The sequence below is a fragment of the Bufo gargarizans genome, chromosome 3, assembly GCF_014858855.1.
Source record: "Bufo gargarizans isolate SCDJY-AF-19 chromosome 3, ASM1485885v1, whole genome shotgun sequence".
Lineage (NCBI taxonomy): Eukaryota > Metazoa > Chordata > Amphibia > Anura > Bufonidae > Bufo > Bufo gargarizans.
This window is the reverse complement of record NC_058082.1, coordinates 397,361,448-397,433,536: the sequence shown is the minus strand read 5'-3', so window position 1 is coordinate 397,433,536 and position 72,089 is coordinate 397,361,448. Positions and strand designations below refer to the sequence as shown.

Sequence of the window (72,089 nt, the reverse complement as noted above, 5' to 3'; positions counted from 1 at the left end):
CGTTTTTTCGAATATTCGTAATTATAGCAATATAGCGAATATTCGAAAAAACGAATATAGAGCAATTTAGCTAATATTGTGCTATAATCTTTTTTTTATAGTTGTCATTTTTTTCCAATCTGAACTTCAGATGAGAAAAAAATTACAACTATTAGACAAAGAAGATTATAGCACTATATTAGCTAAATTGCTCTATATTCGTTTTTTCGAATTTTCGCTATATTGCTATAACTTCGTTTTTTCGAATATTTGTAATATTCTAAATCAAGAATATATAGCAATATAGCGAATATTCGAAAAAAACGAATATAGAGCAATTTAGCTAACATAGTGCTATAATCTTCTTTGTCTTAAAGTTGAAAAATTCGCAATAAAAATTCGAATACGAAAATTCGAATTACGAAAATTCGCATATTACACAATCATTACCTTGCCGATTTTTTGCAAGAAATTTTTTTTGCGAATTTTCGAATATTCGACGAATATTCTAAAAAATATTCGCGAAATATCGCGAATTCGAATATGACCCCTGCCGCTCATCACTAGTCACGAACTGTAAGGGATCCAGCCACAGGCACGCTACACCTACAACACCCAGGGTGCCTCCCTATCACCTGGCCTGGTCCCATATCCAGAGAGTGCCCCAGAGGATCTACGTGCCAGCATCTCCATCACTGCTGTACGCTTGCCCAGGGTATATTACAAACTGTGAGTACTAAGAGCAACCCTCGGTCTGTTAACTGACCCCCGTGACCTCACATTCGCTCACCCTAAGGGACTGCCGTACTGCACTAACACTCTCTTTGTTTCACAAGACATTTAGCTAGAGAATTGATAGCAACACACTGAGCATGCTTAAGTCTAAAACATAACTTATATTTATGGTAACTAGAATACCTCTTTAAATTCTGTGAGGCCTACAGTGGATGCCATCTTGAATGATCTATGCACAGTTTGGGCCCAGGTTTGTAAGAACCAGGAAAAAGCTCAAAGCATCCAGTATGAACAAGCCAATAATAAATATATTCCTCCTGTGATTTCTCTAAACCTCCTGATGTTGTTATGCAAGGTGAACTAGGAGTACAAAGTAGAGAAAATTCTTGACTCCCAGAAAGTTCAGAGCTCTCTGGGCTCTCTGCAGTACCATATCCATTGGAAGGGATATGGTGCTGAGGAGAGAACATGGGTTGTGGCTCGGGATGTTTATGCTCCTCGTCTAATTAGGAAGTTTCATCTTGAGCTCCCATAAAAGCCTTATCCCTATCTTGAGGGTCCGGTGACCCCTTTTTAAAGGGGGGGTATTGTAACAAACTTACTTGTCTTGGATCCAGCGGCGCAAGCCTTTGCCTTCGTCATGGCTGCATTGGGAGAGATGCACTGCTGAGCCATTCCACCTGGTGGCGCTACTGCATCCTTAGGAACAGGATAAAATGCTATGTTTCTCCTTTCAGTGGGCATGTGTTGGGAGAGATTAGTAGTGGATGATTGCTCAGCTGCTCTATTACCTTGTGCTAACATTTCTGACTAATGGAGCACTGAGTCATGGATCTATAAGGTTCCTATCCAGGGACTCGATGCTCTATTTAAATCACTTCCTGGCCATACACCAGTCTTGGACTCACTAGCTGTGTTCCTGGTTCTTGCTCCTGTTTGCATTTTGGATCTCTTGTGTTTCTGACCCCGGCTTGTCTTCTGACCACTCCCTGTCTTTCATTTGGACTGCAAAGTCCTTCTGGTTCTGATATTGTCTTCTAACCACTCTTTGTCTCTTGTTTGGTGCTGTGTAGCCTGATGGGTTTTGATACATTTGCATACTACATTCTATGGTGTTTGTCTGTCTGTTCTTGTTTGTTAGTTCCTCTCTGCACTTATCTGGGGCTTGTATATGCAGGTCAGTAGGGAAAGTGGGCTGGGTGCTACCCTTAGGGCTCACTGTCCTTGTCTGCCCCTCCCTACAGTCGTCACAGATAATGTGAAATACTAGACTGAAATCCTTGTGAGGGCATCTCCAGAAAGTTTTTTTTGCCAAATATAGCTATACTAGTGTGCAAAGTGAATCTTAATAATCTTAATAAAGTGTCTAAAATTTTCAATCTCTGAGTGATACCGTGAAACACTAGGCCCAAATATGTGTCATGGCATCTCCAGACAGTTTAAGTTTTTTAGTTTTGTTTTGCAAAATAAAGCAATACAGAATACAATACTGAGGTTGTGTTTGAAATCTGAGTGTTAATGTGAAATACTAGGCTGAAATCTTTATCAATGCATCTGCAGGTACTTCAAGTGTTGATGTAAGAAGGACGGGGGAAAGTAATCTCGTAGTAGGTTGACAACTTGTGTTTTACTATAAACCCATTAAATCGCACACATATAGTATAACTCAATCTTTATTAATTAAAACAGAATAAATAAGTACATAATACAGCAAAATACAATTTCATATAGTAGTGGCAGTGCAGAAGGATACTGCGACAAGTATAAAGACCACCATCCCCCTAATAATATCAACTCCTATGGTAAGTTGAGCACTGTCAAGAAAATTGCACACCTACAATACTGCAATATTATTGTATAATACATGTACAGGTGATAAGCAATTCTTGTGTTTTAAACTAGAGAAAGTTTTTTCTGAATCTTCATATTTAAATCAACATAAGACATTAGACCCAAATCTGTTAGTGCAGTCAATACTGCATCACTGACAGTCTATTTTCAGTATCTTTAGTGTGTTTGTGAAAAGAGGAGGACATTTTATTGCATTTCTCTGTCCTTAAGTTCCAGAAAACAGACTTGTAAACCATTCTATACTTTGTCTGACCAAGTGAATTAGACCAAAAAATTTCAGGAATACAGAAGGGTCCCAAACAAATGACCCAGGGCCAGGCCTTGTCCTACCAGAGCCAGAATGTGGGTAGTAGCAGCACCAGCATCTCCAGGAAGTTTAGTTTTAGTGTACCAGCCACTCCGGCTAGGGGAAGGCTGTGTTAGTAGAAGCTCTGAGAAAATAGGGATCCCAAGTCAGGACCCTGTCTCAGTTGAGACCAGAGAACCTTCCCAGCCTGAGACATCAGCCTCAGCTGGTTGACAAGCAAGCAGCCATCTCCAGCCTCCAGGAAGAAGCATCCCCTGTGAGCCAAGCTGTGAGTACATATCCAGAGATCGGGAGAAGCCAAATTCCTCCTGAGCTAGTCAGGCCCATACCAAGCAGAAGACAAACAGAGCAGAAGATAAATACCTGCCAGATTGTCCAGGCACATAGTATAGCTGCAGAAGAGATATTGATCCCTGCCATACATTACCTATACCTGCTGGGACCCAAGACTATTGCTGTAACTCGTGTGGATTAATGCTGCTATTGAGTAAAGACAAGTTGGATTATATCTCCAGTCTGGATCTCATTTACTACTACCAAAGTTCCTCAAGTACTCCTATTAACAACACTCATTTTATTGCAACTGAGCCAGGATCCAGGAGTCCAACTGTACCAAGGTAGGAGACACCGTTGACTCCATACCTACTACACAGAGACATTATACCCCTCTGGCATTCCTTACCTGGTACGTGAGTTATAACATCTTAAAGGGCCCTGCAACAGTACCCTGCGCACATTGCAATTGGCGTCACAAACAACTCATAGACTTATATACATCTATCCTGACCCACTGCATATTTGGCCACTGTACTAGCGTCCTTGCTCTGTTGCAGGAGAGCTAGTTGCCAGAAGATGAACTGGCAGTAGTCTGTTAGCAAATGCACCTTATAGTGACCAGTTCTCACTCCCTCACTCTCTTTTCCTGATAACACCTCTTAAAATACACCAAATATATCTCTTATTATCTCCCTATAATCTTCATATACTGGCCCTATAACAATTTATCAGTGGCTTACGTCTGCAATTGCTGTTTGGTTGACAGAGCATAACATCCTTCCAGGTCGCAAGAACACTGTAGAATGACATTCTGCTAGTTCTGCACAAGCAGTTCCTTACTTGCTACCCCCTGACTGGCTGATCCAGCTCCAGGTGGTCTGTCAGCCTCTGAACAAATCAGGGCAAGCTCTCCCTACAATTTCCTCCCAGTGTCATGTGACCATCCTTCTTTTTCTTTCAACGTAGTTTTGCCCGCCAACATGGACAGAAAAATATTCAGATTAATTTTAAAGATGATTTTTTTTGGGTGAAATTCCTTAGTCATTTCTATGGCAGTTATAAACTGGAGTTTATTTGAGTTATAATTTATGCCAGTTTATGGTATACGTTATAATAAATTTGTTGGGATACTGAGGCCAAACCCTCCCATCATGTCATGTCCATTAAGAAAAATGGCAAGCGTGGTGTAGACATAGTAGCTATAATAAATTCAGCCCTATGTTTTTAGGCATAAACCCTGTTCTATTCGAAAAATGTTTAACACTGGGAAGAGTAGCCTATAGGTTTTGTTTCTAACGCAACTTTAAACAGGACCTATCACCTCTCCTGACATGCCTGTTTTAATAGCTTCATGCATTTCCCATGTAATAATTCTGGAGCATCTATTCTTATGGCCCTATGCTGTAAAATTCCTTTATTATTTCTACTAGAAGTTGCTATCAGTCTGCAGTAAGGGTACAGAGGGGTGGTAACAAGTTGGGGCTGTGTCCCTGCACAGTCTGAAAATAGCAGCACTGATTGGATAGAGTGAGTCTGTGCAGGTACACACCTCCAACTGGTTAACACTAGAGTTGAGCGAACCCGAACTGTAAAGTTCGGGTTCGTACCGAACTTTAGGTTTTTTGGCACCCGAACCCGAACATTTACGTAAAAGGTCGGGTTCGGTGTTCGGCACTTTCTTGGCGCTTTTTGAAAGGCTACACAGCAGCCAATCAACAAGCATCATATACTACTTGCCCCAAAATGCCATCACAGCCATGCCTACTATTGGCATGGCTGTGATTGGCCTACTGCAGCATGTGACCAAGCCTCTATTTAAGCTGGAGTCACGTAGTGCCGCCCGTCAATCTGCTCGGATTAGTGTAGGGAGAGGCTGCAGCTGCTGTGAGGGAGAGATCAGGAAGCAATCTTGCAGTGCACAATTTTTTAAAGCCTGCCCTGAGCCAACTACTGCTGAAAACAAACTTTTTTTCTTCAGTTAGTCAATATCAATACATGATCGGCAGCCATTTTATGCAATGATAGTAAACCAGCACAGTCTATCTGCAAATCCAGAAATACAGCTTTGGCATACTGGGGTGAAAAAAGCCTCTGATATACTGCACATCTGGGATTAGACAAGCATAAGTAACTGTCACACTTAGGACAGAAATACAGCTTTTTGGTTAGGGTGAAAAAAACCTCTAATATACTGCACATTTGGGATTACACATGCATAAGTGACTGTCACAATTAGGCCATAAATACGGCTTTGGCATACTGGGGTGAAAGAAGCCTCTCATATACTGCCGAACTGGGATTACACATGCTTAAGTCACTGTCACATTTAGAACAGAAATACAGCTTTTTGGTTAGGGTGAAAAAACCCTCTAATATACTGCACATCTGGGATTAGAAGAGCATTAGTAACTGTAACATTTAGGACAGAAATACAGCTTTTTGGTTAGGGTGAAAAATCCCTCTAATATACTGCACATCTGGGATTAGAAAAGCATAAGTGACTGTCACATTTAGGACAGAAATACAACTTTTTGGTTAGGGTGAAAAAAAACCTCTAATATACTGCACATCTGGGATTAGACAAGCATAAGTGACTATCACATTTAGGAAATAAATGCAGGTTATTGGTTAGGGTGAAAAAACACTCTAATATACTGCACATCTGGGATTAGACAAGCATAATTGACTGTCACATTTAGGACGGAAATACAGCGTTTTGGTTAGGGTGAAAAAACCCTCTAATATACTGCATATCTGGGATTACACATGCATAAGTGACTGTCACAATTAGGCCATAAATACGGCTATGGCATACTGGGGTGAAAGAAGCCTCTCATATACTGCAGAACTGGGATTACACATGCTTAAGTCACTGTCACATTTAGAACAGAAATACAGCTTTTTGGTTAGGGTGAAAAAACCCTCTAATATACTGCACATCTGGGATTAGAAGAGCATTAGTAACTGTAACATTTAGGACAGAAATACAGCTTTTTGGTTAGGGTGAAAAATCCCTCTAATATACTGCACATCTGGGATTAGAAAAGCATAAGTGACTGTCACATTTAGGACAGAAATACAACTTTTTGGTTAGGGTGAAAAAACCCTCTAATATACTGCACATCTGGGATTAGACAAGCATAAGTGACTATCACATTTAGGAAATAAATGCAGGTTATTGGTTAGGGTGAAAAAACACTCTAATATACTGCACATCTGGGATTAGACAAGCATAATTGACTGTCACATTTAGGACGGAAATACAGCGTTTTGGTTAGGGTGAAAAAACCCTCTAATATACTGCATATCTGGGATTACACGTGCATAAGTGACTGTCACATTTAGGCCATAAATACGGCTTTGCATACTATGGTGAAAAAAGCCTCTCATATGCTGCACAATCGGGATTACACATGCATAAGTCACTGTCACATTTAGAACAGGAATACAACTTTTTGGTTAGGGTGAAAAAACCCTCTAAAATAATGCACTCCTGGGATTAGACAAGCATAAGTAACTATCACGTTTCGGACAGAAATACAGCTTTTTGGTTAGGGTGAAAAAACCGTCTAATATACTGCACATCTGGGATTAGACAAGCATAAGTGACTATCACATTTAGGAGATAAATGCAGGTTATTGGTTAGGGTGAAAAAACCCTCTAATATACTGCACATCTGGGATTAGACAAGCATAATTGACTGTCACATTTAGGACAGATATACAGCGTTTTGGTTAGGGTAAAAAAAAACACTAATATATTGCACATCTGGGAATAGACAAGCAAAAGTGACCGTCACATTTAGGACAGAAATGCAACTTTTTGGCTAGGGTGAAAAACCCCTCTAATATACTGCACATCTGGGAATAAATATGTTTAAGTGACTGTCACATTTAGGACAAAAATACATCTTTATGGTTAGGGTGAAAAAACCTTCTAATATACTGCACATCTGGGATTACATGTGCATAAGTGACTGTCACATTTAGGCGGTGGAGTACTACTTGAATACAAGAGGTATTCAGTACAGGGCCCATAGTCGATTTGTGCTCAGATTACTAGAATTCCTATTGACACACAATTTCTTCCTCTTCAATGGCAAGATCTACCACCAGCTCAGGGGCACGGCGATGGGATGTTCCTGTGCGCCGTCCTACGCCAATTTGCTCCTGGGCTGGTGGGAGGCAACTACAGTGTTTGGGGATGTGATGTCTTCATGTATCGGGCCCATACTTATGTGGGCACGGTACATAGACGACATCTTTGTCATCTGGAATGACACGAAAGAATCCTTTCTTGATTTTGTCCTTGGACTCAATACCAACACTGTAGGACTACGCTTTACCTCTGAGGCCAACTCTGACAGCTTGGCATTTCTGGACATCAAGATATCCAGAGGGGGCTCCAATGAACTCAATACCACTATCTATAGGAAGCCGACGTCGACGAACTCTGTACTGCACTGGAACAGTGGCCATCCCTTTTCCCAAAAAAGAGGGATCCCAAAAAGTCAGTATTTGTGCCTCAGACGCAACTGTTCCAGTAAGTCGGAGTTCGTCGACCAAGCTAAGGCCCTACAAAATCGATTTCTGGATAGGGGGTATCCCAATGAGGTTCTCAAATCAGCGTATCGAATCGCATTAACAGCAAGGCGGTCCGACCTCCTAGTACCTAAAACTAGAAAGGAGGAGACGGAAAAGAAGATCCGCCTTATTGCGACTTATGACGATGCGTCAGGACAGATTAGGGATGTCCTCCGCAAACATTGGCCTGTCCTACTGATGGACCCGGAGATCAACAAAGTCATCTTTGATTACCCACAAATTACCTTCAGAAGAGGGAGCAGCTTAAAGGATATGCTGGTACACAGCCACTACACCCCGGTAACTCAAGCAGCGACGTGGTTGGATTGTAAGATCAACGGCTGCTACAGGTGTAGTGGCTGTGTAGCCTGCAGAATCCTACAGAGCAGTAAGACCTTCCATAGCTCGAATTTAGATAAGTCCTTCATCATTAAGGATTTTATCAACTGCCGCACACGCAGTGTCATCTATAAGATCACATGCGTGTGCGGACTTGAATACGTCGGAAAAACTAAGAGGGAGCTGCGTAGGCGTCTGGGAGAACACCTGGCTGATATCGCGAATGAACGCGATACCCCAGTGGCCCGACATGTTAATGAACATCACGGTGGAGACTCAAACTGCATTCGAGCCATTGGAATTGACAAAATCCCACCACCAATACGTGGTGGTGATTGGGACCGTCTCCTACTACAACGAGAAGCACGTTGGACTTTCCAACTGGATACGGTATCCCCCAAAGGTCTGAATGAATCTCTTTACTTTGGCTGCTTCCTCTAGAATACCTCCCCTTTAGGATTTCTGCTTTTAATACAGATCTAATTAAATAAATGCCTAACACTGCCTCACCCTGCTTGACTAAATCGTGGCAGTATGGGTGACACAGTATGTAGTACCCATGAACTGCCTTGTGTCACTTTTTGTTGACCACTGTTGGAAAATGAGATTAACAAGACTGCAAAAAATACTACCAAATAATTCATGTTATGTACCCATATCAGGGTTACTTGAGTGCATCTGTCGGACATATGTTCCGATGCCCACAGATGCACCTTTATACGGTGCGTATATATCAATACGCCTGTATATACGGACGAAATATACATTTATGCTTTGTCCGTACTTTTGTATCTGTAGGCTTACAGTGTGCGCCTGTACAGTATGTATTATTCTGTCCGGCGCTCTCTGTATATTCTATCCTTTTTCTTTTCATGTATGTCGTTTATGGCAGCATCTGATTAATGATATACAAGTAAAACAACAGCACTTTCTAGGATGTAGCCCAATTATTGGAGCGAAGTTGCCAGTACGATGGTTTACTGGTATAACATAGATACGAATATTGCCCCATAGAGGCTGCATACTGGATCCTGGCAATTACTTTTGCGCAGCGTGGCTTGGATGTATTATCTCAAGCCATGATGCGATGGTACTGGACTACGTAATGCGCGTGTCACATTGCGCATGCTCAGCGTCTATATGGCGTGTGGGCATGACGCGCAAAGTAAGGGCAAACGTCATCATCGTCAGCCGCCATACCAGGCGACGGCTGACGTCATCATGGCGCGCGACGTGTCGACATCTCGGCGCGAGCCTTTAAAAGAGAGGACGCGTTTACTTCTAGACCAGGTAATATATATGCCTGCGGCACCAACCTGTGCACCACAAGAAGACGAGGGGCGCTTATATCTGTCCTCCTTCTCTATCTCTACCGCTATATTGGTTGTGCACCTATCTGTGCGCTTCACTCTATTGTTAAAAGAGAGGGAACTTTTCCATCTGTCCCCTCTCCCTTATTCCCGTTGTCTGTCGCGCACCTACCTGTGCGCTTCACTTTCCTTTTCTCTGTATTTGCCCTTGTCTATCTTTGGCAAATAAAGCTGTATCTTCTGGCCCATAGAAATCACATCCCCTGATGAGAGGAGGGGTCTTTTTCCCCTACCCCAGAAACGTGCATGTAGGGATCCTTTTTAGGGCCTTACAGGGATCATAATTCCAGGGTTAGGTTCCGGACGGGGGCCCAACTAGTGGGACACCTCGTGGCTAGATTTAGAGGTTTATTGTAGGGCTGCGAGGGCCAATTAGGGACAAGAAGGAACATCTCCATTTTTTTCCCTTTAAAGTATCCTCTAACTGCCGCAACGGACCACCCTGCCTGATAAAGATCAAAGCAAAGAAGTGTCCCGAGTACCTAAAATCTGTACGGTAGGACACCTGGTTTTTTCAAGCGGTGCCGCCGTGCACCTTTTTGCTGTGGATGCATCAGTGTACATTGTGTTACACGGATTTTCTTGCACCCATGTCATTTTTTGTGTTGTGTTTGTCGTTGTGCATATGTTTTTTGTTGTGAAACACTTGTTGTTATATCATATGTCCACCGCCCAACGTCCTGACAATCTTGCGGTTTGGATGCTAATGTACAACGTTCTGGTTGCCTAGGCCTTGGGGCACCACTGCACGAGTACACCTGTTGCATCATTCTTTGTCATCGTGGACACTTTACTGTTGCCCTCAGTAAAAGTCCCGTCAGATTATGGGACACTGCGAGCAATCTTTGATTACCTACTTTTTTCTATTTGAGGGACAAAATCACATTTATCTTATAGAGCTATAATAAAAGCTAAGTTTTAATGTATCCAGATCACTAAAATATGATTTCTGTCACATTTAGGCCATAAATACGGCTTTGGCATACTGGGGTGAAAAAGATTCTAATATACTCACATCTGGGATTACACATGCATAAGTGACTGTAACATTTAGGACAGAAATACAGCTTTATGGTTAGGGTGAAAAAAACTTCTAATATACTGCACATCTGGGATTACACCTGCATTAGTGATTGTCACATTTAGGCCAAAAATACGGCTTTGGCATACTGGGGTGAAAAAAGCCTCTCATATACTGCACATTTGGGATTACACATGCATAAGTGACTGTCACATTTAGGACAGAAATACAGCTTTTTAGATACGGTGAAAAAACCCTCTAATATAAAGCACATCTGGGATTAGACAAGCATAAGTGACTGTCACATTTAGGACAGAAATACAGCATTTTTGTTAGGATGAAAAACCCCTCTAATATACTGAACATCTCGGATTACACATGCAGAAGTGACTGTCACATTTAGGCCATGAATACGGCTTTGGCATACTATGGTAAAAAAAAGCCTCTCATATGCTGCACAACTGGCATTACACATGCATAAATCACAGTCACTTTTAGAACAGGAATACAGCTATTTGGTTACGGTGAAAAAACCCTCTAATATAATGCACTCCTGGGATTAGACAAGCATAAGTGACTGTCACATTTAGGACAGAAATACAGCTTCCCTTACGTCCTACCAGCAGCACAGATGGGGTTAACTGCCCCCCGTGGACTGGTAGGACCGGCGGAATTTTAATGAGCCCAAAGATTAAACCAATAAAAGAACTCCAGCTCCCTTAAAGGGAGGGGTTCATCCCCCAGCCCACCGTGTTTTTTTCTGTCCTCGCGGACAGGTGGACTGGCGAGTTCTCTCTTTTTTCCCCCTGGTTTATTAGACAGGGGTTTTGGGACCATGCTGACTTAGTTCTCGGTCCCTCTTTTACTTATCTGTGTGCGCTTATATTGCGCTCCTTGTAGCATGTGTTTTCCGTGCTCACAGGTCCTCCCACTCCCCTGCGATATCCGGCAGCGCTCCTGTTGCTGGGCGCCGCCATGACCGGAAGTGACGCGGCCCTTGCCTCGGCGTCACTTCCGGTTTCCTCGGCGTCGGCCGGCCGGGGTTATCCGGCCGTTCTTTTTCTTTTTTCTGGCGCAGCAGGGATGAGCGTTATGTGGGGACATTTCCTTATAGGCTTATGCCTTTTTTTCCCCCCTTTTCTTTCCAAAGGGAGTTTGTTTGTAGCTGTGCTTAGGGGGAGGTTTTTAGCCTTGACTTTACCACTCCCCTGGGCGGAGCTATCCTATTTAAGCTCCCTGATTCCCTCAGTCGGTCTCTGGTTGCGCTGCTTTAACAAGCTAGCTCCAGAGTCTCCTGATTTGTGAGACATTGCCTTCAGACTGCTCTTTCTCTTTTGCTCAGCTATTTTATTCTCTCCTCTGGTTCGTGCTCAGGACACTGGAGGGGTTTTTTCTTATTTTCCATTTAATGATGCTTTAAATTCCTCTCCTTTTTGTTCCCTTTTTAGCTATGGCCTCTCCCAGAGAGCCCGATCAGCTTCGGAAATCAGCCACCAAGAGGAAACACCTGGCTTGCTATGACTGCAATACGCCTCTTGAGGACAGCTGCCCATTTTCCAGATGTTCCAGGCGTTCCCGCAAACCCAGGGAGGCAAAGCCCTCCTGACTATGGGCCTCTCAGAGGCTCTTGGATAGACCCTGCTGTCCCTACCGTTACGCCTCTCGATTATCCCGTACCCCTCCCCCACCTCCCTGTGGGGGGGCGTCTTTTCTTTTTCAGTCACGTGTGGGCCCAGGAAATTCGAGACCCCTGGGTCCAAAATATAGTAACCACCGGCTATCTAATAGACCTTATTTCTCCCCCCCCCCCAGGAAGATTCATTGCTACACGCAGTTTTTTGCCAACCAGGCAGAGGGTCTTGGAAGCCTATATCCAAGACTACCTTTCCAAGGGAGCCCTGGAGGAGGTACCGGCAGGGGAGAAGGGTTCAGGGATTTATTCCCCGGTATTTCTGGTACCCAAAAAAACGGGAGATCTTCGGATGATTATAGATTTGAGATTTCTCAATCGTTTCATAAAAAGGACCAGGTTCCGCATGGAAACCATAAGGTCAGTCAGCCACCTCCTCAACCCTGGGGATGTGATGGCTACTCTGGACCTCAAAGACGCTTACCTCCACATCCCGATCCACCCTTCCTCCCGGAAGTTTCTCAGGATCGCGGTCCAGATATCAGGTGTGTGCAAACATTTCCAGTTTGCCGCCCTTCCCTTCGGAATCTCTTCTGCCCCCCTGATCTTCACCAAGGTGGTAGTATCGGTAGTGGCAGCATTGAGACTCCAAGGTCTGACCATTGTCCCTTACCTGGACGACTGGCTTCTTCTAGCCTCTTCAGTCCCTCTACTTTCCCACCAACTTCATGTCGCAATATCCTTTCTGCTCCGCCTAGGCTGGATGGTCAACTGGTCGAAGTCGAACGTGAGCCCTTCGACTTCTATCCACTATCTAGGATTCATAGTCGACTCTTTACAGATGTCCCTCCGGTTGACACCAGAAAGAAGAATGCGGATTCAGGACCTAGCAAGGTTCCTTTACGTACCACGACGAGTCTCCATACGGACCCTCATGAAGATGGTGGGGCTCATGTCAGCGGCTGCGGATGCAGTCCCTTGGGCTTTATGGCACCTCCGACCCCTTCAATCGGAGGTCTTAAGCAAGTGGAACGGCAGCCCCAGGGGGCTAGATTCCCTGTGCTCCCTATCCAATCAATCCCGGAATTCCCTCAGATGGTGGTTTCATCTACCAGAAGGGAGGTCTATGACCCAACCAGCTTGGCTCATATTGACCACGGACGCGTCCCTTGTAGGCTGGGGCGCTCATCTAGACGGGTCCCCAGTTCGGGGGTCCTGGTCTCCTCAGGAGCGGCATCTTTCCTCAAATCTCTGCGAGATGCGTGCTATCCGGCTAGCCCTCCTTCACTTCGCCCCTCAAATTCGGGGCAAAGCAGTGAAAGTCCAGTCAGACAACATGACTGCCGTGCTTTATATAAACAAGCAAGGGGGCACAAGATCCGTACCCCTTCTCTTAGAGATTGGGGTAATTCTTCGGTGGGCAGAGCTGAACCTATCCCATCTATCCGCCACTCACATCAAAGGCTCCCTCAATGTCATCGCGGACCGCCTAAGTCGTGGCCTACCGACCATGGAATGGTCATTACATCCGGAGATCTTCAAACAGTTAATCCTCAGGTGGGGGATGCCAGGGAGGACAACCCCCTGGCGATAGATGCTCTGACAATACCGTGGAGGTTCAGGCTGGCGTACATCTTCCCTCCTTTTTCCATGATCCCGAGGGTATTGATGAAAATCCGTCAGGATCAGGCCTCGGTAATAGCCATCATACCGTTCTGGCCCAGGAGATCCTGGTTTACCCAGCTCATTCAGATGAGTCGGGGACAATATTGGAGACTCCCCCCGGAGCAGACCCTGGTGTCGTGGGACACGCATCTCTGCCCAGATCTGCACAGATTCAACCTGACAGCCTGGAGGTTGACCAGTCCCTTCCCAGAGTGGAAGGGCTCTCTGAGTCGGTCCTGAGAACTTTATCGCATTCCAGAGCAGAGTCTACCAGAAAGGCCTACTCTCGGATTATGAGGATCTTCGCCTCTTGGTGTAGCTCCAACCAGGTGGCGTCCGCAGATCCGCCCCTCGCAGCAATCTTACAGTTCCTCCAGGATGGGATAGACAGAGGTCTCTCCCCTTTTACCCTGAAGGTCCAAGTTTTTGCCATCTCGGCCTGTCTTAACAGACCATATTCTCGGGACCCGCTCATCAAGCGCTTCCTTAAAGGAGCGGAAAGATTGAAGCCTACAATACTGAGACCCGTTCCTCAATGGGATTTGTCAGTTGTTCTTAAGGGGCTAGCATCTCCCCCCTTTGAACCCTTGGAGGAGGCAAGTTTTAAACTTTTAACTCTTAAGATGTTTTTTCTTCTGGCCATAACTTCGGCCAAAAGAGTCTCGGAGCTTCAAGCTTTCTCCGCATCTTACCCTTATACCATGTTTCTACAAGACAGGGTCCTTCTGAAATTTCTACCTTACTTTAGACCTAAGGTTTCTACCTTCCAAAATATTAATCAGGTAGTCTCTCTACCTGTATTGCTCTCTGCCTCCTCCTCTGATGCTCCAGTTCGACATCCACTGGACATAGCTAGATGCCTTCAGATCTATGTGGATAGATCTGAAGAATTCAGGTTGGATGAAAATCTCTTTATCCTGTTTGCCGGTAAGTCAAAAGGCCGGAAAGCGTCTAAGACGACTATTAGTCGCTGGGTTAAGGAGGCCATTAGGGAAGCCTTTATTTCCCAAGCCTTAGATCCTCCGGAGTTTGTGAGGGCCCATTCTACAAGGGCCCATTCTACAAGGGCCGTAGCTACCTCTGTTGCGGAAAGAAGTCTTCTCCCCCTAGAGTTGATCTGTAAGGCAGCCTCCTGGAGCTCTGAGTCTACCTTCATCTCCCATTATAGGATCGATGCTAGGATATCGGAGTTCTCGGCCTTTGGGCAGACAGTCCTTACTTCTGCCGAGCATGAGGACCCTCCCTAGGGGATTCTTCTTGCTATCTCCCCATCTGTGCTGCTGGTAGGACGTAAGGGAATCGTTAATTTCTAACGATAATTTGTTTTCCCTTAGTCCTAACAGCAGCACACAAATTTCCCGCCCTAAAGTACTTTTTTTCTTGTAACATACACGGTGGGCTGGGGGATGAACCCCTCCCTTTAAGGGAGCTGGAGTTCTTTTATTGGTTTAATCTTTGGGCTCATTAAAATTCCGCCGGTCCTACCAGTCCACGGGGGGCAGTTAACCCCATCTGTGCTGCTGTTAGGACTAAGGGAAAACAAATTATCGTTAGAAATTAACGATTTTTGGTTAGGGTGAAAAAACCCTCTAATATGTTGCACATCTGGGATTACATGTCCATAAGTGACTGTCACATTTAGGACAGAATTACAGCTTTTTTGTTAGGGTGATAAAACCATCTAATATACTGCACATCTGGGATTACACATGCATAAATGACTGTCAAATTTAGGCCATAAATATGACTTTGGCATACTGGGGTGAAAGAAGCCTCTCATATACTGCAGAACTGGGATTACACGTGCATAAATCACTGTCACATTTAGAACAGAAATACAGCTTTTTGCTTAGGGTGAAAAAACCCTCTAATATACTGCACATCTGGGATAAGAAGAGCATTAGTAACTGTCACATTTAGGAAAGAAATACAGCTTTTTGGTTAGGGTGAAAAATCCCTCTAATATACTGCACATCTGGGATTACACATGCATAAGTGACTGTCACAATAAGGCCATAAATACGGCTTTGGCATACTGGGGTGAAAAAACCCTCTAATATACTGCACATCTGGGATTAGACAAGCATAAGTGACTGTCACATTTAGGACAGAAATACAGCTTTTTGGTTAGGGTGAAAAAACCCTCTAATATGTTGCACATCTGGGATTACATGTCCATAAGTGACTGTCACATTTAGGACAGAAATACAGCTTTTTTGTTAGGGTGATAAAACCATCTAATATACTGCACATCTGGGATTACACATGCATAAATGACTGACACATTTAGGCCATAAATATGACTTTGGCATACTGAGGTGAAAGAAGCCTCTCATATACTGCAGAACTGGGATTACACGTGCATAAGTCACTGTCACATTTAGAACAGAAATACAGCTTTTTGCTTAGGGTGAAAAAACCCTCTAATATACTGCACATCTGGGATAAGAAGAGCATTAGTAACTGTCACATTTAGGAAAGAAATACAGCTTTTTGGTTAGGGTGAAAAATCCCTCTAATATACTGCACATCTGGGATTACACATGCATAAGTGACTGTCACAATAAGGCCATAAATACGGCTTTGGCATACTGGGGTGAAAAAACACTCTAATATACTGCACATCTGGGATTACACATGCATAAATTACTGTCACATTTAGGCCATAAATACGGCTTTGGCATACTGGGGTGCAAGAAGCCTCTCATATACTGCAGAACTGGGATTACACGTGCATAAATCACTGTCACATTTAGAACAGAAATACAGCTATTTGGTTAGGGTGAAAAAACCCTCTAATATACTGCACATCTGGGATTAGAAGAGCATTAGTAACTGTCAAATTTAGGACAGAAATACAGCTTTTTGGTTAGGGTGAAAAATCCCTCTAATATACTGCACATATGGGATTAGAAAAGCATAATTGACTGTCACATTTAGGACAGAAATACAGCTTTTTGGTTAGGGTGAAAAAACCCTCTAATATACTGCACATCTGGGATTACACGTGCATAAGTGACTGTCACATTTAGGACAGAAATACAGCTTTTTGGTTACAGTGAAAAAACCCTCTAATATACTGCACATCTGGGATTACAAATGCATAAGTGACTGTCACATTTAGGACAGAAATATAGCTTTTTGGTTAGGGTGAAAAAACCCTCTAATATACTGCACATCTGGGATTACACATGCATAAGTCACTGTCATATTTAGGCCATAAATACAGCTTTGGCATACTGGGGTGAAAAAAGCCACTCATATACTGCATATCTGGTATTACACATGCATAAGTGACTGTCACATTTAGGACAAAAATACAGCTGAAAGTTTAGGGTGAAAAAACCTTCTAATATACTGAACATCTGGGATTACGCATGCAGAAGTGACTGTCACATTTAGTACAGAAATATAGTTTTTTGGTTAGGGTGAAAAAACCCTCTAATATACTGCACATCTGGAATTACACATGCATAAGTCACTGACACATATAGGCCATAAACACGGCTTTGGCATACTATGGTAAAAAAAGCCTCTCATATGCTGCACAACTGGGATTACACATGCATAAATCACAGTCACTTTTAGAACAGGAGTACAGCTATTTGGTTAGGGTGAAAAAACCCTCTAATATAATGCACTCCTGGGATTAGACAAGCATAAGTGACTGTCACATTTAGGACAGAAATACAGCTTTTTTGTTAGGGTGAAAAAACCCTCTAATATGCTGCACATCTGGGATTACATGTCCATAAGTGACTGTCACATTTAAGACAGAAATGCAGCTTTTTATTTACGGTGAAATAAAAAACTCTAATATACCGCACATCTGGGATTACATATGCATAAGTGACTGTCACATTTAGGACAGAAATACAGCTTTTTGGTTAGGGTGATAAAACCATCTAATATACTGCACATCTGGGATTACACATGCATAAATGACTGTCACATTTAGGCCATAAATATGGCTTTGGCATATGGGGTGAAAGAAGCCTCTAATATACTGCAGAACTGGAATTACACGTGCATAAGTCACTGTCACATTTAGAACAGAAATACAGCTTTTTGCTTAGGGTGAAAAAACCCTCTAATATACTGCACATCTGGGATTAGAACAGCATTAGTAACTGTCACATTTAGGACAGAAATACAGCTTTTTGGTTAGGGTGAAAAAACCCTCTAATATACTGCACATCTGGGATTAGACAAGCATAAGTGACTATCACATTTGGGAGATAAATGCAGGTTATTGGTTAGGGTGAAAAAACCCTCTAAAATACTGCACATCTGGGATTAGACAAGCATAATTGACTGTCACATTTAGGACAGAAATACAGCATTTTGGTTAGGGTGAAAAACCCCTCTAATATACTGCACATCTGGGATTACACATGCATATGTCACTGTCACATTTAGGCTATGAATACGGCTTTGGCGTACTGGGGTGAAAAAAGCTTCTCATATACTGCACATCTGGGATTACACATGCATAAGTGACTGTCACATTTAGGCCATAAATACGTCCTTGTCATACTATGGTGAAAAAAGCCTCTCATGTGCTGCACAACTGGGATTACACATGCATAAGTCACTGTCACATTTAGAACAGGAATGCAGCTTTTTGGTTAGGGTGAAAAAACCCTCTAATATGCTGCACATCTGGGATTACATTTCCATAAGTGACTGTCACATTTAAGACAGAAATGCAGCTTTTTGTTTACGTTGAAAAAAAACTCTAATATACCGCACATCTGGGATTACACATGCATAAGTGAATGTCACAATTAGGTCATAAATACGGCTTTGGCATACTGGGGTGAAAAAACACTCTAATATACTGCACATCTGGGATTACACATGCATAAATGACTGTCTCATTTAGGCCATAAATACGGCTTTGGCATACTGGGGTGAGAGAAGCCTCTCATATACTGCAGGACTGGGATTACATGTGTATAAATCACTGTCACATTTAGAACAGAAATACAGCTTTTTTGTTAGGGTGAAAAAACCCTCTAATATGCTGCACATCTGGAATTACATGTCCGTAAGTGACTGTCACATTTAGGACAGAAATGCAGCTTTTTGTTTATGGTGAAAAAAAACTTTAATATACTGCACATATGGGATTACACATGCATAAATGACTGTCACATTTAGGCCATAAATACGGCTTTGGCATACTGGGGTGAAAGAAGCCTCTCATATACTGCAGAACTGGGATTACACGTGCATAAGTCACTGTCACATTTAGGAAAGAAATACAGCTTTTTGGTTAGGGTGAAAAAAAACCTCTAATATACTGCACACCTGGGATTAGACAAGAATAAGTGACTATCACATTTAGGAGATAAATGCAGGTTATTGATTAGGGTGAAAAAACCCTCCAATATACTGCACATCTGGGATTAGACAAACATAATTGACTGTCACATTGAGGACAGAAATACAGCATTTTGGTTAGGGTGAAAAAACCCTCTAATATACTGTACATCTGGGATTATACGTGCATAAGTGACTGTCACATTTAGGACAGAAATACAGCATTTTGGTTAGGGTGAAAAACCCCTCTAATATACTGCACATATGGGATTACACATGCATAAATCACTGTCACATTTAGGCCATAAATACGGCTTTGGCATCCTGGGGTGAAAAAAGCCACTCATATACTGCACATCTAGGATTACACATTCATAAGTGACTGTTACATTTAGGACATAAATACAGCTTTTTGGTTAGTGTGAAAAAACTCTCTAATATACTGCACATCTGGGATTACACATGCATAAATCATTGTCACATTTAGGCCATAAATACGGCTTTGGCATAGTGGGGGGCAAAAAGCATCTCATATGCTGCACAACTGGGATTACACGTGCATAAGTGACTGTCACATTTAGAACAGGAATACAGCTTTTTGGTTAGGGTGAAAAAACTTCTAATATAATGCACTCCTGGGATTAGACAAGCATAAGTAACTGTCACATTTAGGACAGAAATACAGATTTTTGGTTAGGGTGAAAAAACCCTCTAATATGCTGCACATCTGGGATTAGATGTCCATAAGTGACTGTCACATTTAAGACAGAAATGCAGCTTTTTGTTTACGGTGAAAAAAAACTCTAACATACCGCACATCTGGGATTACACATGCATAATTGACTGTCATATTTAGGAGAGAAATACAGCTTTTTGGTTAGGGTGATAAAACCCTCTAATATACTGCAAATCTGGGATTACACGTGCATAAGTGACTGTCACATTTAGGCCATAAATACAGCTTTGGCATACTGGGGTGAAAAAACCCTCTCGTATACTGCACATCTGGGATTACACATGCAGAAATGACTGTCACATTTAGGCCATAAATACGGCTTTGGCATACTGGGTTGAAAAAACCCTCTCGTATACTGCACATCTGGGATTACACATGCAGAAGTGACTGTCACATTTAGGACAAAAATACAGCTGTATGTTTAGGGTGAAAAAACCTTCTAATATACTGCACATCTGTGATTACACGTTGTGGTGATTATCTGTACAAATGGTAGACAGTCGGCAGGATTAGATGCAACATAAGGGTTTTATGGGAAAAAACACAACTCAAATTTGTTCCAACAGGATGGCTTGGCTTAACCCCATCAATGTTCAGTCACATAAAACACTTATCTTCAGCCCTTATGTGTCATATAACAGTTCAATTTTTAAACAGACAAAAATACAGGAGTCACCTTTGTGCAGAATCTTGTCTTTTCCCTTCTCAGGAACACTGTGGAGAGGAATGCTCCCAAGTCCTCTGCAGACCAACACCAAACAAACACTGAGGTGGTAACACAGGAGATGAAGTATGGGAGTGACCTTCCCACCCAAAATCTTCAGTCACTCCTAAATCCCGGACCCAAATTCCAGCTACCACAAACTCAGCAATCTAACATCACTGGTTGACATTTACCTCCTGGATTTACAACACTGAGAGCAGCAGCCTCAGTGACACATACTTACCATCAATAACTTCACCCTTTGGATGCTTACAACGTGCATAAGTGACGGTTACATTTAGGCCATAAATACGGCTTTGGCATACTAGGGTGAAAAAAGCCTCTCATATTCTGCACATCTGGAATTACACATGCATGAGTGACTGTCACATTAAGGACAGAAATACCGTTTTTTGGTTAAGGTGAAAATAGCCTCTGATATACTGCACATCTGGGATTACACGTGCATAAATGACTGTCACAATTAGCACAGAAATACAGCTTTTTGGTTAGGGTGAAAAAACCCTCTAATATACTGCACATCTGGGATTAGACAAGCATAAGTGACTGTCACATTTAGGACAGAAATACAGCTTTTTGGTTATGGTGAAAAAAAACTTTAATATAATGCACATCTGGGATTACATATGCATATATTGACTGTCACATTTAGGACAGAAATACAGATTTTTGGTTAGTTTGAAAAAACCCTCTAATATACTGCACATCTGGGAATAGACAAGAATAAGTGACATTTAGGCCATAAATACGGCTTTTTGGTTACTGGGGTAAAAAAAAGCCTCTCATATACAGCTCATCTGCGATTACACTTGCATAAGTGACTGTCGCATTTAGTCTATAAATACGACTTTGGCATACTGGGATCAAAAAAGCCTCTGATACAATGCATATCTGGGATTACACGTGAATAAGTGACTGTCACATTTTAGACAGAAATACAGCTTTTTGGTTAGGGTGAAAAAACCCTCTAATATATTGCACATCTGGGATAATACAAGCATAAGGATGTTTTCCCCCTAACCCAAAAAATGTAAAGTTTCTGTCCTAAATGTGACAGTCACTTATGCTTGTCTAATCCCAGATTTGCAATATTGCAATATTTTCTGTCACATTTAGGACAGAAATACAGCTTTTTGGTTACGGTGAAAAAATCCCTCTAATATAATGCATATCTGGGATTACACGTGCATAAGTGACTGTCACATTTAGGACAGAAATACAGCTTTTTGGTTATGGTGAAAAAAAACTTTAATATAATGCACATCTGGGATTACATATGCATATATTGACTGTCACATTTAGGACAGAAATACAGATTTTTGGTTAGTTTGAAAAAACCCTCTAATATACTGCACATCTGGGAATAGACAAGAATAAGTGACATTTAGGCCATAAATACGGCTTTTTGGTTACTGGGGTAAAAAAAAGCCTCTCATATACAGCTCATCTGCGATTACACTTGCATAAGTGACTGTCGCATTTAGTCTATAAATACGACTTTGGCATACTGGGATCAAAAAAGCCTCTGATACAATGCATATCTGGGATTACACGTGAATAAGTGACTGTCACATTTTAGACAGAAATACAGCTTTTTGGTTAGGGTGAAAAAACCCTCTAATATATTGCACATCTGGGATAATACAAGCATAAGGATGTTTTCCCCCTAACCCAAAAAATGTAAAGTTTCTGTCCTAAATGTGACAGTCACTTATGCTTGTCTAATCCCAGATTTGCAATATTGCAATATTTTCTGTCACATTTAGGACAGAAATACAGCTTTTTGGTTACGGTGAAAAAATCCCTCTAATATAATGCACATCTGGGATTACACGTGCATAAATGACTGTCACATTTAGGACAGAAATACAGCTTTTTGGTTATGGTGAAAAAAAACTTTAATATAATGCACATCTGGGATTACATATGCATATATTGACTGTCACATTTAGGACAGAAATACAGATTTTTGGTTAGTTTGAAAAAACCCTCTAATATACTGCACATCTGGGAATAGACAAGAATAAGTGACATTTAGGCCATAAATACGGCTTTTTGGTTACTGGGGTAAAAAAAAGCCTCTCATATACAGCTCATCTGCGATTACACTTGCATAAGTGACTGTCGCATTTAGTCTATAAATACGACTTTGGCATACTGGGATCAAAAAAGCCTCTGATACAATGCATATCTGGGATTACACGTGAATAAGTGACTGTCACATTTTAGACAGAAATACAGCTTTTTGGTTAGGGTGAAAAAACCCTCTAATATATTGCACATCTGGGATAATACAAGCATAAGGATGTTTTCCCCCTAACCCAAAAAATGTAAAGTTTCTGTCCTAAATGTGACAGTCACTTATGCTTGTCTAATCCCAGATTTGCAATATTGCAATATTTTCTGTCACATTTAGGACAGAAATACAGCTTTTTGGTTACGGTGAAAAAATCCCTCTAATATAATGCACATCTGGGATTACACGTGCATAAGTGACTGTCACATTTTAGACAGAAATACAGTTTTTTGGTTAGGGTGAAAAACCCTCTAATATACTGCACATCTGGGATTACACATGCATAAGTGACTGTTACATTTAGGCCATAAATACGGCTTTGCCATACTGGGTTGAAAAAAGCCTCTCATATACTGCACATCTGGGATTACACATGCATAAGTGACTGTCACATTTTAGACAGAAATACAGCTTTTTGGTTAGGGTAAAATAACCCTTTAATATATTGCACATCTGGGTTAAGACAAGCATAAGGATTTTTTCACCCTAACCAAAAAAAAATTAACCTTTCTGTCCTAAATGTGACAGTCACTTATGCTTGTCTAATCCCAGATTTTCTGTATATTAGACAAGCATAAGTGACTGTCACATTTAGAACAGAAATACAGCTTTTTGGTTAGGGTGAAAAAAACCTCTAATATACTGCCCTTCTGGGATTACATATGCATAAATGACTGTCACATTTTGGACAGAAAAACAGCTTTTTAATTAGGGTTAAAAAAGCTTCTAATATACTGCATATCTGGTATTATACAAGCATAAGTGGCTGTCACGTTTAGGCCATAAATACGACTTTTTGGTTACTGGGGTGAAAAAAGCTTCTAATATACTGCACATCTGGGATTACACATGCACAAGTGACATTCACATTTAGGCCATAAATACGGCTTTATCATACTGAGGTGAAAAAAGCCTCTCAAATACTGCACAACTGGGATTACACGTGCATAAATCACTGTCACATTTAGGACAGAAATACAGCTTTTTGGTTAGGGTGAAAAATTCCTCTAATATACTGCACATATGGGGTTAGACAAGCATAAGTGACTGTCAGATTTAGGACATAAAAAACTGCTTTTTGGTTAGGGTGAAAAAACCCTCTGCTATACTGCACATCTGGGATTACACGTGCATAAGTGACTTTCACATTTAGGACAGAAATACAGCTTTTTAGTTAGGGCGAAAAAAGCCTCAAATATACTGCATATCTTGGATTAGACAAGCATAAGTAACTGTTACATTTAGGCCATAAATACGGCTTTGGCATACTGGGGTGAAAAAAGCCTCTCATATAATGCACATCTGGGATTAAACATTCATAAGTGACTGTCACATTTAGGACAGAAATACAACTTTTTGGTTAGGGTGAAAAAACCCTCTAATATACTGCACATCTGGGATTAGACAAGCATAAGTGACTGTCACATTTAGTACAGAAATACAGCTTTTTGGTTAGGGTGAAAAAACCCTCTAATATACTGCCCATCTGGGATTACATATGCATAAGTGACTGTCACATTTAGGACAGAAATACAGCTTTTTGATTAGGGTGAAAAATTCCTCTAATATACTGCACATCTGGGATTAGACAAGCATAAGTGACTGTCATATTTAGGCCATAAATACAGCTTTTTGGTTAGGGTGAAAAAAAACCTCTAATATACTGCCCATCTGGGATTACACATGCAAAAGTGACTGTCACATTTTGGACAGAAAAACAGCTTTTTAATTAGGGTTAAAAAAGTCTCTAATATACTGCATATCTAGTATTATACAAGCATAAGTGACTGTCTCGTTTAGGCCATAAATATGACTTTTTGGTTACTGGGGTGAAAAAAGCCTCTCATATACTGCACATCTGGTAATACACATGCACAAGTGACATTCACATTTAGGCCATAAATACGGCTTTGTCATAGTGGGGTGAAAAAAGCCTCTCAAATACTGCACAACTGGGATTACACGTGCATATGTCACTGTCACATTTAGGACAGAAATACAGCTTTTTGGTTAGGGTGAAAAATTCCTCTAATATACTGCACATATGGGGTTAGACAAGCATAAGTGACTGTCAGATTTAGGACATAAATACAGCTTTTTTTTAGGGTGAAAAAACCCTCTACTATACTGCACATCTGGGATTACACGTGCATAAGTGACTGTCACATTTAGGACAGAAATACAGCTTTTTAGTTAGGGCGAAAAAAGCCTCTAATATACTGCATATCTTGGATTAGACGAGCATAAGTAACTGTCACATTTAGGCCATAAATACGGCTTTGGCATACTGTGGTGATAAAAGCCTCTCATATACTGCACATCTGGGATTACACATGCATAAGTGACTGTCACATTTAGGACAGAAATACAGGTTTTTGGTTACTGGGGTGAAAAAAGCCTCTCATATACTGCACATCTGGGATTACACATGCACAAGCGACTGTCACATTTAGGCCATAAATAGGGCTTTGGCATAATGGGGTGAAAAAAGCCTATGATATGCTGCACATCTGGGATTACACGTGCATAAGTGACTGTCACATTTAGAACAGAAATACAGCTTTTTGGTTAGGGTGAAAAAACCCTCTAATATACTGCACATCTGGGATTAGACAAGCATAAGTGACTGTCACATTTAGGACAAAAATACAGCTTTTTGTTTAGGGTGAAAACCCCTCTAATATACTGCCCATCTGGGATTACATATGCATAAGTGAATGTCACATTTAGGACAGAAATACAGCTTTTTGGTTAGGGTGAAAAATTCCTCTAATATACTGCACATCTGGCATTAGTCAAGCATAAGTGACTGTCACATTTTGGACAGAAAAACTGCTTTTTAGTTAGGTTTAAAAAAGCTTCTAATATACTGCATATCTGGTATTATACAAGCATAAGTGACTGTCACGTTTAGGCCATAAATACGACTTTTTGGTTACTGGGGTGAAAAAAGCCTTTCATATACTGCACATCTGGGATTACACATGCATAAGTGACATTCACATTTAGGCAATAAATACGACTTTGTCATGCTGGGGTGAAAAAAAACTCTCAAATACTGCACAACTGGTATTACACGTGCATATGTCACTGTCACATTTAGGACAGAAATACAGCTTTTTGGTTAGGGTGAAAAATTCCTCTAATATACTGCACATATGGGGTTAGACAAGCATAAGTGACTGTCAGATTTAGGACATAAATACAGCTTTTTTTTAGGGTGAAAAAACCCTCTACTATACTGCACATCTGGGATTACACGTGCATAAGTAACTGTCACATTTAGGCCATAAATACGGCTTTGGCATACTGGGGTGAAAAAAGCATCTCATATACTGCACATCAGGGATTACACATGCATAAGTGACTGTCACATTTAGGATAGAAATACAGCTTTTTGGTTAGGGTCAAAAAAGGCTCTCATATACTGCACATCTGGGATTAGACAAGCATAAGTGACTGTCACATTTAGGCCATAAATATGGGTTTTTGGTTACTGGGGTGAAAAAAGCCTCTCATATACTGCACATCTGGGATTACACATGCACAAGCGACTGTCACATTTAGGCCATAAATACGGCAGTGGCATAATGGAGTGAAAAAAGCCTATGATATGCTGCACATCTGGGATTACACGTGCATAAGTGACTGTCACATTTAAAACAGAAATACAGCTTTTTGGTTAGGGTGAAAAAACCCTCTAATATACTGCACATCTGGGATTAGACAAGCATAAGTGACTGTTACATTTAGAACAGAAATACAGCTTTTTGGTTAGGGTGAAAAAACCCTCTAATATACTGCACATCTGGGATTAGACAAGCATAAGTGACTGTCACATTTAGGACAGAAATATAGCTTTTTGGTTACTGGGGTGAAAAAGCCTCTGATATACTGCATATCTAGGATTAGACGTGCATAAGTGACTGTCATATTTAGGCTAGAAATACGGCTTTTTGGTTGCTTGGGTGAGAAAACCCTCTAATATACTGCACATCTGGGATTAGACAAGCATAAGTGAGTGTCACATTTAGGCCACAAATACAGCTGTCATATAGAGTAAAAAATATAGAGTGCAATATCCTACATCCGGGTTTATTTTGCCGGTTAATTATTTTTAACATACTTAACCACTTTTTACTTTGCTTTGTGAACGCTAACTATGAGGCAAACATCTAATAAGGGATGCGGTCATGGTCGTGGTGGTGGTGTTGGTGGAGCCTCTTGTGCAGGGAGAGGACATGGCCGTTCTGCCACAGCTACACGTCCTACTACCTTAGGTCCCAGTAGCCGCCAGAATCTACAGCGATATTTGGTCGGGCCTAATGCCGTTCTAAGGATGATAAGGCCTGAGCAAGTCCAGGCGCTAGTCAATTGGGTGGCCGACAGTGGATCCAGCACTTTCACATTATCTCCCACCCAGTCTTTTGCAGAAAGCGCACAGGTGGCGCCTGAAACCCATGCCCATCAGTCTGTCACATCACTCCCGTGCATATCGGGGAACCTGTCTGAGCCTCAAGTTATGCAGCAGTCTCTTATGCTGTTTGAAGACTCTTCTGGCAGGGTTTCCCAAGGGCATCCACCTAGACCTTCCCCAGGGGTGGAAGATATAGAATGCACTGACGCACAACCACTTATGTTTCCTGATGAGGACATGGGAATACCACTTCAGCACGTCTCTGATGATGACGAAACACAGGTGCCAACTGCTGCGTCTTTCTGCAGTGTGCAGACTGAACAGGAGGTCAGGGATGAAGACGATGCAGGGGACGATGAGGTCCTAGACCCCACCTGGAATGAAGGTCGTGCCACTGACTTTCACAGTTCAGAGGAAGAGGCAGTGGTGAGACCGAGCCAACAGCGTAGCAAAAGAGGGAGCAGTGGGCAAAAGCAGAACACCCGCCGCCAAGAGACTCCGCCTGCTACTGACCGCCGCCACCTGGGACCGAGCACCCCAAAGGCAGCTTCAAGGAGTTCCCTGGCATGGCACTTCTTCAAACAATGTGCTGATGACAAGACCCGAGTGGTTTGCACGCTGTGCCATCAGAGCCTGAAGCGAGGCATTAACGTTCTGAACCTTAGCACAACCTGCATGACCAGGCACTTGCATGCAAAGCATGAACTGCAGTGGAGTAAACACCTTATAAACAAGGAACTCACTCAGGCTCCCCCTGCTACCTCTTCTGCTGCTGCCACCTCGGCCTCTTCCTCGGGAGGAACGTTGGCACCTGCCGCCCAGCAAACAGAGGATGTACCACCAACACCACCACCTCCGTCACCAAGCATCTCAACCATGTCACACGGCAGCGTTCAGCTCTCCATCTCACAAACATTTGAGAGAAAGCGTAAATTCCCACCTAGCCACCCTCGATCCCTGGCCCTGAATGCCAGCATTTCTAAACTACTGGCCTATGAAATGCTGTCATTCAGGCTGGTGGACACAGACAGCTTCAAACAGCTCATGTCGCTTGCTGTCCCACATTATGTTGTTCCCAGCCACTACTACTTCTCCAAGAGAGCCGTGCCTTCCCTGCACAACCAAGTATCCAATAAAATCAAGTGTGCACTGCGCAACGCCATCTGTGGCAAGGTCCACCTAACCACAGATACGTGGACCAGTAAGCACGGCCAGGGACGCTATATCTCCCTAACTGCACACTGGGTAAATGCAGTGGCGGCTGGGCCCCAGGCGGAGAGCTATTTGGCGCACGTCCTTCTGCCGCCAAGGATCGCAGGGCAACATTCTTTGCCTCCTGTTGCCTCCTCCTCCTACTCGTCTTCCTCTTCTTCCACCTGCTCATCCAGTCAGCCACACACCTTCACCACCAACTTCAGCACAGCCCGGGGTAAACGTCAGCAGTCCATTCTGAAACTCATATGTTTGGGGGACAGGCCCCACACCGCACAGGAGTTGTGGCGGGGTATAGAACAACAGACCGACGAGTGGTTGCTGCCGGTGAGCCTCAAGCCTGGCCTGGTGGTGTGCGATAATGGGCGAAATCTCGTTGCAGCTCTGGGACTGGCCGGGTTGATGCACATCCCTTGCCTGGCGCATGTGCTGAATTTGGTGGTGCAGAAGTTCATTCACAACTACCCCGACATGTCAGAGCTGCTGCATAAAGTGCGGGCCGTCTGTTCGCGCTTCCGGCGTTCACATCCTGCCGCTGCTCGCCTGTCTGTGCTACAGCGTAACTTCGATCTTCACGCTCACCGCCTCATATGCGACGTGCCCACCAGGTGGAACTCCACCTCGCACATGCTGGACAGACTGTGCGAGCAGCAGCAGGCCATAGTGGAGTTTCAGCTGCAGCACACACGGGTCAGTCGCACTGCGGAACAGCACCACTTCACCACCAATGACTGGGCCTCCATGCAAGACCTGTGTGCCCTGTTGCGCTGTTTCGAGTACTCTACCAACATGGCCAGTGGCGATGACGCCGTTATCAGCGTTACAATACCACTTCTATGTCTCCTTGAGAAAACACTTAGGGCGATGATGGAAGAGGAGGTGGCCCAGGATGAGGAGGAGGAGGAAGAGGGGTCATTTTTTGCACTTTCAGGCCAGTCTCTTCGAAGTGACTAAGAGGGAGGTTTTTTGCAACAGCAGAGGCCAGGTACAAATGTGGCCAGCCAGGGCCCACTACTGGAGGACGAGGAGGACAAGGATGAGGAGGAGGTGGAGGAGGATGGGGCATGTTCACAGCGGGGTGGCACCCAACGCAGCTCGGGCCCATCACTGGTGCGTGGCTGGGGGGAAACGCAGGACGATGACGATACGCCTCCCACAGAGGACAGATTGTCCTTACCTCTGGGCAGCCTGGCACACATGAGCGACTACATGCTGCAGTGCCTGCGCAACGACAGCAGAGTTGCCCACATTTTAATGTGTGCGGACTACTGGGTTGCCACCCTGCTGGATCCCCGGGACAAAGAAAATGTGCCCACCTTACTTCCTGCACTGGAGCGTCATAGGAAGATGCGCAAGTACAAGTGCACATTGGTAGACGCGCTACTGAGAGCATTCCCAAATGTCACAGGGGAACAAGTGGAAGCCCAAGGCGAAGGCAGAGGAGGAGCAAGAGGTCGCCAACACAGCTGTGTCACGGCCAGCTCCTCTGAGGGCAGGGTTAGCATGGCAGAGATGTGGAAAAGTTTTGTCAACACGCCACAGCTAACTGCACCACCGCTATGACATGAAGCCTGATTCTCTGCTATGACATGAAGCCTGATTCTCTGCTATGACATGAAGCCTGATTCTCTGCTATGACATGAAGCATGATTCTCTGCTATGACATGAAGCCTGATTCTCTGCTATGGGACCTCTCTCCAATTGATATTGGTTTATTTTATTTATTTTATTTTTATTTTTATTCATTTCCCTATCCACATTTGTTTGCAGGGGATTGAACTACATTTTGCTGCCTTTTCCAGCCCTGTCCTGGGCTGTTTTACAGCCTTTTTAGTGCCGAAAAGTTTGGGTCCCTATTGACTTCAATGGGGTTCGGGACGAAGTTCGGGTCGGGTTCGGATCCCGAACCCGAACATTTCCAGGAAGTTCGGCCGGACTTCTCGAACCCGAACATCCAGGTGTTCGCTCAACTCTATTGGCTACCTATTCCTCCTTCACCGCCGCTTCAACCTACAGCGCCACATCCACCCATTCACTGCCTCCTCAACCTCCTACTCCTAGATCCAGATTGTTATTTTAAATTTTTCTGTATTTTGTTATTTTAAGTCATTTCCCTATCCACATTTGTTTGCAGAACAGTTGCCATGCTCTTAAGCACATTTTGATGCCTTCTGCAGCCCTCTAGCCCCTTCCAGGACTATTTTAGAGCCTATAGAACTATAATTAATAGCAATTCATTCATAACTTCTAGTAGAAATCATAAAGGAATGGCACAGCATAGAGCCATAAGAATAGATGCTCCAGATTTGTTATTACATGGGGAATGCATTAAGCTATTAAAACAGCCAGATCAGAATAGGTGACAGGTCCTCTTTAAAACAATAAAAATTACATATTATCCTTGAAACAAAAATAAATAAATATGCAATATATTTGATATGTATAACAAGTTTATTTTTTATCAAAAATCATTTGCAAATTGGCAAAAATCCACTTCTTGTTTTATGCCCAGTTACAACAAGAGCAGCTGGTGTCAAAAACCAAACCTGACTGGCAGGACTGCTGGTAAGTGTTTCCATTCAGGCAGTTATAGAACTGACTCTTGTTGGTTGGGCTGGGGTAAAGACCGTTTGCTTTTCCAACACAGAAACTGCTGCTACCTGGTTGGGCTGCTGCAGCTGTCGTTGGGGCCGCTGCTGTGTTTGGTGCTGCTGTTATTGTTGGTGTTTTACAATCTGCATGAGATACAAACGTAACATTAATTCTATCATACACTATATTAAAGGGCATCTATCAGCAGATTTGTACCTATGTAACTGGCTGACCTGTTGCATGTACGCTTGCCAGCTGAAGGCATTTGTGTTGGTCCCATGTTAATATGTTACAAATAAATGTTTTAATAGCTATGGGATGGTAGCAGGCCGTGCTCTATTCTGGTGAGCTTCCCACTATTCAGTTTTTTTGTTTGTTTGTTTTTGTCCATGTTAATATGTGCCTGCATTGCTGAGAAAAATGATGTTTCAATGTATGAAAATGAGCCTCTAGGAGCCATGGGGGCTTTGCCATTACTGCTAGAGGATCAGTATTCTCTAAAACTGCCGTGCTCTCTGCACTTTAATTGACTTTAGGAGAAGTCAGGGCCAGGTGTGATTGTGTTCACCATTCCCGACCCTGTCAAACAAAGGACAGAGGGTGTGGCAGTTGCACAGAGAGCTAGGCCTCTAGAGGATCATTTTCTTATATTAAAACTTCATTTTTCTCATCAATGTGGCCAAATATGAACATGGGGCCACTACAAATTCCTTCAGCTACCAAATGCACAGGGAATAGGCCAGCTAGTTTCATAGGTGTAAATCTGCTGACAGATACCCTTTAAAACAAGACATAAGTTTAAATACCCTGGTAACACATGCATTACATATATTTTAATTCAGATAATCCACCTACTAGACTATATGAGCACCACATAAACTAATAATGAATTAGTACATTAGAACAGAAAAATTCCTGCACAGTCTATGGTTTAGCAATCTTTTCACATAAGCACTAATCATTTCTGTTATAGAACAGCATTTGCTAAATAGGCTCCTAATGGAGCATTGGATGTACATGTGGCCACAACCTTAAGGTGGTCTTCCCTCCTTGACAATTTTCCTAAACTGTCCTTTTATGTCATTTTGATTTTGACCTCAGTTCTTACATAATAATTAACTCTTTGGTGATTGCAGCTTACTTATAAGCATTACTTCCCATATCCTATTGTCCTCTTTAATTGACAGCTCTTTGAGCAAGTTCTATTGATATGTTGACATTCTTTGAATTGACTATCTTTATGGTGGGAAGGCAGCATGTAAGGTCCTAAAATAAATCACCACTCAGTATTTTCTATGGTCTGGTTAGGGATACACAGTTTAACACTCACTTGGAAAAGAGATGCCCAGAGCTGATTTCAGTGTGTTCATTAGGGGATATTTGCCTTGACCACAGAATTTTCCACTAAAGTCATCCAAAGGAAGGGCCCACACCATAGCACCTCCAAAGTTATTCTCCAGTAGCCACTCAGCCTAACAAAAAGAAAGCAATTTATTATTTCTATTCAAATTTAAAATATGAATAGCTAGAATAGTGCATGTGGCAAAATAGGAATAGTTTAATAATGAATTGGCAGAAAAGAGTCAACCTTATCTTGTTCTCCATTCAGGTGGAATATGTTTTCATACCTTGAGCTTAAAACTCCTTTGGTTGTCATACCCAACCCATTCACTTCCTTTGTAAGCATAGGGGACTGCTTGTGGGCTGTTCCAAACCTCAGTTGCACCTTTCAAGAAAGTACAGATCTGCAAATAAATTAAGAAATTTAACTCAGTGCAGTTTTGCTAGGATCCTTCTCTTGTATGAATGCAACAGGCAGCCTGCCAGGGAGAGCTGTGAGGAGCAAAGAAGTATTAGTGGTGGCACAGATAGGAGTAGTAGTGGTTTCAGGTGGCTGTCCTTACTCTGGCGTTCCCTAGAGCTGTGCAACAGTGGAAGCAGGGTGCACCCTTTCTTCCTAATGGGCACGCCCGGGTTTGGTGGGGTGCCATTGATTTTGTGAGGTTTGGAAGCATAAGGCAGAGCTCCCGCATAATGGAGACTGTGCAAATGATGAGGCCAAGATGGGGGTAATAAATCTACTGTTCTTTACTAAAGTAGCTTAGGCAGTTCAGAAAGGCAGTAGTATTCAACTTAGTTTCTCCAGAGTACATACAGACGTGGACAAAATTGTTGGTACCCTTTGGTCAATGAAAGAAAAAGTCACAATGGTCACAGAAATAACTTTAATCTGACAAAAGTAATAATAAATTAAAATTCTATAAATGTTAACCAATGAAAGTCAGACATTGTTTTTCAACCATGCTTCAACAGAATTATGTAAAAAAATAAACTCATGAAACAGGCATGGACAAAAATGATGGTACCCCTAGAAAACACAGAACATAATGTGACCAAAGGGACATGTTAATTCAAGGTGTGTCCACTAATTAGCATCACAGGTGTCTACAACCTTGTAATCAGCCATTGGGCCTATATATATGGCTCCAGGTAATCACTGTGTTGTTTGGTGATATGGTGTGTACCACACTCGACATGGACCAGAGGAAGCAAAGGAAAGAGCTGTCTCAAGAGATCAGAAAGAAAATTATAGACAAGCATGTTAAAGGTAAAGGCTATAAGACCATCTCCAAGCAACTAGATGTTCCTGTGAGTACAGTTGCACATATTATTCATAAGTTTAAGATCCATGGGACTGTAGCCAACCTCCCTGGACGTGGCCGCAGGAGGAAAATTGATGACAAATCTAAGAGACGGATAATCCGAATGGTAACAAAAGAGCCTAGAAAGACTTCTAAAGAGATTCAAGGTGAACTTCATGCTCAAGGAACATCAGTGTCAGATCGCACCATCCGTCGTTGTTTGAGCCAAAGTGGACTACATGGGAGACGACCAAGGAGGACACCATTGTTGAAAACGAATCATAAAAAAGCAAGACTGGAATATGCCAAACTACATGTTGACAAGCCACAAAGCTTCTGGGAGAATGTCCTGTGGACAGATGAGACAAAAATCGAAGTTTTTGCCAAGGCACATCAGCTGTATGTTCACAGACGAAAAAATGAAGCATATCAAGAAAAGAACACTGTCCCTACTGTGAAACATGGAGGAGGCTCTGTTATGTTCTGGGGCTGCTTTGCTGCGTCTGGCACAGGGTGTCTTGAATCTGTGCAGGGTACAATGAAATCTCAAGACTATCAAGGAATTCTAGAGAGAAATGTACTAGCCAGTGTCAGAAAGCTTGGTCTCAGTCGCAGGTCATGGGTCTTGCAACAGGACAATGACCCAAAACACACCGCTAAAAACACCCAAGAATGGCTAAGAGGAAAAAATTGGACTATTCTAAAGTGGCCTTCTATGAGCCCTGACCTCAATCCTATTGAGCATCTTTGGAAGGAGCTGAAACATGCAGTCTGGAAAAGGCACCCTTCAAACCGGACACAACTGGAGCAGTTTGCTCATGAGGAGTGGGCCAAAATACCTGCTGAGAGGTGCAGATGTCTCATTGACAGTTACAGGAAGCGTTTGATTGCAGTGATTGCCTCAAAAGGTTGCGCAACAAAATATTAAGTTAGGGGTACCATCATTTTTGTCCATGCCTGTTTCATGAGTTTATTTTTTTACATAATTCTGTTGAAGCATGGTTGAAAAACAATGTCTGACTTTCATTGGTTAACATTTATAGAATTTTAATTTATTATTACTTTTGTCAGATTAAAGTTATTTCTGTGACCATTGTGACTTTTTCTTTCATTGACCAAAGGGTACCAACAATTTTGTCCACGTCTGTACATAATTCTTCCAAGGCTCAATATGAAGTAGCAAGCTGCAAGATGAGAGCAAGCTGCAAGGTGACTAACTCATATTAAATCCTAACTCATGTTAACAACTTTTCAAGTTGGCCAAAAAGATGCACAATCACAATATGTACTACATTTCCCACAGTGGGGTGTAGATCCTCCAAAGGGTAGCTAATGTGTTGCATGGTGAGAGCCAGAACAATATACCCTTTCCACTATCAGTAAGGCCTGTTGCCATAAATGAGCAATTGCACTTACTGTTTGTCTTTTGCACCAGTCCTTTAAATTAGCCTTCAACCGTCTATATATTCTATACTTCTCTCTCTATTAGAGCATGGTAGTAGTTTGTTATCATACAACAATGACTGTTCCTTGCAGCAAGCGGAAATCCTGCTGTGAGGAAGCAGTCCTGATAATCATGAAAGGGGTTGGTCACTTTCTGGTTACTGTTGACCTATATACTGTAAGATGAGTATATGACACTTAATAATATAGCCTTTGTTTATATTCTGCTTTATTTTCTATATTTCATAAGGTATGCCCCCTTGTTTACCAAGTCTTTTGTGCTGTCCATGCAGAGGTCTTGTCCATAAAATAGCTGCTGATGGATGGTCATGGGGCCAGGCAAATTACCTCCACATGATATCTCCTCCATTCCAATACACTGCACCTAACAACTGTACTTGTAGAGTTCGGGGATTAATGAAGGTTCACTGTGTTTGAATGTAGGAGACATCACATGGAGGTGATTTGCCTAGCCACATGACCCTCTATCAGCAGCCATCTTATCTCCTGCATGGACAGCACAGTCGATTTGCCTAACAAGGGGCTAATGTCTGAAACTGTTCTCCCTATTACTGTGCATACAGGGAACAGCTCATAAATATCAGGACTGCTTTCTCACAATGGGATTCTAACATTGCAACTCTTAAAAGGTAATTTTCTTAAAAAACACATTATGTACAGGCATAAGAGAGCATGCCTGTCAGGACCTTATGCTGTCCTCAGAGATGGCAGCATAATAGCGGTGACAGAAACCCTATAAACATCAAAAATTAGATGCATAATGTGGGTTTCATGCTCCAGTCTTATTAAAAAACTCAACTGAAGGAAGATCTGACCAATATATTAGAGATATAATTTACAGAGGCCACATACGCCATAGACACAATAGATGGGAGGAGACTCACTGACTTCTATAAGAGAGTTTTCTAGACATGTTCTGCAACCTGTTCATAGATTAATGTACAGGGAGGGAATACATATTCGGTGACTTCACCACTTGTGAATGGTGAATTCTGTGTTATCTATTAGCTAATCTATTATGCAGAGGTGACACTTTCATTGTAATCCTGCCTGTGATGATAATAAGATGCCTGTTGAGAAATGACCTCTACAGAACAAGAAGAATCAAATCAGTGGTCAGTGTGAACTGCAATATTTCAGAATAAAATAAAAAAACTACATATATATATATATATATATATATAATCATTCCTTTTAAAAGGAAAACAATAGTATACCAAATAGAGTATATGGTCATAATGGGGTTACCTCAAAATATGCCATAAATCCAGGCTGCTGTGTATAGGGAGCAGCAGGACCTCCACCAGAAGTAGGAGCACCCACTCCATTATTAGAGGGGTCCGAAAGTATAAAGGTTCGCCCATAGGCTGGAAATCCGACCATGAGCTTTTCTGGTGCAGCTCCATTATTTTTCCAGTAATTCATAGCATAATCCTAAAATATCAGAACAATAAAAACATTTCAGTTAAGAGCTTCTTACTGAATACACATGCCAAGTAGAGATACGCAAAGTTATAAAAACTTTGATTTTGGTGCTTTGTCGAATTTCACAAAGAAATTTGCTTCATGACTTCAAGCACATTTCTTTCTAAGTAGCAGGCGTTCATCGCTGATCGCGGCATCTGAGATGAAAAATAAGGACTTTCAGGGGTTAAAAAAATAATACTCCCCTCATCCATTTGAGCGCAAAGAGGCCACCACGGCCATCTTGATTAAAGAACCCTCGCAAATTCCTGCGTGGTGAGTGATGACATCATCACGCTGGCTGGCCTGGTGACATCATACGTCACCAAACACAAGATTTCACGCGTGATCTTCAATCAAGATGGCCGCAGCGGCCTTTTTGCGCTCAAACTGATTAGGTGGGTTTTTCAGGGCTAATTGATTTGTTACACGATGCATGAGAAAATTCAGCTTCGCAGCAAATCGAATTTGTCGAAGTCAATTTCGGACACTGTGATTCGCTCAACACTAATGCAAGGTAAGGAGAAACATAAAGGGAACATACCACATTGAAATAGATATAACCACCCTGATCATTTGGCCCCTGGTACAGAGGGCTATCCTCTCCTGTAAATCCTTCCCATGAGCCACGCAAATCATATGTCATTACATTAATAAGGTCCAAGTACCTATAGATTTAAAAGAAAATTGTAATGTTAATAAAACTGCACTCAACTTCTTACAGTAAGCTTAATTATGACTCTCTGATTAGGAGTATATTGTAGGTGAGAAAGCCAACTCAAACACACTGACGTGTTTTTGCTATTCAGACTGGTCCAACTATGAAGTGAATTTAAAAAGACTGTAGAATTCAATGAAAAGACAGTGATAGGCATGCGTATACAAATACATACAGTACTGTATATTGGAGCAGTCCTCCTAGTTACACATTAAAGGAGTTGTCCCCGGAAAAATATTCTGCGGTTTTCAAACCAGCACCTGGATCTGAATACTTTTATAATTGCATGTAATAAAAATAAAAATAAATAGCATAGCCACTGAATTATTCAATAAAATGTATCTGTTTGCTTTTGTTTCTTATTTCTTTGTCCTGCTCACTAAGATGGCCGCACAGTCTCACTTTCATTTTTTACATTAGTTATTGGATAACCCCTTTAAATGAATATTATTATACATCATTATTAAAATGATTGTCTAAAGACATAACAAGTTTTTCATTGGTTTTCAAATGTAAATTCATTCACATTACTAATATACTTTGAATGTTAATCTTTATGGATGTTGCAATCTCAGTTGTGTCCTGTGGTCACAGAAGTAGGCCTTCTGTTGTTATTACAAACCAGAGATTTTCCTCCTTTCTCTCTGTATCAGTGATGTGCTTTAAGGGGGCTGCAGTATGGCTCCATTTATTAGCTAAGCTAGTCCCCTTCTCCATCACAACTGATACAAGAACAGAGAAGGTGACTGGCTTAGCTAATGAATGGAGCCAGACCGTTAGTCACCTTCATACATGTCACCTACACAGCGGGGAGAGAGAAAGCTGTCTACTTGTGTCAGAATGACACCAGAAGGTCCACATCTCCAAGTGTAATTAAGTTACATTTGGAAACCAGTGAAAACTTTTTGGGGAACTGGACAACCCATTAGAAAATAGACTATGGAATTTGATGCAAATTTGTCAGTAAATGATTGTGTTCATTACTGGCTGATTCAAGAGAATGGAGCTGAGCTCATTCGATATGTTGTTAACCTAACGGGAACCTGTCACGTTGACTATGGAGTCTTAGCTGAAGTCAGTATGTTATAGAGCAGGAGGAGTTGAGCAAACTTATATATAGTTTTATGGGAAAAGATTCAGTAAAAGTTGTAATTTATTCATTTACATTTCTCCTCATTCTGGACTTTGAAGTCCAGGAGGTGGTCCTATCAGTTACAGTCTTCCCTCTATGACTGTGCATATAGAGATAGCTGTAAATCACTGATAGGACCACCTCTTTTACTACAAAGCCCAGAATCCGCAGTGCTTTAAATGAATAAAATACAGGTTAGACTCATTTCCCATAAAACGATATATCAATCTGCTCAACTCCTCCTGCTCTATAACATGCTGCTTGAGCTTGCATTGCATTTTCATGGTGACCGGTTCTTTTTAACTTTCAATAAAAATGTATCTGACAATGGACAAGAGCAGTGCTGTTTTTTGTGAACATATATGTTTCCTGCTTTTGGTGTAGAACCCGAAAAATGACGTATGTTATGAAATAAACATACTGAGATAGTTGTGGAATTTGGTATCCATTTTCAATGGTGGGCTTGCCAGCAGACACAGCAGCAGACATGAGCAGACGTGGTCTATTGGTTTGACTGCCTTCCTGCACAAATGCTTCATGCATTTCCTAAAATCAAATTTTACAAGACATTATTCATTAACTGACTTGTTTCATCACTTTTTTTCTTTACTTTATGCATTTACTGACTTTTCTATTGCAATCATTTTTGTCTGTGTTGTAAATACTGTAGCTATAGAATAACAATCCATTCACCTGTAGCAAAACAGAGTACAGTTGCTGGGTTTGAGGAGGACTGCCTCTGTCTGAGTCTCCAGGATATTCCCAGTCAATGTCCAATCCATCAAACCCATACTTTCTTAGGAATGCAATGACAGAGTTAATAAAAGTCTGACGGTTCTCAGAAGTGGATACCATGGTATTAAACCTGTAGGGATAAAAAAAAAAAAGACACAGTCACTTTAGATATGTACCAAGAGGACATATCAACAACTCTGAGGCGGTGATGCTGCTTGAACTTCCAACAGTTAGTCAGAGAAGAAACAAATGTCACTCTCAATGTAGCAGACTGCCAGGCATACATTATATCACATTAATTTAAATGGCCACAAGTTTCCCTTAAATTTTTTGTATTGTTAGTTTTTGTTCTATTGATGGAATAACCACTTTAAGTGGGATTAAAGGGGTTCTCCAAGTGTTTAATAATGTTAATCTACCTTAGTATAGATGGTTAATATCTGATTGGTAGGGGTCCAACTCCTGGAACCCCCGCCTACCAGCTGTTTGAAAGGAGAAAAGTGACATCACGTTTATTGGTCACATGGCCTAGGCACAGCTCAGTACTATTCAGGTAAATGGGGCTGAGCTGCAATAAAAAGCACAGCTGCTATCCAATGAGTGGCATTGTGCTTGTTAAGCTGCGAGGAGGCCGTGGCACTTACTGGAGTACCGCACCCTCTTCAAACATTGGAGGAGTTGTCGGCTGTCAGACTCACACCGATCACATATTTATGACCTATCCTAAGGGTAGGTCATCAATATTAAACACACAACCTATTTAAAGAACGTTTGAAAAATATTACTTTGTCATTGTATTTTATGGGTAAATGTATGTTAATTGTCTACATGTACTTATTGAGTACATTGTGTACATGAGTTTTATTTAGAGGTGGGACGACAAATCCGTTGAATCCATGAATCTCGAATTTTGCTGGATTTGCGGGATTCGTGGACTCGAATCCCAACATAATTTAAGAAATTCGAATCCGAAGAATCCCGCCCCAGCACCACCCCACTGCTAATTTATTCACTCCTCATTGCCAGCTGGCGCATGTGCAGTACGTCCTGTGAGGCCGATTCTAGACGCTGACATGTGTATCTATGGCGCAGGCGCGAGATTATGGCTCAGCAACACCGGACATAATGCGTTTGCTGAGCCAAAATCTCGTGCATGCGCCGTGGATGCACATGTCCGCGCCTGGAATTTGCCTCGCAGGATGCACTGCACATTCGCCAGCCGGCAATGAGGAGTGAATAAATTAGCAGTAGGGCAGTGCTGGGTTCCAGGAGAAGGGGCGCGTCTGGGCTCCAACGGCCGGAGGGACAGCCCCTTGGGCTCCTTACTCAGGTAATTACCATATTAATAAAAGCGATTTTCTAGATAAATGACAACACTTAGGGTAGTAATACTAGTATATATTTTTTATATATATATATACAAAACAAGCAGACTGATGTGATTATGTTAAAAGCTCTGTCACTAAAATCCAGGTGACAGAATCCCTTTAAGGTTACTTTCTTTCTGTGTTGACAAATACTTTGTTAAAAAAGTAAGGACTCTTTATTTTTTTTTATATTAAAAGAATATTGAGTTCGGATCACTTTGTTTCTTACACCGTTCACACAATTCTTATGTACAGGATTCGTAGGAATTGAGATTCAAAAGATTCAATACATTCGGATTCGAAAAAAAAAATTGATTCATCCCACCTCTAGTTTTATTCATTTTGTATTTCTGATCTAAACAAAACATTGATATGTTTGTGTGGTTAATGTGGTCATAAATAATATAAAATCTGTATATTATATTGGTTGTCAGAAGGCTTGTGTAATGATTGCAGTACACACTGGGATAAGATTGTTTCAGCTAAATGTAAGAGAAGAAATATAGAGAAAAAAAATATGTTGTGCAATTACCCAGAGGTTCCATAGTTCCATCCTCCAACAGAGAGAAGAGTTTTCAGTTCACTGTTGCTATAAACAAAATAATGCAATTTACATAAAGTCATAAATATTAGACTATGCAAGTCTGAAAGTATATTACCTTTTCCCAAAATTTGCAGTATATAATAAATGCTAGTGTAATTGGTTTATGCAGAATGAAAGTGATGCAAAACAGAAAAGCAAGTTTACATCTGAATTACTGAGACAACACAAGGGGTTTGCAGGGATTTTTGTATTGATGGTCTATATCCTATAGCTTTATTACATAGGTTGACCGAGCAGGCACTTATCAGGAATGAACCATACATTCCCAATAATTATCTTCTTGTCAGAGGAGGTAAGAGCATTTACATGCTGCAATCATCTCCTCTGTCTGGGGAAAAATGATCGCTACTGCAGTCTTTTGTCTCCATAGAAAATCATTATTTCTTGGCAGCAGAGGTTTGTTTACACAGAACAGTGATTCTGAACAAGCTTTCATAGGGTGATCAGCATTACCTTTACACAGGGCAATTATTGGGAATGAGTGTTCCTTAGAATGCCCCAATTATCAACCCTTTTAAAGCGGCCATTAGCATAGGTCATCAATATTAGAAGTGGAGGTCCAACTTGTGGCACCTCCAGCAATCAGCTCTTCTGCAGTAGTTCAGTAGCTGGAAATAGGCCCCCCGAATTACAAAGCTCAGTCTATGCTGTAGTGAACAGAGGTGGTTACTGTAGCACTGTTCCCAGCACTGTGGTACTGAGAGCAGCTGATTGCATGAGTGCTGGGAGTCAGACATTAATAACCGATCCTAAGGATAGGTCATCAGTATAAAAGTCCTGGAGAATTCCTTTTAAAGTTTAGGCTAGCTAAGTGTAAAGGTTTCTATACACCTTCAATAACGTTTGGCCAAATGCTCTCCCCTCAGATCGAAAGAACCTAGCATCGCAATTCAATATGTCTGATCCTTCTCCTGACATCATCTGTCATCATCTGGCATCCATACCCATAAGACAGTTGACCAATCGATCCAAAATCAGCAAGTTTATCTAACTATTGTCTTACAGTTCCTTGAAAAAGTATTCATACCCTTTGAAATTTTCCACATTTTTTCACGTTACACCCGCAAACTTAAATATATTTTATTGGGATTTCATGTAAAAGACCTGTGAAGAGTGGAAAGAAAATGATACATGGTTTTCAAAATTTTTAATAAAGAAAAATCTGAAAAGTGTGGCGTGCATTTGTATTCAGGCCCCTGTACTCTGATACCCCTAAATAAAATCCATTGTGTCCAATTACGTTTAACATCTCACAGAGCACTGTTAAATCCATCATCTGAAAATGGAAGGAGTATGGCACAACTGTAAACCTACCAAAACATGTCCATCCACCTAAACTGACAGCCCAGACAAAGAGAACACTAATTAAAGAAGTAGGCAAGAGGCCCATGGTCACTCTGGAGGAGCAGCAGAGATCCACAGCTCAGGTGGGAGAATCTCTCAACAGGACTATTATTAGTTGTGTACTCCACAAATCCGGACTTTCTGGAAGAGTGGCAAGAAGAAAGTCAGTTTTGAAAGCAAGTCATAAAATGTCCCATTTGCAGTTTACCACAAGCCATGTAGGGGACACAGCAAACATGGAAGAAAGCGTTCTGGTCAGATGAGACCAAAGTTGAACATTTTGGCCTAAATGCAAAACGCTATATGTGATGGAAAACTTACACTGCACATAACCTTGGACACACCATCCCCACCATGAAACATAGTGGTGGAACCATCATGCTATGGGGATGCTTTTCTTCAGCAAGAACATGGAAGCTGGTCAGAGTAAAAGAGCTAAATAGATAGCAATCCTAGAGGAAAACCTGGTAGAGGCCACAAAAGATTTGAGACTGGGCTGGAGGTTTACCTTCCAGCAGGACAACAACCCTAAATATACACCCAGAACTACAATGCAATGGTTTAAATCCTAGCATTTTCATGTGTTAGAATGGCCCAGCCAAAGTCAAGACCTAAATCCCATTGAGAATCTGTAGCAAGGCATGAAAATTGCTGTTCAAAGATGCTCTCCATCCAACCTGGCTGAGCTTGAGCTGTTTTGCAAAGAAGAATGGGCAAAAATTTCAGCCCCTAGATTTGCAAATCTGGTAAATACATACCCCAAAAGACTTGCAGCTGTAATTGCAGTGAAAGGTTGTCCTACTTTTGGAAACAATGTATAATTTTTTTTTTTTTCACTTCACACATATTCCAGTAAAATACATTTAAGTTTGTAACTGTGATGCGAAAAAATGTGTTCAAGTTCAAGGAGGTATGAATACTTTTTCATGTCACTCTATGTGTACGAGGGCCTTCAGTGCCGATTATTAAGGTAAAAAACCCTAACATGAGAAATCTATTTAAAAAAATAAGTTATTATTAACTGTCTTCGCCCACTCATATCTATTTACATCAGGTAGAAGTAGTTTGTAGTATGCACTGTAGCTTGAAACTTGGGGGCTCAAGTTTGATCAATAATGTTACTCATAGGAATTGGAGCTTCTCTAGTCAAAATAAGCAGATGGTAGAACAGAGGATCTTTCATGTCTAGCCAATAGTGTTGTGTGAATCAAAGAATTCGAAGTGGAATTTGATCCGAAGTTTAGGAAAATCTATATTTGCCACAAAGCCGAATTTCCTCATGCTTCCTGGTAACAAATCATTTTTCCTAAAATGGCGGCTAGAGTTTCCTTAGAAAGAATGGGGAAAAAAAATACTCACCTCATCTAGTGATGTCCCGAACTATTCGCCGGCGAACATCGCTTGTTCGCCGTGGCGGGCGAACATATGCGATGTTCGGTCCGCCCCCTATACATCATCATGGAGCAAACTTTGACCCTGTACCTCACATTCAGCAGACACATTCCAGCCAATCAGCAGCCGACCCTCCCTCCCAGACACTCCCACCTCCTGGACAGCATCCATTTTAGATTCATTCGGAAGCTGCATTCTTAGTGAGAGGAGGGACAGTGTAGCTGCTGCTGATTTAATAAGGAAATCGATAGCTAGGACAGTGTTCTGTGTCCACAGACTCATCTGCTGTAAGGACAGCGTCCTGACAGCACCCCAAAAAGCCCTTTTTAGGGCTGGTACATCATTTATTTTATATATATATATATATATATATATATATATATATTGCAGTTGCCTGCCCGTGTGTGAGAGGCTGCAGGCCCACAGACTGTACTGTGTGAACACCATTCATACAGGGTGTCACAATATCTTGCAGATAAAAAAAAGTCAATTTACTTTTTCTCTGTGATGTAATCGCAGTTGCATGCCAGTGAGTGTCTGGCCCACAGACTGTACTGTGGCCACTGGCCAGGCCACTACTCATACCGTTACAGGGTGTCAAAATACCTTGCAGATAAAAAAAAGTCAATTTATTTTTTCTCTGTAATAAATATAATCGCAGTTGCAAACCAGTGTGTTTCTGGCCCACAGACTGTACTCTGGTCACTGGCCAGGCCACTACTCATACAGTTACAGGGAGTCACAATACCTTGCAGATAAAAAAATGTCAATTTATTTATTCTCTGTGATATAATCGCAGTTGCAAGCCAGTGTGTGTCAGGCCCACAGACTGTACTGTAGCCACTGGCCAGGCCACCACTCATACCGTTACAGGGTGTCACAATACCTTGCAGATAAAAAAAAATTGTACTGTGCCCACTGCCCACCACTTATATAGGGTGGCACAGTACCTTGCACGCATAGTGCCACTTATCTAAAAAAAATTGACAGGCAGAGGCAGGCCACCACGCAGGGGCCGTCGTGGTTGTGGTGCTGTGATTTCCACTGGCCCTGGAATAATGCCCAGTGTTCAGAGGCCACGTACCCCGAACCCAAAAAATTCTGAGAACATAGTTGACTGGCTTACACAGGACATCCAATCTTCAACAGCTTCCGCTAAGAACCTTGACGCACCATCCTCCTCCAACTCAACTTCGGTCACGTGCTCTCAAGTTACCACTCTCCCGCTCGCCGCAACCACCACCACTACCACCACAGCCGCTTCACTTGATCCATGAGAGGAGTTATTTACACGTCAGTTGGATGAAATTAGTGATGCACAACCATTATTGCCAGAGGATGTAGATAACAGGGATATGTCTCAGTTAGGCAGGATTACACACATGGACGTACAGTGTGATGATGATGATGATGATGATGTTGTACCCGCTGCTGCTTCCTTTGCTGAGGTGTCAGATACAAGTGAAGTGGTTGATGATGACGATGTGTCCGTGGATGCCACGTGGGTGCCTGTTCGAACAGAAGAAGAAGAGGGGGAAAGTTCAGAAGGGGAGACAGAGAGAAAGAGGAGACGAGTTGGAAGCAGGGGGAGGTCGTCGCAAGGAGCTAGTGGCACAGTCAGACAGCATGTTTCGGCACCCGGCACAGCCAGACAGCACGCCAATCAACGCATGCTGTTGCCACCACCAGAATGCCGTCATTGCAAAGCTCAGCAGTGTGGCATTTTTTGTGTGTGTCTGCCTCTGATAACAGCGATGCCATTTGTAACCTGTGCCAAAAGAAACTGAGTCGTGGGAAGTCCAACATCCACCTAGGTACAACTGCTTTGCGAAGGCACATGATCTCACATCACAAACGCCTATGGGATCAACACATGAGTACAAGCAGCACACGAACTCAAAGCCACCATCCTGCTCCTGGTCCAGCATCTTCAGCCACATCAACCACTGCTATCCTCCTTGCCCCCTCTCAACCACCGCCACTCCGCCTCTCACCTTCAGCAGTTCCATCTCATCTGCCCACAGTCAGGTGTCTGTCAAGGAAATGATTGAGCGTAAGAAGCCAATGTCACAGAGTCACCCCCTTTCCCGGCATCTGACAGCTGGCTTGACGGAACTCTTAGCCCGTCAGCTTTTACCATACCAGCTGGTGGAGTCTGAGGCCTTCAAAAAAAAAATCGCTATTGGGACACCACAGTGGAAGGTACCCGGACAATTTTTTTTTTCAAAAAAGGCAATCCCAAACCTCTACTCTGTTATTGAAAAGGAAGTCATGGCATCTCTGGCATACAGTGTTGGGGCAAGGGTCCATCTGACCACTGATAACTGGTCTGCAAAGCACGGTCAGGGCAGGTATATCACGTACACTGCGCATTGGGTCAACCTGCTGATGGCTGACAAGCATGGAATGCGTGGCTCTGCAGAGGAGTTAGTGACACTGCCACGACTTGCAGGCAGGCCTACTGCCACCTCCTCTCCTCCTCCTACTCCATCCTCTTCGATAACCTCCTCGGCTGAGTCCTCTTCTGCAGCGGCGTCTGGCTGCACATCAATTGAATCACCCCAGCTCCCCAGGGGCTATTCCACATCCCGGATACAACAGTGTCACGCTGTCTTGGGGTTGACTTGCCTGAAAGCAGAGAGCCACACCGGACCAGCACTCCTGTCCGCCCTGAACGCACAGGTGGATCAGTGGCTGACCTCACACCAACTGGAGATCGGCAAAGTGGTGTGTGACAATGGAAGCAATTTGTTAGCGTCATTGAATTTGGGCAAGTTGACACATGTGCCGTGCATGGCACATGTGTTGAATCTCATCGTACAACGCTTTGTGTCTAAGTACCCAGGCTTACAGGACGGCCTCAAGCAGGCCAGTCAGGTGTGTGGCCATTTAAGGCGTTCCTACACGGCCATGGCGCGCTTTTCCGATATTCAGCGGTGAAACAACATGCCAGTAAGGCGCTTGATTTACGACAGCCCGACACGTTGGAATTCAACACTCCTAATGTTCGACCACCTGCTCCAACAAGAAAAAGCAGTCAACGAGTATTTGTATGACCCGGGTGCTAGGACAGCCTCTGCGGAGCTGGGAATTTTTTTGCCACGTTACTGGACAATCATGCGCAATGCCTGTAGGCTCATGCGTCCTTTTGAAGAGGTGACAAACCTAGTCAGTCGCACCGAAGGCACCATCAGAGACCTCATCCCATTTTTTTTCTTCCTGGAGCGTGCCCTGCGAAGAGTGCTGGATCAGGCTGTAGATGAGTGTGAAGAGGAAAAGGAAGAGTTGTGGTCACCATCACCACCAGAAACAGCCATGTCATCATCGCTTGCCGGAAGAGGAGTATGAGGAAGAGTAGTCAGAGGATGAATGTGGCTTTGAGGAGGAGGAAATCAACCACAGCAGGCATCCCAGGGTGCTCGTTGTTGTCACCTATCTTGGACGCGTGGTGTTGTACGTGGCTAGGGGGAAGAACAGACCGTCAATGACATCAGTGAGGACGAGAAACGGGAAACGAGTAGCTTGGCATCCAACCTTGTCATGTCTGTTTAGGGACCCTCGTATAAAAAGGATGAAGGAGAACGACCTGTACTGAGTGGCCACGCTACTAGACCCCTGGTATAAGCAGAAAGTGGCGGAAATGTTACCAAATTACAGTCAAAAAGGTTGCAGCAGTTCAAAACGAAAATAAAAAATATGCTTTACACAGCTTATAAGGAGGATGTCACAGCACAACGAGAATCTAACTGGGGAAGAGGTGAAAGTAACGCTTTACAGATGTGTTGTTGATGGAGGACATGCAGAGCTTTTTCAGTCCTACACATCGCCACAGCCCTTCGGGATCCAGCCTTAGAGAATGACTCGACCAACAGGCAGCAGGCTACCTCACCTTAACTGCAGATATCGACACTCTGACGAGCGATGAACCCCTTGACTACTGGGTGTTCAGGCTTGACCTGTGGCCTGAGCTATCCCAGTTTGCGATAGAACTTCTGGCCTGCCCCGCTTCAAGTGTCCTGTCAGAAAGGACCTTCAGTGCAGCAGGAGGCGTTGTCACTGACAAGAAAAGTCGCCTCGGTCAAAAAAGTGTTGATTAATTTACCTTCATTAAGATGAATGAGGCATGGATACATTTGACTAACAATAGGCCTGATGACATGCCTTGGCCTCAAAATGGTCCCCACGCTGCTATATTTAATGTCTGCTATATTTAATGTGACCCCCCCATGTCAGCGATCGCGGCAAACCGCAGGTCAATTCAGACCTGCGGTTTGCTGCGATTTCTGCAGTTTCTGATCCCCGCGGTCCCTGACCGCGGGGATCAGAAACTTTAGGATTCTAATTTTTTTCCGGTATCCCTCTCCCCTGCACCCCTGAGTTATTTGAGCACGGTGGGGGGTGCAGGGGGAGGGTTGCGGGCAGTGCGGGAGGCGGGCGGTGCGGTAGGCAGGATCGCGATCCCCCGCCCGCCTCCCATTGCATAATCGTTGGCGTCTAGTGGGTATACCAGGGTGCCAGCACATTGCTGGCACCCTGGTATAAACGGCTGACATCGGTGATGCGATGTCAGCCGTTTAACCCTTTCCATACAGCGGTCCGTACGGACCGCTGTATGGAAAAGGTTAACAGCTCAGGTGCTGTGCCTTTGCAGTCCCCCGAATGGAGAGGGAGAGAGCTTCCAGGCAGCCCCCCAAGCCCCGTCCTTACCCTTCCCCGTCTGCGCAGTTCTGAACACTACTGAGCAGACGGGGAAGGTTCCCATGGCAACAGGATGCCTTCTCAGGCGTCCTGCTGTCCATGGTTCTGAACAGATCTGTGCTGAAAGCATAGATCTGTTCAGACAAAGTGTAAGTAAAATACAGTACAGTACAATATATATTGTACTGTACTGTATTATGCAGACATCAGACCCACTGGATCTTCAAGAACCAAGTGGGTCTGGGTGAAAAAAAAATGTGAAAAAAGTGAAAATAAAGTAAAAATCAAAAAACACATTTATCACTGATTAAAAATGAAAAAAATAAAATTCCCTACACATGTTTGGTATCGCCGCGTCCGTAACGACCTGATCTATAAAACGGTAATGTTACTTTACCCGAACGGTGAACGCCATAAAAATAAAAAATTAAAAACTATGATGAAATTGGAATTTTGCCCACCTTACTTCCCAAAAAAGGTAATAAAAGTGATAAAAAAAGTCGCATCTACGCCAAAATTGTAACAATCAAACCGTTATCTCATCCCGCAAAAATCATACACTACCCAAGATAATCGCCCAAAAACTGAAAAAGTTATGTCTCTTAGACTATGGAAACACTAAAACATGATTTATTTTGTTTCAAAAATGAAATCATTGTGTAAAACTTACATAAATAAAAAAAAAAGTATACATATTAGGTATCGCCGCGTCCGTATTGACCGGCTCTATAAAAATATGCTTTTCAGCAAAGGGCACAGGAGGACTGCACTGTATTAAGGAGAGGATGAATGGGGCCATTTATTGTAAGATTTTGAGCAACAACCTCCTTCCCTCAGTCAGAGCATTAAAGATGGTTCGTGGCTGGGTTTTCAAACATGACAAAGACCCGAAGCACACAGCCAGGATAACCAGGAGCGGCTCCGTAAGAAGCATATCAAGGTTCTGGAGTGGCCTAGCCAGTCTCCAGACCTAAATCCAATAGAACATCTTTGGAGGGAGCTGAAACTCTGTGTTACTCAGTGACAGATCTAGGGGAGATCTGTGTGGAGGAGTGGGCCAAAATCCCTGTCGCAGTGTGTGCAAGCCTGGTCAAGAACTACAGGAAATGTGTTACCTCTGTAATTGCGAACAATTATCACAGCTCAGGAGGCATGACCTTTCTGCTAGAGCTCTCTCCCTATCACAGCTCAGGAGGCGTGACCTTTCTGCTAGAGCTCTCTCCCTATCACAGCTCAGGAGGCATGACCTTTCTGCTAGAGCTCTCTCCCTATCACAGCTCAGGAGGCATGACCTTTCTGCTATAGCTCTCTCCCTATCACAGCTCAGGAGGCATGACCTTTCTGCTATAGCTCTCTCCCTATCACAGCTCAGGAGGCATGACCTTTCTGCTAGAGCTCTCTCCCTATCACAGCTCAGGAGGCATGACCTTTCTGCTATAGCTCTCTCCCTATCACAGCTCAGGAGGCATGACCTTTCTGCTATAGCTCTCTCCCTATCACAGCTCAGGAGGCATGACCTTTCTGCTAGAGCTCTCTCCCTATCACAGCTCAGGAGGCATGACCTTTCTGCTATAGCTCTCTCCCTATCACAGCTCAGGAGGCATGACCTTTCTGCTAGAGCTCTCTCCCTATCACAGCTCAGGAGGCATGACCTTTCTGCTATAGCTCTCTCCCTATCACAGCTCAGGAGGCATGACCTTTCTGCTAGAGCTCTCTCCCTATCACAGCTCAGGAGGCATGACCTTTCTGCTATAGCTCTCTCCCTATCACAGCTCAGGAGGCATGACCTTTCTGCTAGAGCTCTCTCCCTATCACAGCTCAGGAGGCATGACCTTTCTGCTAGAGCTCTCTCCCTATCACAGCTCAGGAGGCATGAACTTTCTGCTAGAGCTCTCTCCCTATCACAGCTCAGGAGGCATGACCTTTCTGCTAGAGCTCTCTCCCTATCACAGCTCAGGAGGCATGACCTTTCTGCTATAGCTCTCTCCCTATCACAGCTCAGGAGGCATGACCTTTCTGCTATAGCTCTCTCCCTATCACAGCTCAGGAGGCATGACCTTTCTGCTAGAGCTCTCTCCCTATCACAGCTCAGGAGGCATGACCTTTCTGCTATAGCTCTCTCCCTATCACAGCTCAGGAGGCATGACCTTTCTGCTATAGCTCTCTCCCTATCACAGCTCAGGAGGCATGACCTTTCTGCTAGAGCTCTCTCCCTATCACAGCTCAGGAGGCATGACCTTTCTGCTATAGCTCTCTCCCTATCACAGCTCAGGAGGCATGACCTTTCTGCTATAGCTCTCTCCCTATCACAGCTCAGGAGGCATGACCTTTCTGCTAGAGCTCTCTCCCTATCACAGCTCAGGAGGCATGAACTTTCTGCTAGAGCTCTCTCCCTATCACAGCTCAGGAGGCATGACCTTTCTGCTAGAGCTCTCTCCCTATCACAGCTCAGGAGGCATGAACTTTCTGCTAGAGCTCTCTCCCTATCACAGCTCAGGAGGCATGACCTTTCTGCTAGAGCTCTCTCCCTATCACAGCTCAGGAGGCATGACCTTTCTGCTAGAGCTCTCTCCCTATCACAGCTCAGGAGGCATGACCTTTCTGCTATAGCTCTCTCCCTATCACAGCTCAGGAGGCAGATGAAGGATGACACTGTGAGGCAATCTCAGTGACAAATAAGAAAAAAACTGCAGGTGGCGCTATACAGATACATTTCACTGAATGACTCAGTGACTATGCAAAATGTTTTAATAACATGTAATTACATTACAAAAGTATTCAGAGCCAGGTGCTGGTCTGTAAATTGTAGAATATAATTAGTGGGACAATCCCTTTAACAGATAAGTATGGGTTGTTTTGTTGTTATAAACCTTTCCTTCTCTTTGGACATATTGTCTGCCTTATATGCTCAGAGAAATCCTAGTGGCATACCCCTAAAATTCTGTGCAATGACCGGTTTAACCCATTAGAAGCATGGCTACAAGAAAATATATTTTAAAAATACCGTAAGTTATCTTTACCTGGCTGTTTCCAGGCCATGCAAAATAAGAACCCTTTGTTTGTTTTAGATAATGCAACTATTTTATTAATTTTAAGTCTAAAAGAGAAACTATCTTTGTTTCCCATAGCAACTGATTGGAGAAATTATATCTGCACTGTGACTGATTGCTATGGACAAGAAAGACAGTTGCTCTTTTAGACAGCTTCATAAATCTGTCCCAGTTGGGTTCAATAACTCTTTAAATACTACTTCATGCGCCAGGCTCTTTTATCCCCCCATCTCCCCAAGAGCCTAACAGTGTTCATATTATAAAGTAATCATCAGTGTATTAGCGTTAATACACCTGCACTATATAAAAGAAATACAGAATAAAGCTGCTTACTAGTTCTTGAGGGCATTGAAGGAAGCATAAAGTGTTGGGTCATTCCATTCAAATGTCTGGATCTGGTTGTTGGTCATTGTGGCAAAAGCATAAATCAGATGAGTACACATGCAAGGATCAATATCATCTGGCATATATATTGCTGGCGCAGGGTAGTACTGAGCCCAGTTGGTAAAGTAGCACACCAACTTGACAGACGAGCCTGGCAAGGAGAACATTACAGTAGTCAAGAAAAAAAAAGACAACCACAAAAGAACAAAGCTATATCTATCATAATAATATGTGACATCCTCGTAGACACCTAAATCTAGCCTATGCCTAGTGCCTCTGAGAAATATCAAGATCATTCTTAGGGTGTGGGATGGATCAATTGATGATCTTGATTGTTTTGATGGGGCTCAACAGTAAGCAAAAGTTACCCCACAACCACACACACACACACACACTACCAAAAACTGAATAAATAAATGTTTTCGGTAACATGCACTTACCTAACTGCACATGCAGTAGGAAGGTCAGACCTACAAGAAACAGATTGTACATGATGAGAATACGTAGGCCACTTTCAGCAAATATAATGACAGCTGTGATCAAATTAAAAAGAAACCTACACGTAACAAGCAGGAATTTGTTCATCTTGATTCCTCAAGCAGATTTATTGACTGGTGTTCCTGACTTATATAGGTAGCTGTCACCTCCACCTTGTTTCAGACAAACACTCTACATCAAGCCATTCCTGATAGCAAAGATAACACCATTGTATTTCAGGCCACAAAGTTAAGAACACAGAATTAAAATTGGAAGTCTCCCAAAGCAAATCTTCTGTTTGGTAGTTTAAAATTATTTGAGGTACTGAAATCTTAACAGGAAGTTAATAATTAGTTAAATAATATAAGTATACGTAAAGGATTGTACTTATATATACTTGTATATGTATCTGCATATACAGAGCCAGAATGAGGGGTATAGTAAGTGACCACCAAGGGTGCTATTGAAGGGATGATGCATTTTGTATGCACTAATTTTACATACACTGAACAATAGGGCAGACCAGAGTACTTGTCTTGCAGGACTGAGGGCTTTGGTTAAAATTTTGATAAAAGAGAACAATAGTATGGAGTATGTATGTTACATGCCAAAAACATGCTAATTAGTCAATTGGGTACCTATAAAATTGGCCCAGATGTGTGCGAGCAGGGGAATTTAGGCTCCAATGTGAATAACCCAGGCTCGACGTGGCCTACAAGGGAATCCACCAGTGGGCACTTTAGCACTGTGGTCCATCAGTCCCCCCCACCCCTTCATAAGTGGCACATGACACAGACTAACTGTAGTACATATAGATAGGCAGAGTACAGCATCTCAATCAGTCTAGGCATCCATATAAAAACTGGTAGATTATTTAACAAACTAATCAGTTTATTATTATAGACATGGCTGACATGGCTTGTAGATACAGAGTCAGGTCATGATGTCTCTTTCCCCAGGGACCTGCCTTTCTTAAAATCATCCACGAACCCCTTTAACCCCCTGCTGCTGTCTGCCTCTGTGTGAACACATAGCATTTGCATGTAGTCATACGGTGGGACCCAAAAATTCATTTTAATGTTGGGTCCTAGGCATTGAGATAACCTACAGTATGTTTGGTTCTGTATGTTGGTGCAATATAAGCAACATAAAGTCAACATGCAACATCCATTTGGCATACATAAAAAGTGGGGCACCATAGGAAAGATCTAAATGGTCTCAGATTTGTTTGATCTTGTTTTCATGTTTTACTATATAATTGTATCAGTTGTCTAAATAGAGAAAAAGAATGATGAATTAAGGCCAGTATGCTTTTTATGTAATACTTAAGAGCTTTGTATTATATGCAGTAGCCAGTAAGTGATCTTCAGGAAAGAATAGCATGTTATAAAGCTGTGTTTTGTGAACTGTACTTTTTACAGCAATGGCAGACCACAACAGTCCAGTAAAATGGTCAGGGTGCCTCTAACATTAGTTCACTGATTATCTTTCCATTGGAACAGATAAGCATGTGTGTGTGCCCAGCTAAATATAAAAACCGTGGCATATCACTTCACAATCTTATCATGTATGTAGAGCTGTAATATGCCTCTTTCTAATATCTCTTTGTTAAACAAACCATATATTTAAAGATATTATGTAGATAAGTCTTCCTATTCTGACATAATAGGAAAGTAACATTTACTACTTATAATGGATGGGCCTCCAATGGAGCTCACTATCAGTATGCCTTTGGAGTATGAGGAAACCAACTAAAACACGGGGAGGACATACAAACTCCATGCAGATGTCCTTGGTCAGATTTGAACCTAGTTCCCCAGTACTGCAAGGCACCAGTGCTAACCACTGAAAACGATGAACAAGACAGTGCCATCCCCTTCCCCACTCACATGTTTAGACTTGGCGTGAGCCGGGAAAGTCGCAGATTTTGAAGCAAAGAACCTTTGCACCAGAAATACGCCTAATATAGGCATATTTCTGATAGTAAGTGACCCCCTTATGTTCCAAACCAAGCCCTCCAGCCATCATCACAGTGCAAATGTGGTATGAATGCATTCAAAAAATACATTGGATTTGGATTAAGATCCAAATCTGACAACACCTTCCAAAACATCCATCTTGGAATGGCATATACTTAAAGGGGTTATCCCATGATCAATGCAAAAAGCAAAAGTCTAATATCATATAGCACATGACAGTCTCTTTCTAAAAAAACTTAGAACCAGCCCTGTACCTCCCATGGATCCAGAGATCTCCACATTGCTCTGCTAGATTTATTTCACCTGTCTCAGGGGGCATGTTCTTTCTACTGCACCTGGTGAAGTTGAAGGATTAAACTGACCATGTGCTTTCATTTCAGTGAGCAGGACAGAGAAATTACAAGAGAGCAAACAGGTGGAAGCTATATGGATAGATTTCAGTGAATAACTCAGTAGATATACAAAATGTTTTAATTCCATGCAATTACAAAACTATTCAGATCCAGGTGCTGGTTTGAATTTTTTTTTAAAACCTTGCATTTGAAAACAGACTTAGTCGCGTCCTCCCAGCCATAAAGCTGAAAAATAAAAGCCAATGCTGACAAATGACGCAGCGCTACTTAGCCAACCCCCAAAAAAGATGTCTTAGCTGTAAAAGTAAATAGCTTAAAACACTGTCCAATTTAAGAGAAGGCGTGCAAACCTCCCAAAGCATTCACATGTGGAAAACAGGTTTGCCACACCTTATTGCATTGTGACCAGGTAGATGGAGCCACTGAAGCTTGCACCAGGCTCAAAAGCTGCCTGAACCACTCATTATCACACCAAACTTTCCTCGCAAAACTCAACTGCAACCACAATTAGAAACAGCTCTAATAGGGTCAGATTCCTACATGGACTTTTCTCCCGCAAATCTTCAGGCCAGATACCCACACACCTCGCCAAACTAAAATCTGCCACAAAACCACTCGAATCAGCCACATTGGTGTAAGACGCCAAATCAGCAATAGAAACTTGGAAATGAAACAGTAATGGTCATTAAATGACAGCAAGAATTCCCTCCAAACTTTCAAAGTTTCCAGCAACACAGCCATGAAATAAAAAAAAAATTAAGCTATGAGATGCCAAACAGTTCTGCAAAGTAGCAGAACAAATCCAACTAAAAGCGACACTGTTTAGACCCGTTTGAATCCACAAAAAGAAAATCATCCAAGTAATGCAGCACTGCCAGACACCCATTGGCAAACATTTGTCATAACAAAACAAACCTTCAAGGCGACAAAACAAGCAAATGGAAACAGTCCGCGTGCACTGGCACCAAACGAGCTTATAAGACTTAGCCAACAATGCACCCTGGCCTGCCCCCCTCACCAACCGAATACCCCTACCTACTGTAGAATATTTATCAATACCATCATTCACAGAACCCCTTTTTGGCTATGACAAATGGTGAATCTTCCTAAACTTACCAGGCTCCTTCTTAGGGACCAAATGTTATAAGAATAGCTACAAAATTTGGAATGGCAATTACGTGAGAGGACCTCCCTTAAGCCACCTCTTTCTCCAGTGTTTCCCTAGTCATGCGTCAAATTCTGTGCAACTTCATATTCTGTGGAAAACTTAATCTGATTGAGGGACAAATAGAATAATGAAACCCAAATCAAAAGGCTATCCTAAACTTCCTGTTGCTTGTGATACATTGCAAGCTATAGCTCCATCTTTTCCATGGCATTCTCTCTGCCAGTAGCATCTGGGGCCAGGCCCTGGAACATGATTACCTATTGCATCACAAAGTGGAATGGGTAGCGTAAGAGAAGGAGCAATCATGCATATATGTACAGCATGCAGAGAAAAGGCAGCGACCCTCATTGTACAGCAAACAAGCCCTCAGTTTATGCCCTGTCATTTCCATGGTGGGCTGCGCAACTCTAGCAGTGGAGCTCAACTTAAAGGAAGAAACAGGCCTGTGCTATATCATTAGCCATATCTAAGTGTCCATAGTCTGCAAATCCCAACCAATAACTGGACACAAGGCCACACACCTACAAAATTACTAATCGAATTGCCACCAAATAGCTCCAGCGTGAGTCGGATACACGTTAAAAATTGTATCAAAATAGACAAATATTAGAAAAACTTCTCAGGATGTCTCCCTGATCACACAAATAAGCACTGCAAAAGTTTGTATCCAACATCTTGAATGTCTTAGCCGCCCACTATTTACACTCAACACCCTTCTGTACGCCTCTCTGTATCCGCCATGGCTTCAAGCTATAGAAAGTAAGAACCACATTTCCATATAGTCATTCTTCCAAATCATTTCCTTGTGTCTTCAGATAAATGAGAACCCAAGGAGCCACGCTATAAAAGGAGTTACAACAAAGCAGAAACTGGTGTTTCCACACCTGTCCCTAATGCGAGGAATGTCACTAGAAAGGCTGTGGACTAAACAGAGGTGTGTCAACAAATATTTAAATAAATTAAACAAAGAGTCTCTACCATCATTCCCACTATTACCCAATGCCCAAAGTCATGACAACTCACAGCAGATGAGATAGAGGGATGTTCAACAGACACACAGCAGGGACAGATGCACCACTGTCCCTGAAACCATGGCCCTCACAGCTTGGTTGGACCAGACCACAGTAGGGGAACTAGTCAAAGATACAGCAGACGGACCAAGTTCAATGAGCCACTATCAGCATCTGCGGTCTTAACACGAGATGAGCTTGCCCTCTTACATGGTGGAGATGTTGAGCATGAAGTTTCAGTACTTCCAGAAGTGGACCCCAAAAGCTTACAGGACCACCTGCAGCCATGTCTACTAGAACGGGTATAGGGCCATCCAGAATGACCATTGTGGTAATGTGGTGACGTGGCTTATGCACTGAGCAACTACACGTAGACAATGCAATCAAAGTTGCCCACTCATCCACCGGACTTGCAAAAGAGTTACAGCTAATGTGCGCCCCCACTAGCATTTACTGAGGGAGGGAGTTGGAAACAAGGCAGATAAAATAGCTGATCCTCAGCCTTCTCACTAGGAGAACCACTATCCCGCATGGGAAGAATAGAACATTACAGTACCTCATAAGAGCCAACAGGGGGTTTTCTCACTAGAGATACACCTAGTCCCTGCTGCTGAGGGACCAGGCCTTGTAGAAGACACTGTCGCAGACCAACTAACTTACCGCCAGGAGGGAGACATCACAGTCCAGACCTACTGCTAACAGCAAGCACCACCCCGGGAGGTACACTTAAACTGCAAGCGAACATGACCAGTATCAACAAGCACTCTGCCACAGCAGGTGCAGTACCAGAGTGGCAGCCTGATTTATACAAGCATCCACTCACAGGCCACAATCGTAATCCTAAGCATGAGTCACTATAGAAGAGCGGTAACAGAACAATGAACAGCCAGTGGTGTACCTGCAATCAGCGGCGTAACTACCATAGCAGCAGACCATCAACCATGGGGCCCAGTCTTAGTTGGGATTATCTCCACTTCTACTGGAGGTGAAAACCTGGCCAGGACGCTACCCTCTAAAGGAACAACTTTTAGCAAATGAGGCATGGAAAATGTCCCGAGAGTCATTAAAAATGGTTTAGGCAGAAACCCTTCTGTCCTGTGTGGCGGGCCTGGTTTGATCCTTGCTACAGGGCCCTTACTTCTCTATGTATGCCACTGCCTGCAATAGAGGTAGACTAAGCAACTGCTATGGGGCCCTGGGTGGAGGGGGGCCCACACAGAACTTGCTCATCTTCCTTGTGTAAAAACACTGCATTTTCACACAGCCGCCACTAGGAGGAGCTCAATGCAAAGAGATTATTACAGCTTCCATAGTAACTGTATTAATTCCTATTTCCTGAGCTTCCTCTAGTAGTTGCTGCAGGCAGCCAGCTAGCTTTGTAATTGAAGAGAAGCAGGAGATTTATCTATACATTTTTGCTAGTTTTCTGGTGTAAAGTATATAGTGGGCTCAGCATGCATATTGGTACTTGCATCTCTGGATCAGATGGAAGCTGATATGGCACCGGACGGGGTTAAAAGCAGAGTGTGCCTGGCATGCATGCTGTATCTGCGCTCCCTGGACTTTGTGTGGCTGTCATGGCCCATAACAGGTAGGAACTAGTGTTAGAGACCACTCATAGAGGCGACCTTGACGTGGTGAGTGGCTTATTATGCTTTGGCCAAAATGTACACTTATGCCTCATTCAACATCCAGCATAGAGGCAGGGCAGAGTGCTGGTTGCAGAGTGTGATTGCATTTGTGTTTTTGCGTTTGTATGTGTATTTCGCCATAGCAATGTGCACCTGCATAGAGGGTTGTGCTGGCTGAAACCCCCACATTTTTTTCTTTGTAGTATATATTGGAGGTGTGGCGATCTCCATGCAGTCATGCACACCTGACCAGTTAGTCTGCCCTGGAGGCTGGTTTTGAAGTCAGTATAAAACTGAGTCTGCTTATATAGCACCTACCAGTAGCCATTTGGCTCCAGGAGAAGTATATAGTGGGCTCAGCATGCATGTTGGTACTTGCATCCCTGGATCCGATGGAAGCTGATATGGCACCGGACGGGGTTAAAAGCAGAGTGTACATGGCGTGCATGCTGTACCTGCGCTCCCTGGACTTTGTGTGGCTGTCATGGCCCATAACAGGTAGGAACTAGTGTTAGGGACCACTCATAGAGGCGACCTTGACATGGTGAGTGGCTTATTACGCTTTGGCCAAAATGTACACTTATGCCTCATCCAACATCCAGTATAGAGGCAGGGCAGAGTGCTGGTTGCAGAGTGCGATTGTATTTGTGTTTTTGCATTTGTATGTGTATTTCGCCATAGCAATGTGCACCTGCATACAGGGTTGTGCTGACTGAACCCCCCCCCCCACACACATTTTTTACATTGAGAAATATGGTGCTCAGAATGAACGCCATATGTTTGAAGCACATTGTTTTACTTTTTCTGACATTAAAGTTGGACAGAGTGGGTGAGGCCAAAAGCAATTTTTTTTATACAGTTTAGCTTGATTAACAAAAAAAAATGTAAATTTGACTGAAATCTGGGACATTGTGCATGTTCTGCATTGGCTGGGAGTAAATGACGCATGTACACTGGAAAATTAGGTGCAGGGGGCCCATGCTATGTTTTGCTATTGGGCCCTATGAGATCTGTGTACGCCACTGCGAGCAGCCATGAAATATTCTTTGGGTCTATCCATAAGCCTATTTCCACCTCCAGAACTGCTGAAGCATTATATATACATGGACACTGGGGTGCTTATATATAGTTGGGCCACTATGGGGGGGCATTATAGACACTGGGGGCACTACAGGGGGGGGGTATTATAGATACTGGGGGCACTGTGGAAGTATAATACATACTGAGGGGCACTGCAGGGGCACTGCAGGAGTTGGAATGTAAAAAAACAACAACATTCATTCATTTGTTTTTATGATTGTTTTTAACAGCCATGAGAAACGGATACACAATGGCCATTAAAAACTGATAAATGGCCAGAGAATGAATGCACACATGGATGCAGAATGGCCATGAAAAACTGACAGTGTCTGTTTTTACCACAAGAGAATTTAGACTAGAACCTTCAGAATCATAGGTGCATATCCATGAAGCAAACATAATTATAAAAAACAAAATGGCTGCACACCATTATACATACAAACAATAAAGCTAAGAAATGGGGGTCATTCTAAATAAAAGTGGTACAATACAGACTATAAATGAGTTAATGGGAGCTCTTAGCGCACATATTTGCTCAAACATGTGTCGGGCCCATCTACCAGGCGTCAAGGTGGCTTCCGCAGATGGGTCCCTAACACTAGTATAGGGACCCATCTGCGGAACCCATCTGCGGAAGCCACCTTGATGCCTGGTAGATGGGCCTGACACATGTGCAGTACGCAGCCCTGCAGAGTATTGCGATGGTGAGGTCATGGTTACTTAGGCAAACGAGGGTTGCTCTGGGTTACTCGCAGTTTTCTTGAAAGACCCTGGGCAGGCGTACAGCAGTGATGGAGAGGCTGGCACAGGGGTCCTCTGGGACACTCTCTGTGTATAGGGACCAGGCCGGTGGTAGGTGAGGTGCCCTGGGTGTTGCAGGTTTAATGTGCCGATGGCAAGATCCCTTTAAGATTCGTGACGCCAGTGCCGGTAACGGTGGCACACCGATTTATGATAGGAATAATTGAGGAACACAGTGTTGTGGTGAACCAAAACTGGAAACAGTCAACTATTTACAGTCTGGGTTCAGTTCCACATGCAAACAGGTTGTTACAGGCAGGCTTTCACAAATGGCAGGCACAACGTTCTTGCAAGATACTCAGAGGGTTAAAACACTTACAGGCTGCACTTTTCCTCAGAATCCTTTCTGTCTTTATCCCAAGGCCCATATGCCCTAATGCTGGCTTTATCCTTGGTTAGGGAAACTTCCTCAGGTATATATATATATTCTTGCATTAAGTAAATCCTTCTGCCCTTCAGCTCTCTGGTTCAGCTGGAAACACTTCTGCTCTGCTCTGCTCTGCACTTTGTGGGAACTGCAGGTTTCTCAGGAGGTAACTCTTCCCCTGGTAAAAAAACTTCTGAGCTACTCTTGCTCAGGAACCTCAGGCAGGCTAGACTGCACTCACTAGCCTCCTGGACTTAACTGCCCCTTTCCTGTCTGGGCATTTCTTAACTCTATTGAGTGTCTGTTTTTAATAGCCATTTTTCACTGTTGTGTGAATGTAGCTTTATACTCCCAGCTAACCTATTTAAATAACTACTGTTCCTGGGGAAAAACAGATATTTTGCATTGCAAGCTACAGTTCTGTAATTTGCCACCAGAGGGAGTGCTGCAAAACAGATGAAACTAGTTCTCATCCAGAAGAAAAAGAACTATAAAGCACTGCACTAAAGACTCCTTAGTACTTAGCATTATAAATATATTTTTATGGGAATGTATTATACAAATTGATGCAAATAGATTGAGGAGGGAATTTCTTTCGAAGTTTCCAAAAGATTTGTCTTCCATACAAAGCAGTATCACAGTACAGTAGTGGAAGACAGGGAAGATGACTCCAGACAGGGCCCTGGCCAGCAGTCTCACCTATAACTCCTTGCAGTCAGCCTCAGCCAATCAGGAGGAGAAATACAGACTGGTCATACCACTATGATCCCAAACAAGAACATTAGGGGTTTTGTCACTTCAGCAAATAGCATTTATCATGTAGAGAAAGTTAATACAAGGCACTTACTAATGTATTGTAATTGTCCATATTGCTTTCTTCACTGGCTAGATTTATTTTTCTATCACATTATACACTGGTCGTTTCCATGGTTACGACCACCCTGCAATCCATCAGCGGTAGCCGTGTTTGCAACAAAGGAAGCAGTATGGACAATAATAATACCCAGATATAGACTGGGAAACTGAAACCTGTATATCTCATAAGGGAAATAGCTTCTTGGCAATAACCAAAGACAATTACCTCTCCCAACTGGTTCAGGACCCGACTAGAGGGACGGCCATACTGGACTTAGTATTAACCAATAGGCCTGACAGAACAACAGACGTGCAGGTTGGGGGACACCTGGGAAATAGTGACCATAAAGTAATAACCTTCCAATTATCATTCAAAAGAGCGTTTCTACAGGGAGGAACAAAAATACCAAACTTCAAAAAAGCTAAATTTAGCCAACTAAGAGAGGCTATAGGCCGAACTAACTGGGACAAAGTCCTCAAAAATTAAAATACAGCCACAAAATGGGATATCTTTAAAAACATCCTAAAATCTCATTGTGAGAGGTACATACCCAGGGCCGGCCTTAGGTGTTCAGGCGCCCTGTGCGAGCTAACCAAAGGCCGATGTAATGTTATACTTCCCTACTTCGTGAGATTTCCCTACCCTTGTAGTGTCCCACTAGGTAAAGGTGGGCACTGCACAGGTTAATGTGTTCCATTGCATTAAATGTCATGCGTTTGTTTTCCCTGTATTATCTGGGTGTCGGGCCTGTCAGGGTGTAGTTTAGCCTCCCAGACGTTAGAGGGAGCTAGAGAGCCCTAGTTTTATATAGGAAGGCCCAGGCAGGGAAGAGTTAGTTCATTCCAGGGGACTAGAGGAGTCACTTCGTCCACCTGAAGCTCCTGAGGCTAGAATTAGCTCAGTAGAGACACCCCAGTCGCAGGATCCAACATCCTGGGAGAAACCTACAGTTATCCACCTTACAGGAGAAGGCGATCCAGGGTAAGCTAATTAACCCTGATGGGCAGATTACACTAAAAAGTGCAGCAAGAATCTAATACCTGAGGAAGATAGTAACCAAGGATTTAAGCCACCCTTTAGGCATCCGGGCCTTGGGAGATAAAGCCAGAGCAGGAGTTCTAGAAAGGACACTGTACATTGATTCTGAGGAAAGGTACAACCTGCTGCTGAGTGCTTGTGAAGTTTACCCTCTGCGTATCTTGCATGAATATTGCCTGCCATTTTGTGAATAAGCCTCCTTGTGGAACTGTGTTTGAAAGACTGTACTACTACTACCTGCTGTACAAAGTTGGATTGTTCAGTAAAGTTACGTTTGGTTCACTATATACTTGTGTACCTTTATCATTCCAACCACCAACCGGCGTGCCACCGTCCAAAGGCACTGGCGTCACGAATACCACAGGGACCTTGCCCCAGGCACACAAAATACCTGTAACATCCAGGGCACCTCATCCACCATCAGGCCTGGTCCCTATCTACAGAGCGTGCCCCAGAGGAACCGTGTCTACCTCTCCTTCACTGCCACGCCCAGGGTTCTTCAAATATAGTGAGTACCCTCGATTGCCCATAACCGTGACCTCACTTCGTCATACCCTGCAGGTCTGGCGTGTTGCATAAATTGGCGTCACGAACAGGATCCGAATATTCCTGCGCCATAGCGGATTTAAAAACTGTGTGCTGAAAATTGTCTTAAAGTGACATGCCCCAATTGTTTTATTGAAAATTGCTGGGCCAAAGTGAACTGTAATAATTGCGGTGTGAAGGTTGTGCTATCTGGACTGTTTTCTGCTTATTTGAGTCACCGCTTGCTGTCAGTGAATAGACAGCCATATTGCCCATTTAACCTGATCGGATTACAAGGGCGCCTCGTGGAGCTGTTTGGCGCGAAAAAGAGGACTTTGGCGCGAAAAGAATCAGGCGGAGCCATCGCCCAGCCAACCAGGAAGAAGAACCCCGCCTACCTGAGTCCCGGAGCTACGAGAGGCCGCACCTACCTGCTGACGTGGTACGCAGGACGTCCGACACCCGTAGCTGCGCATCTCGCGAGACTTGGAGCGAGCACCACCGGAGTGAGTACCGACTTTAAAAACTTTTGCCGGCTTCTCCGCTTACCTGTCCGGAGGCTTCCTGACCCCTGCCGAGGCACCGGAGGGATCCCCGCTAGTAGTGAAAGACTTGTCTGAAAAAAAAAATGTAAAGTTACTGCCATAGCCGCTCCGGTCCGCTCCGCTACATTTAAAGGGCCATAACCACCTAGCAACGCCATGTCCGTGGTCGAGGAAATCGCACAGGCAGCCCCAGTCGTGCCTGCTGAAGTACCCGCAGCCGACTCTGGGGCCCCTGCCGCCGCAGCACCGCCAAGCCTGATGCCGCTCACCATGCCGTACTATTTCGGGGCCCCCTGGTTCCCACATTATTCAGGGGAAGCCCACAAGTTAAAAGACTTTAGGGAACAGATACTGGCTTTGTTCCGGCTTTATCCCATCAATGCTGAGCAGCAAATGGAGATCCTCTTAGCTCAGTTAGAAGGGGCCGCCCGCAGGGAAGTAATGTCATGGCCCCGTTCTGAGAAAAATAGCCTGGAACAGATCTTTGAACGTTTGGGCACCACGTTTGAAGCCAGAACAGTGTCAGAAGTTAAAATGCGTTTCTTCAGCATAAAGCAGCAGCCTGGAGAGTCGCTCCGTGATTTTGCTCTGTCCTTACAGGAGACGCTGAGAGCTGTAGTCCAAGTGGATCCTAAAGAAGCTGAGGACCAGGACCGGACTCTTAGGGAGCAATTCATTGCAGGCATAAGTACTGAGCATTTAAAGGGCCAGCTACGGATGTTGTCAGCTCAACACCCTCACTGTACATTCTTGGATTTTAAAGAATTGGCCATCAGCATCCTAGGCCAGAACCCGGCTCCAGGGCCAGCAACCTTCCCTGAACCCCAGGCTTGTCAGCCAAAGACTGTTAATATGGGGTCTGCAGGAGTCGGTCAAGCCACCCAAGCTCCAGTCACAGATGTAGTGGCAGCACTAATGGAGCAAGTGAACTATCTTACTCTAAGTCTAGAGAAGGTGTGCAAGAAGATAGAGGAGTGGGAGAGGCCATTGTTACTAGAAGATGAAGGTCCTTTTCCTCCAAGGCCCCCACCTGCATATGGAGATGTGTATCCAAAAGAGCCTGATGGGCGACCGAAGTACCGGCCCAGAAGTAGAAAACAGCCTGTCTGCCATCACTGCAAGAAATATGGACATACTGAATCCATGTGCTGGCAGTTAAACGAATAACCCCTGAGGCAGAGGACCGCCCCTCGGGAGGTAGAACAGAAGGTCCAAAGGATCCAAAATGGATGCCTAAGTATGTGGGATCCCGTCCGAAAATTAATATATGTATCAACGGGATACCCTTTGAGGCCCTGTTAGAGACTGGGTCACAGGTCACCACCATTCAATGGCCTGCCTTTGGCAAGTTCTGGGATCCAAGTCTCCTCACCCAGCCACCAGAGTCCTGGCTAGATATTATTGCTAGCAACGGTAAGCCAGTGAAAGTGCATGGGTATTGGGAACCTACTCTTCAGGTGGGAGAAGCCACCCTGCCACAGCAAGGCGTGATTGTGGTGCAAGCCGGAGGTAAAGGAGGACACCCTGTGATCTTAGGGACTTAGGAATGTTCTTAAAATTGTTACTCCGAAGTGCTTGAAGCATTGAATCAAAACATATCATCCGCCTCACCTGCTTCCAGAAGAGTTATTCAGAAAACTATTAGCGTGCTGTGCGCTCAACAAAGGTTCGCCAACAAGAAAGGAGAAATTTGCACTGTCCGGATCCGGGATAACCGGCCGGTGGTTTTGCCTCCAAATTCCCAGATCATCCTGTGGTGCCGTGCTGTATTAGGGATCCAGGGCCAGGACTATCAAGCCCTAGTGGAACCTATTCCTATTAAGGATCATCCTTTCGTACGGACAGCCAAGAGCATGGTGACCGTGTCTCAAGGTAAAGTGCCTGTTCGTTTAATCAACTTTGGTGATCATCCCGTTACTCTCTTTAAACACTACCCCGTTGCTCAGCTTTTCCAGGTGTCTTTCCAGGATGTGATCCGTCTGCCTGCCGCGGAGGCGTTCCAGACCGCGCAGAACAGCAGCACACCAACGGCATCCTGGTGGGAAGAACTACATGTGGGGGACGAATCCACCCCAAAGGAGCAACTAGAGGGAGTCCTGAAGCTGGTGAAGGAGCACCACCAGGCTTTCAGCAAACACTCCACAGACTATGGAGAGGTCAGTGTAATCCAACACACCATACCCACTGGCTCTCACCCTCCTATTAAGGAGAGGCAGAGACCCATACCACCTACTACCTATCAGTCTGTGAAAGAAATGATACAAGAGATGAAAGACTCTAATATAATCCGGGACAGCCATAGTCCCTGGGCTGCGCCCCTAGTACTTGTGCGAAAAAAAGATGGCAGCATAAGGTTCTGCGTGGATTACAGGAAAATCAGCCTATTTCTCCACCTTGGACTTAACCAGTGGGTACTGGCAGGTACCCATGGCCTGTGTAATGATCCAGGAACGTTCCAGAGGCTGATGGAACGTTGTTTAGGCCATAGGAATTTTGAGACGGTGCTATTATACCTGGATGACGTCATTATATACTCCAAGACGTATGAGGACCATCTAAAGCACCTGGGTGAGGTGTTTCAAGTTCTTACTAAATATGGCCTCAAAATCAAGCCATCCAAGTGCCACCTGCTGAAACCAGCCGTCAAATATCTCGGGCACATTGTCAGTGCCGAGGGAGTACAGCCTGATCCTGACAAACTTGCTGCTGTCCGTAACTGGCCTATTCCTACGACCGTGAAAGAGGTGAGAAGCTTTCTCAGTTTTGCAGGGTATTATAGGTGTTTCATCCCGCATTTTGCACAAATTGCGGATCCCATCCAGGAACTCTTGAGGGGGCATCCAAAGAAGAGCCCAAAGACTCCTATTCCTGTTGAGTGGAATGAAGAGCGGGAAATTGCCTTCCAACTCCTAAAGAAGAAGCTGACTGAACCCCCTGTTCTGGGTTACCCAGATTATAAGAAGTCATTCCACCTCTACACAGATGCCAGTAAAAGAGGCCTGGGGGCCGTGTTGGCTCAAGTGCAAGATAACAAAGAAAGGGTGATTGCCTACGCCAGCCGATCCCTGAAGGGAGCTGAGAAGAACGACCAGAATTACAGTTCTTTCAAGCTGGAGTTTCTTGCCTTAGTGTGGGCTGTGACTGAAAAGTTTAAGGACTATCTCGCTGCCACACCGTTTGTTGCCTTCACAGATAATAATCCCCTGGCGCATCTGAATACAGCCAAATTAGGGGCACTGGAGCAAAGATGGGCCTCCCGCCTGGCCAACTATGATTTTACTGTGAAGTACCGGGCAGGCCGCTCCAATGAGAACGCTGATGCTCTGTCACGACTCCCCACTACAGAGGCCCCAGATGAACCGAAAGACGCCTGGGAAGAGGTGGAGATGCCAGCGTTCTATAATAAATTTACCCAGCAGGATAATATACGTACTGAAGATTCCCCTGCTGCTGATCCTTCCTCATCAGATGGTCCTGAGTCCAGAGGCGATCAAGAAAGATGGATTAAGCTCCAGTCCGAAAGTAGAGTCCTCGGTGAACTGCTCGACTTCCTTACCAGTGGAAAAGTCCCTGAGAGGATCCGCAGGAAGAGTGCAGACCCAGAGCTAGTGAGACTGTGGAGACATCGCCATCAACTATTCCTTCAAAAGGGCCTGTTGCTCAGAAGGAGTCTGGATCCAGTGTCCTATGATAGAGTGTATCAAATCCTCCTGCCACGTCGGGATGCCAGCCTGGTGCTGGATATGTATCACAATCAGTCCGGACACTTCGGTGTGCAAAAGACTGAGGCCACCATTCGCAGAAGATTCTATTGGATCAGGATGAGAGAAGATATTGAGAAATGGTGCCGAGAATGCACTGCCTGTGCTGTGGGGCGGACTGAACGCCATGACCAGAGGGCGCCTCTCCATCCCATCGTAAATAAGGCTCCTTTAGAACTTGTGGCCATTGATCATGTAAAGTTAGAGCCGAGTCGCTCAGGGTATACATATGCCATGACTATAATTGATTATTTCACTAAGTTTGTTGTAGCAGTGCCTGTGAAAGACCTGACAGCCAAGACCACAGCGGAGGCGTTCTGGAAGCATTTCCTGCTGCCCTACGGTTGCCCAGAAAGGATCCTCACCGATCAAGGGTCTGCGTTTGAGTCACAGCTGTTCCATGAGATGTGCCTGCTACACAACTGCCAGAAGGTCCGGACCACCGCTTATCATCCGCAAGGTAACGGACTCTGTGAGAAAATGAATAAGACTCTCATTGAAATGTTGAGAGCAGTACCCCCTGAGACGAGGGGAGATTGGCCTACTCTGTTGCCGCAGCTTATGTACACGTACAACAACACCATCCATTGTTCCACCGGCTACACCCCGTTTTATTTGATGTTCGGCCGACAAGGGAGATTGCCTGCGGACCACTCCCTAGGGGTACAGGTGCCGGATGAGATCAACCCACTGCCCAAGACTGATTGGGTAGTGGAGCACCAAAGGCGTCTTCTTAATGCTAAGGAGATTGTCCAGGAACGGATGGAGATTGTTCGAGGAAGGCAGCAGAAAGACTTTGACCAGACTGCCCATGCGGGACCCCTGACTCTGGGAGACAAGGTATGGTTGAAAAACAACCACCGGACCAGCAAGTTGGACAGCAAATGGGAAAGGATTCCCTACCTTATCACTGCCATACCCAATGCTGCGGCCCACATTTACCAGATCTCCAGGGAAGGAAAAGGTCCCCAAGTTGTTCACAGGAACCGCCTCAAGCCCTGTATAGAAGGAGAACCAGCGGCGGAGGAGATGGAACCTGAGCCTACTGAGGAAGAGTTGCCGGCTCCATCTATGGACCCTATGCAGGCTGTGGAGAACTTAATCCATGATAAAGAGCCGCTCCACTGGGCCCTCACGCCTTGGTTGAATTTGTTGGTTCCTGCTCCTGTTCCTGTTAGCCCTCAGCCTCCTGAAGAAGCTCCAGAGGCAATGGGCTCCTCTGACATTCCTGAAGCCAGGCAGGAAGAATCCCTGCCAGTAAGGAGGTCTACCCGTTCTACCAGGGGGCATCGACCTGTGAGGTTTGTGGACTACATTATGGGCCCAGGTGGCTCCTCGCGGGAAACCCCTGTTTAACCGTTACAAGCCTGGGTACGGACTCATGTTGTTCTTTGAGCCTCCAAGGACTTATGTTTATTTACTTTTATATGGACTATCCTGGTTTATTAATACGCTGTGCCAGGTGAGCGCCCCTGTTCCCTCACATTATCCTGAGAGAAGAGAACGACGCCCCTTGTCATCACTCCTTTCAGTGCATTTATTAACTGTTATATTGTTAATGTGGTGAATATTGTATATGCATGTTCTCTGCTGTCTTTCAGGTTGCCGCTTCCAGATGGGCGGACCCTCCATGTTGCGCCGAGGACGGGCAACGTTATAGCGTGGGGGTATGTAGTGTCCCACTAGGTAAAGGTGGGCACTGCACAGGTTAATGTGTTCCATTGCATTAAATGTCATGCGTTTGTTTTCCCTGTATTATCTGGGTGTCGGGCATGTCAGGGTGTAGTTTAGCCTCCCAGACGTTAGAGGGAGCTAGAGAGCCCTAGTTTTATATAGGAAGGCCCAGGCAGGGAAGAATTAGTTCATTCCAGGGGACTAGAGGAGTCACTTCGTCCACCTGAAGCTCCTGAGGCTAGAATTAGCTCAGTAGAGACACCCCAGTCGCAGGATCCAACCTCCTGGGAGAAACCTACAGTTATCCACCTTACAGGAGAAGGCGATCCAGGGTAAGCTAAGTAACCCTGATGGTCAGATTACACTAAAAAGTGCAGCAAGAATCTAATACTTGAGGAAGAAAGTAACCAAGGATTTAAGCCACCCTTTAGGCATCCGGGCCTTGGGAGATATAGAGCCAGAGCAGGAGTTCTAGAAAGGACACTGTACATTGATTCTGAGGAAAGGTACAACCTGCTGCTGAGTGCTTGTGAAGTTTACCCTCTGCGTATCTTGCATGAATATTGCCTGCCATTTTGTGAATAAGCCTCCTTGTGGAACTGTGTTTGAAAGACTGTACTACTACCTGCTGTACAAAGTTGGATTGTTCAGTAAAGTTACGTTTGGTTCACTATATACTTGTGTACCTCCATCATTCCAACCACCAACCGGCGTGCCACCGTCCAAAGGCACTGGCGTCACGAATACCACAGGGACCTTGCCCCAGGCACACAAAATACCTGTAACATCCAGGGCACCTCATCCACCATCAGGCCTGGTCCCTATCTACAGAGCGTGCCCCAGAGGAACCGTGTCTACCTCTCCTTCACTGCCACGCACCTGCCCAGGGTTCTTCAAATATAGTGAGTACCCTCGATTGCCCATAACCGTGACCTCACTTCGTCATACCCTGCAGGTCTGGCGTGTTGCACCCTCGTCACTTCCGGTCGCACCGGACATGACGTGAGGAGGTGTGCAGCGCCGCGCAGGCACACAACGACAGGTTAGGGAAATTTCACAGCAGAGTGCGCATGCGCCAGGAGCCTCGCCGGCAGTTAAGGTAGGGAAAAACTATGGGCCAATGCGCAGGCGCAGTGATCGGATGGATGTTCTCAGCTGAACACCGGCCGACACTGCGCATGCACCTGGAGCCTCACCAGCGGTTAGGGAAGGGAAAAATTACGTACGGGCCAGTGCTTTTTCCCTACCCTAACCGCTGGTGAGGCTTCCAGCGCATGCGCAGTGTCGGCCGGTGTCCAGCTGAGAAAATTAGTTTCCAATGTAGTATTAATAACTAAAACAATTAAATAATAAACATATTGCATTGTCTACTTACCACCAGGACAATAAGATGATCTGGACTCTGGCTGCAATCTGGCTCTGGGGACTCCATTGTCACTCTCTTCTCCCCCCCCCTCTCTCCCTTGTCACTCTCTCCACCCCCTTCCCTTGTCACTCTCATTATTCCCCCCCTCTCCCTTCTCACTCTCATTATTCCACCCCCCTCTCCCTTGTCACTCTCATTATTCCCCCCCCCTTCCTTGTCACTCTCATTATTCCACCCCCCCCTCCCTTGTCACTCTCATTATTCCACCCCCCCTCCCTTGTCACTCTCATTATTCCTCCCCCTCTCCCTTGTCACTCTCATTATTTCCCCTCCCTCCCCCCTTGTCACTCTCATTATTCCCCCCCCCCTTGTCACTCTCATTATTTCCTCCCCCCTCCCCCCTTTTCACTCATTATTTCCTCCCCCCTCCCCCCTTGTCACTCTCATTCTACTCCCACCTCCACCTCTAGTGTAGCGTGGCCGAGCTCTGTTCGATCCGCAGCACAGGAGCATTTGTTTCCTGTACCCGGCCGGACTGACAGGAAGTGAACACTTCCTGTCAGTCCGGCCGGGTACAGGAAACAAAAGCTCCTGTACCGCGGATCGAACAGAGCTCGGCCATGCTACATTAACAGCACACAGCAGGCGCAGGTAGGATTCTTTAGAGCGGCAAGCGCTCAGCCTCAGCCGCTCAGGCGGCGCAGCATGAGGGGCGCCGCCAGCCGCCCGAACTTATATAAGCAACTTTTTTTTTAAACCGCAACGGGCGCCGGGCGCCCCCTGCTGGATGCAGGGGAGGGGGAGATGGAGGGGGCGGGGGCCCGCCCTGAGGGAGAACACAAGTGCTGCCTCGCCTGCCGCATATTACATTGCGAGCTGTCGGCCGCCCGGCGCCCCTGTTGCTATGGCGCCCTGTGTGGCCGCAGAGCCCGCACACCCCAAAGGCCGGCCCTGTACATACCATATGGGAATAAAAGGTTAAGGAACAAAAAGAAACCAATGTGGATAAATAGAACTGTAAAGAAAGCAATAAATGACAAAACGAAAGCATATAATTCACTGAAACAGGAGGGTAGCACGGAAGCACTGAAAAACTATAAGGAAAAAAATAGAACATGTAAAAATCAAATAAAAGCGGCCAAACTAGAGACCGAGAGATTAATTGCCAAAGAGAGTAAAACTAACCCTAAAATGTTCTTCAATTATATAAATGTTAAAAAGTATAAATCTGAAGGTGTCGGCCCTTTAAAGAGTAATGAGGGGGAAGTCACAGAGAGCGATGAGGAGAAAGCAAAGCTGTTAAATATTTTTTTCTCCAATGTATTCACTGAGGAAAATAAACTGTCAGATGACATGCAGAATGTAAAAATAAATTCCCCATTAAAAGTGTCCTGTCTGACCCAGG

At 43.8% G+C, this 72,089-nt stretch overlaps 1 protein-coding gene across 1 annotated transcript; it reads right to left on the bottom strand.

Moving 5' to 3' along the window:
* Positions 1-30,969: 30,969 nt before the first annotated feature.
* Positions 30,970-52,739, bottom strand: LOC122932571 (acidic mammalian chitinase-like). Its single transcript, XM_044287062.1, has 11 exons — positions 52,614-52,739; positions 52,494-52,523; positions 52,003-52,204; positions 41,114-41,170; positions 39,173-39,344; positions 38,901-39,025; positions 37,174-37,297; positions 36,414-36,599; positions 32,688-32,804; positions 32,390-32,531; positions 30,970-31,202 (listed from the first exon to the last, which is right to left on the bottom strand). Exons 1-11 carry the CDS (start codon positions 52,636-52,638, stop codon positions 30,970-30,972), a joined length of 1,413 nt encoding a protein of 470 aa, XP_044142997.1. The 5' UTR covers positions 52,639-52,739.
* Positions 52,740-72,089: the final 19,350 nt, after the last annotated feature.

Coding starts and splice junctions, on each gene's coding strand:
- LOC122932571 (XM_044287062.1), bottom strand. CDS start 52,638: ATGAACAAATTCCTGCTTGTTACGT. Junction 52,205..52,493: donor CCTACTGCATGTGCAGTTAG/GTAAGTGCATGT, acceptor TCTCCTTGCCAG/GCTCGTCTGTCAAGTTGGTG. Junction 41,171..52,002: donor TTCAATGCCCTCAAGAACTA/GTAAGCAGCTTT, acceptor TTTTGTTTATAG/CAACAGTGAACTGAAAACTC.